We start from the raw sequence: 70,836 nt of genomic DNA, 5'->3' as shown, positions 1-70,836 counted from the left end.
CAAAGTAAGAAAAGATATAGTTTGCAAATAATCTTAAATTAGTAAAAATAATGGCTCTGTGCCTTTTAATTTCTTTGCACAGTTAAGCCAAACATACAGAAGTGGAAGAAACTGCAGAATTTTAAGACATTAATTTTTCCCTCCACACAAAAAACATCGGCATATATCATACTCCTGTCTACTGTATTACTTCCATTTTATTCTCTCATTTATAAGAATATCTAATATTGAAATCAACTTTCTGGCTGACAACCTCGCTGAAAGCTGATGACAGGGCAGGAGCGGGGGGAATAATTAAAAAAATAAATAAATCTTCTTGCTGAAAACCTGTTTGTTCAATATGTGAAAGTTTTGATTCATCATGGGTACCACCTTTTAGATTAGGGACACTTTCTTAATAAATTATTTAAGAAACACTGATTACCTAAATTCTGCAGGAGCTCCAAGACTACAAGCTACTCTTGAACAAATGAGGCAACCTCATAAAGTATCTATTACTGAACAGCTAACATCTAACATACTTGCCTGTTCATTCCAAGTCATGGTTCTAACACCCTACTGCTATCCAACGTGCATACAAAATTGTTTTTCTAACACTTTCTGAATCTGTGAGCGTATGCCGACGTAAAAGTGTCGTGTATCTCACCAGCTGCTAAGTTGTAATCAGCACAAGAGATAACCCCTTCAACAGCATCCACAGGAACATGGGACAAGGGATTATTTAGATCTCTAATCAAGCACAGCTCAGATCCTACAGTAATTTTGTGTTGTCTGTCCTGTAGATTTCCTTTGGTGTTGTTCATACTATGATGCTAGCATGTACAAGACAAAGACTCAGAACACAAATTGCTACATACAGAAAAAAGGCTGTTTTCACAGTTCCCGATTCAAAGAAAAAAAAACAAACAAGGAAAACTGGGATTTGCAATTGAAAGATTCTTCTTCAGTTGGAGATACATGAAAATTTTTATTTGATCCCAATTTGCTATAGATTTGTAAATGACATTTGCACTTTTAAGTAAAAATGCGTTATTAGAGAAAAATACTGCATATGAACATTTCCAAAAGACAAAAATGCGAAGTCTACACCATAAACATGAGTGTACATGTTTTTCTATACTAGCTAGGATAAGATAGATTATTTGACGAGATTAAATCCGGAATATTAAAATTGATGTAATTAAGCCATGTCAGTCCTAGACTTCCGCCTGTATTAGAGCTTCTACACTTTCAGAATAAATTACGTGCACCTCTGAGATGGAGAAGTCTCTCTTGTATTTGTCAAGTTCGTGTTATTTCTTTCCTGTTTTAAACTAGGTACTGCAATATCTGAACGAGCTAGGAAATACCTCTATTTTTCCTACAGATTTTTCCCAGAAACATGTGCTTATCAATACCAGCTACAAGCCATTTATCTCCCTTGTCCTTGAAAAAGAAAGCAAGTTTCTTTAGATATAAGGAAGAAAGTCTTCACTGTGAGGGTAGTGAGGCACTGGAACAGGTTGCCCAGAGAAGCTGTGGCTGCCCTATCCCTAGAAGTGCTCAAGGACAGGTTGGATGAGGCTTTGAATAACCTGATCTAGGGGAAGATGTCCCTGTCCATGGCAGAGGAGTTGGAACTAGATGATCTTTAAGGTCCCTTCCAACTCTGACCATTCTACAATTCTATGATTCTTCAGAAGCTCTTTTCGTTTCCTTTATGATAAAAAAAAAAAAAAAAAAAAAAGGTCATGTCAGCTTCAGAAGGTACATTTCTGATGTGCTTGGAAACCTGTGTCTGCTTACAGAAGCACAGAGATGATCCTTTTACCATGCCACCCATATTGACTTTCCCCTCACCAAGGGAAGGCAGAATCTCTCTGTACCTAGATGCTACTGGTTGCTTTCACAAGCTAACATCCTTTCCAGATTTCCATACTTCTGTTGGTCACAAAAATCCAAGAGAAACAAACCAATAAAACTCTGCTGAAAGAATTTGAATAATCCTGCCAGTAAGATTTGGTCTTTTGGGAATAGAGGGTATCGGAAGAGGTTATGTTTAATTAATTATTTTTCCAATTTTCAACTCTAACCTGAAAGAAATTAAACCATTTAGTCTCACACACAAATTCAGGTCAGAAGAAACTATTACATCATGTATTTTGATCTCCCATTTGTCAAAGACATGATATATGGTTTGGGGATGAAGTGCTAAGTCTAAACATTTCAGTTAGACCACATATTTTAGTCCTCAAAAAAATAAAGTCTGCATCACAAAGAGAGATCACAATTGCCCAAAGCATCAGAGGCAGAGACCTCTGGTGGGAACTGATTAGATGAGATATGCTTGCACGACTCCCCCACCCCCAGCAAGCCATAACTCCTGCTGCATGGGAAGAACAAGCCTGCCCCTCACCCTCTCTTGCACCATCTTCAGAAACCTAATTTGAAAGAACATGCATGGTGGGAGTCCAAAGTAGAGGATTTTCTTTATCAACCTCAAAGCAAGAAATCACTCTCAATATCCTATTTCCAATCCCTTATGTGCTACAAAATAGAAAGTCTGAGGAATTTCTCTAGCTAAAACACTAACCCTCCCAAGAGATGACCAACCTTATCTGAAAGACGACATCTCAAATGCAGACGTCCATCCTTACAGGGAGAGTTGCTGACATCCTCATTGTAAATAAAGAGGACCAAGTATCCTGATCTAGTGAAAGATGTCCCTGTCCATGGCAGGTGGGTTGGACTAGATGATCTTTAAAGGTTCCTTCCAACCCAAAGCACTCTATGATTCCAGGATTTTTAGAATGAGAAAAATCATGCCTTTATAGCAGGTCCCTAGGATAGACCCAGAATTAGTAAACCAAATCCAATTTAAAATGACTGCGCGACATTTGCCACCTCTCTTGGTAAACTGATCCAATGCTTCTCTGCTGGGAACAGCATCTCAGCAAAACAGCCACAAGAGGACTTGGCAAACTTTTGCTTACAGAAGCCACCTTGGGCAAATGAGGCATTAATTTTCTGAGATTTCCATTAAACCTATCGCTTCTGCCATAACAATATCTGGCCCAGCAGAAGCATTTGCTCCTCAGAACAAGGTGCTAAAGCAAAGTCACAGAAATAATCTGCACTGTCCTTTTTAACCACTGCACTCCTCAGGATTCGAGTCAAGGCATAAATACACAGAACTCATTTTGAAAAGGGGCAGAACTGAACATTTTCCCCAACTTTTTGCCATGGCAAGTCATGGAGCAGAACTAAAGCTACTAGAAGCAGAGGCAAGCAGAAAGGAGGAGGAATGAGAATGACATTACACAAGCTATACTAATGGTTTGCTAATCTGGTAAAAATTAATCAGAGGTCAGAGAGATGGAGAGGAAAAAAAGGTAGTTTTCTACTTAACAGCATCTTCAACTGCAGAGAAGTGCAAGAACACGCAGGCAGGAGCAGACAACAGGGCAGTGAGGCAGTGGGAAAACTGCTGCTGGCTACTGCAGCAAGCCTTTCCATCTAGCCTCATCTTCAGATGTTCGCATCAGGACCAGAGAAGTTTTAAAAATCACAGCCTTGCCCTGATGCCTCAAAGCACAGCACAGTGCCCCGGTAAAGCACTCTAACAAGAACACCAGAGATGCTCTGAAGCCAAGAAAAACAGTTATAAGCTGTATTTTTTCTTTTTTATATTTAAAACTTTAAATGCTCTCACAACACTATAAGTTGAGTATACGTGCTTTCTAAATAGAAAATTGAATTACACAAACATTTTTAAAGCCAAATGCTTGTGGCATAAAAGAAGAATCACACATTTCTTGATACAGTACAAGCTGAAGTAATGTCCTCCTATTGAGGGAGATGACCTACAAAACGGCGAAATTAACAGTGGGAAGGGGCATCCTTCTTTTGCAGAGCCTCTGAAAGTACTGTATGTTGAAATAATTGGAGCGAGTTTCTCAAGCTTTTAACTGTGCTTTGACATACCTGACCTGATTAACAGCTTGTGGCTGACAGTTTGATAGGATGGAATTTACTGACTTGATATTTCAACCTGAGAGGTGATAGATTTTGGAACGCTCCACCAGAATGTTCCACATGACTAGTCTTTGTGGACAAATCAATAAAGATTCTTGTTTAAGTATATGTAAAGACTCTTTGTCCATTCGCCACCCCATCCCAGACAGCACGGTTCCGGCCACATTGCTGTAACAGAAAAACCATTGGCTGCCAAAGACGCCTGGTCCACTTACAGCCCCAGACAGCAGGGTTCCAGCCACATTACAACAACAGAAAAACCATTGGTCGCAGTGGTTTTAAGCTTGCAAAAACACGACTAGAATATACTCAGATTTCTACATGATGGAACAAATCAGTTCTGGGAGCAGTGATTAAATTCTGTAAAGAAACGGCCAAAATAGGATGAGAATAAACAGTAAGAAACAATGAAGCACATTATGCAATTTGCAACTCAGTATAGGACAGATTTTCAAAGATTCCCAGCTTCAGATACTAACCTGTTTTGCTTTCAGTGACTGAATCATTCTAAAGTAGTTGTGTTTGATGTCTTTAAGGTCTCTTTTGGGGGGGCGGGGGGGGGGGGGAGCAAACCACAGCCAAGTTCTCCCTGAAGTTATGAAGTCCCCATTCCCAAAGCGTACACTTGCTTTCTGTAGTTCTTCTTCCCTTCCTTAGCATTCTCTCTCTCTCTGCTGGCTTAACTTCACACAGAGGTTTGTTGTTTTTTTTTTTTTTAATGGTAATAAAAATAAATACTGTGCACAAAGATGTCTCGTTAAGATAGATACCCAGAACGAGTGAATATTGTGACTGTTTTTTCTTACGAAACAGATAGAACAAAGGGAGCAAACAACTGTTTTAACACTCAGCCAGTGCAGATACGGAACTGGCAGACAGCTGATTAGGATCCAGCTAGCCACTTGGTCTGAGAGCCGCACCAAAGAACAGAATCAGCATTATAAAACACACATAGCAGTTTTAAGATTCCTCACCCTCTGCTAGAAGCTTCTTAAAGAAGCTGCACAGTAAAAGGTATTATGTAATAGACTTGAATGGCCTTTTGGTGTTGAAAGCGGGGGAGTGAGTGAGTTTTGGCAGCGGCCAGTACTCGGATCAGCCAAACCACCTGCAGGACTTCACCTGAAGAGTGCCAGAATGAGTTCATCTGACGCATCTCTGATTTGGGACAGTTGGAAAATTCTATTTGTTTACTATCGAATGCATGACTCCCAGCTGAAACACTATGTTAAACAGTCGAAGGTCCTAACATGCTCTAATTCCCAAAAAAGATAAATATAGACAGATAATAAAAGTTAACGCTGCACGTACCAGCTTCATTGTCAATTGGGAAGTCCCACAGTATTCCTTCTTTTGTCCACTGGATCATCTCCTCAAAACCGTTTCGGGGAGGCTGTGCAGTTACTGCTGCAATTTCCTTTGCAAATTCCAGATCCCAAATTGTTGGTGAAGATACTAAAAAAGAAATTTTGCAAACATCTGTCAGCATGCCAAAGACTTCTCACTAGTTAAAACAAAGTCCTTTAACATTAACGTTTCAGCTAATAACTAATACTTTCAGCTGCCCAAATTATTCTACCTTAGATGCCAGCATCGCCTTTCTCAAATGAGACTTCTCTGTTGAAATGACAGTCTGTTAAATTCTCAAACGTCTGGTGAAAACATATTCTGAACCTCTAGAGGACAATTTCTTTTTAAGCCTTTCACACAGAGCAGAAATTAAATTTTTCCACAATATTTTTTTCCTTTTTGTCTTTCACAAATTGTACACACAGCAAACTCTGAACTTGACTGGTGCACTTCGCTAAAGTAATCTTGCCTTCTACAGGAGTTTTGAGGTACTTCACAACTATACTCTCCTTCAGGGAGACAATTCAATCTACAAATCAAGACAATTCTTTCCCCAGCACTCGTGTAAGTGTCCCAGTTTTTGTCTCTCGGGCTTGAGAAATCCCAATTTCCTATTCTTCTCCCAAAGTCAAACAGCCCCTTTAAGGACACATCTTTCCTGATGCATATTATTATTACTAATTTTTTTTAATCAAAGCATACTCAAACAGCAGCAGTTACTCTTAAGGAGTTCCTGCCCCTTGGCCCAGGAGAACTGGTCACAAGCCCAGACTGAACCGCATCGCTGAAGTGAAGGGAACAAGCTGTTACCACAGGACAGGGAGGAACTGCTGAGAGTGCCTGGGGCTGCTGTCTCATGAGCTGGCATAAATCGAGCTCCCCTTTGATTTCTTGTCTCTCCGAGTTATCAATTCACCCTAAGCTCCTTGGAGCAGAGATCCTGATGTGAGTTCAAATGTTACAGCCCATTTGAAGTGGATCATGGCCAATCGGCTATTATGTTACTACAGCTAAGCATAAGTATTTGAAACGAAGATATAATTTCATCTTTGGCTCAATGGCTTACAACTCAACCAGATTTAAAAAAAGAAAAAAATAATCTCCCCCCTCATTCAAGAAAAAAACAAAATGAAAGAGCAAACAGTATTTTTACATACTGAAAAGTGTTAAATCAGAAGATACTTTTTCAAATTATCTCTTACTTAGCAAGGAAATTTCCAGAACTATATTCCCTAGCTGCCTACTTTGATTTGAAGGCTGGAGGCAGGAAAAAAATACAGATAAAAGACAACATGAGAAATCATACCAAAATGAAATTATTGCCCACATCTTAAAGAATATCTTCTAATAATGCGCTACTAATAAATCTGCTAACAGAAGAGATCAGAAGCTCTTTTTTTCCGGCTTGCAGAAAAGGTAATAAACATATTTTCACCTCCGTGAAACAGAAAATAACACTGATATTTTATGTTAACAGATATGAATAATTTTTTCAGGATGCCAATTTACTTTCCAGTTAACATTCAGGTTTTCAAAATAAATATTCAATACATAACAGAACTTGATTTCTGTCACGTATAAACAGTATTATAACTCATTATCTCCACTAACATAAGCCAAGAAAGTGAAAGGAAATGTATCAAGGTATCAAGTATCATGCTGGTATTTCCCAAGATTAATGCAAAAATTTTTTTGTCATCAGTCTTAGTCAGTAAGCCAAATAATAAGCTTCCCAGCTTAGAATATATTGTAGAATTCCTCAAGGCTACCTGGAATCAAACAAGGAAACACCATATAAAAAGCTGAAAGAAGTTTATTCTTAATACCTAATTACAAACCCAATAAAGTCCACTTGCTCTCTTACACAACTTACGCACATTGCAGTTTTTTGTTTAAAAAAAAAAAAACTTATCTAGGATGACTACTATGCGCCCTTGTATCTGCATTGTGTTCATGCAAAAAAGAAAGGTTAAATTCTCACCATGCTACCTGAGTAAATTTGATTCAACTCAAATGTCAGTTACCTGACCATCACATTTGTCAAGATAGCTAGAAACAAATGCTGCATCACTCAGTATGTTTTTATATGTAAAATGGATCAGTTTTAAGGAAACCGTCAGTCTTATCCATTCTAATAAGCAACCTTCATAGTCCATCATAGAGTTGACTACATACAGAAAGCTCACAGCTGCTTGAAAATATGCAAATAGTCCTGTCTGACATTTTAATAAAGAAATTAAGTATACAAATGAATTTCTCCCTGCAGCTTCACGTGTAAAAAAAAGGAGAAAACTACTCAGCTAGTATCTGGCAAAAACTATCAGTCCTACTCTTGAAACAGAAACAAATACCTATCTAAGATATCAGTGATGAACACTATTTCTTCTGCAGCTGCTGGCTTTATCCATCATTCTAAGTTACTACACTGGAATAAAGTCTTTTCTGCAAAAGGCCACAAAATAGCTTAGGGAAATCAGCGTATTAAAGATCAGGGCTAACAATGCACAGTTTCATTGCTCAGAAAGAAAAGTGAGGGAGTTGTTTAAATGACTTGCCCATATTCAAACACTCTTAGCCAAAACCCAATCTGTAGTAAAGCTGTCTTCATGTGTGAAAGCTATTCCCCTTATGTGGCATTAAGACTGTTTCTGCAGAGCTGTACCATTCAGTGAATGTGAAAGTACATCATACCTGTTTTGCTGTTATTTTTTGTTTTTATCTTACAGGAGAATGGATTGAGAGCAGCACGGAGGAAAAGGACTTGCAGGTGCTGGTGGATGAGAAGCTCAACATGAGCCAGCAATGTGCGCTTGCAGCCCAGAAAGTCAATTGTATCCTGGGCCGCATCAAAAGAAGCGTGGCCAGCAGGTCGAGGGAGGTGATTCTGCCCCTCTACTCTGCTCTCCTGAGGCCCCACCTGAAGTACTGCCTTCAGCTCTGGGGCCCTCCAACAAAAGGACATGGAGCTGTTGGAGCAGGTTCAGAGGGCCACAGAGATGATCCAAGGGCTGGAGCACCAAGGCTGAGAGAGTTGGAGTTGTTCAGCCTGGAAAGGCTCCAGGGAGACCTTCTGGCAGCCTCTCTGTACTTAAAGGAGGACAAAGTAAGGGAGACAAACTTTTTAGCAGGGCCTCTAGTGATAGGACAAAGGGTAATGGTTTTAAACTAAAAGAGGGTAGATTTCAGCTACCTGTAAGGAAGAAATTCCTCACTATGAGGGTGGTGAAAAACTGGAACGGGCTGCCCAGAAAGGCTGTAGATGCCCAATTCCTGGAAACATTCAAGATCAGGATGAACAGGGCTCTGAGCAACCTGATCTGGTTGAAGATGTCCCTGCTCATTGCAAGGACATTGGACTAGATGACCTTTAAAGGTCCCTTCCAACCCAAACCATTCTACAATTCTACAGTTGTAAACATTTATGAAGAGCTTTGCAGTAGGTAAAGCAAGGCATTGTTTGTCAGCCACTTACAGAATCTTTCAAGCTACACATACAACAGTAAACAAGAGAAGGCCACAAAGCAATCAAACACATGGTCTTGATTTTTTTCTACCCTGCTTATATTTAGCCACCTGTAAAGCACGCATGTTTCCCTGGGATCACAGTCTTGCGTTTCTTTGCCATAAAACGAATACTGTAAGTTTGCAACCTGATCAAATAACCTACTAGAGCCAACATACTCATCCTCCAGGCTAGTTTTACACTCACAGAAGAAAGATGAGCATTAGTGACAAAAAGCCAGTTTTACCCTTCAAGTTCAGTAACGGAATGTCCTGATTAGTACAGAAAACATTAATCTATTACACTGCATGGAAGTTTTGCTTACTAAAACTCAGAGTCACATTACAGTATTCATTTTTTTATAGGTCTGAAAGCAGGAAGTTAACAGGTCTTAAGTCTCCTTCACAACAGTGAATCTTTTGATATTCTAAAAATTCAGAACTTGGCTTCACTGGGTTTTTCATTATTGAATTTCCACTAACCTGTTTTCAGTGCATTTTCTGTTTCTGCAGAAGCCTTAGTGAATATATTAAGCCTCCTTCCTACTTTGAGACTTCTATAAACAAAAAAAGAAAAATGATATTTAGTATTTCACAACACTTCACAACATTGCCAGATAACAAATTTAAAAGCACAAAATATTCTCATGAACTAACAGATCTCTGGAGGAAAAAAATGAGATAGTGATTCTCACTAAAGTCTCAGGCTTTTAACCAGAGAAAATGTTTATGACTTTATTATTCGTCTGTAACAGAGTTTCCCAAAACATTTCCGTGTGAAAGAACGAGCAGAAATCAAACATTATATTTGCAGGCATTTTTAACTGAAATATTTAGGAAACCGAACACAGCTAAATAGTATCAAACCACAGTACTCAAGCAAGTTTACAAAGTTGCAAATAAAAAGTGAATCTGGTGATTTGGGTTTTTTCCCTGTAAAAAATATTGCACAATTCAGGAAGAGAAAAGGCAACAGCTAAATCAAACAATTCCTGCTTTATGACACAAATAGCCTTTTTGGAAGATTACACAGCCACCTTCTCTGCCATATGGCAAACACTCAAAGTATATCTGTATGATATATTTTAAATAGCACCACTCTGATGCTCTCTCTTCTGAATATGAAAGTATTTCACTCTGATGATCTATTTTTAATCATATTTATCTTTACCATAAGCCTATACTAATTTTTTTTTTTAAATCCAAGAGTTCAACAAGTAATCAAAATAAATTTTCTTATAAATGGAAACAAAGAAAAAAAATCAATGCCTTTACTGTAGGATACACTGAACTTTAGAAAAAAACTATTCTTTTAATCATACAATCTTCCAGGTTTCCACTGAAATTCTAATGATTCCTACTTTATGTTATTACATATTCACAGTTACCTTGGCAATACTTGCCCTTCCTGACCTTAAAATTTCACCTCTCTGAATTTACTGCGGATTTCTGATGGCCACAACTACGTCTGCAAACCTGCTCTTGTCATATTACATTTTACTGATGTGACTACCCTGGACCTATTTCAGCACAGAGTAATCTAATTACGGAGCCTTAAAAGAATGTTGATTTAGGACTACATTTTCCAATCTGTGTTTAACTCCCAATAACATTGGCCAAAGATACAAGCATAACTTGGAAGAACATTTATTTCAAAATGACTAGTTCAAATGACTATGAAGCAACATCACTCATTTCATTGAAATCTACTAACTCCATGTAAACTTAGATATTCTTCTTAACCCTTTTTTTTTTTAATATTATCAATAAATAACTATACCCGTTAGATTTTCAGGGATGCAGGAGGAAATTTAGGACTGAAACCGGAGACAGTTTGCTCATTACAGGGATTTTTAAAACTATTTTAAGCTACTGTTCCTGAAGTTATATACCAAGTACAGTTTCATCACACAAAGAGAGCAAGACAGCTTCTCAGATATCATAAATTTAATAAATGTTTTCAAATATAAGTGAAAATAACTTCACTTTGAAGTATCTTAATAAATAAAAAGTTTAGCAAAGAAACAAAATAATGGACACTGTACAAGCACATAATAGCTCAGGTTTTCAGTTTATACTTCTAGATCATATTATTTCTATTCTTTCAAACCTCAAAAAACTTTCAATCCAATACCTTCAATAAAGTATTTCTCACACTCAGTCAAGAATCATAGCCTAATAACAAAACTACTTTTGTGTGACTACCAACTCCAGCTGATAATTATCCCCCGATTAAAAATATCCATAGAACTACTCAGCAACTAACAGAGTCAGCTCCATGCTCCTCAAACCGGCAGCTTACAGCTGAACGAAAATCCCCGGATAGAAATATCTAAGACAGACGGGCTTGATCTAGAACCTTGTTCCGCTTCTTCCCTTCAAGTTCCATTACAAGAAGCCACTCTTGCACTTTCTACAAGCTTTGCTTGAGAAAACAAAACATTGCTTGCTGGTCTTATAACACGGAAGAGGCTCAAGAGATACTTCCTTAACATATTAACAGTTTGGTAGCTCAAGAGCAAGGAAGTTACTCAGAAACATTTCAGCAAGCAGGTTAAGTCCTTCTAATGACTGTCTATAAGCCACTTCTTTGAGGTTTTGGCATGATCTATACGGCTCAATGCATATGTTCCAATTTGTTCCTTACAAAAAGTCACAATTCTCTGTGTATGATATATCGAAATAGATGTCTCAGCCCAAGAGTGCAGAATATTGTATATCTACTTACCCATGTATTTATGCTTTTTTTTTCCCTTAGTTATCCAAATTCTGTATTCAGCATTATCTATCTAAACACAAAAGACTCCCTCAACTTCCAGGCCCTAACCCCCAAAAAAGGCAATTAATTTGCAAAATAAATTGATGATTAGAGAAGTTGATCTTACTAAAATCAAAACTGCTAGAGAAAGAAAATACTGAGAAGAAATGTGATGATGAGCTGCCATGGGAAAATCAAAAGACTGCAGGCAAGAAAGCAGCATAGCTTACAGGAGTAAAACAAAAATTTAAGAGCACTCCGCAATTCATTAAGAAACAGGCTTGCCACATAAACCAGCAGCAAGATAAATTTAAGAGGACCCTGAAATCATCATGTAAATTATAAAGTTAATTTCATAGACAATTATAATGTCACAGACAATACAGAAACCACGGAATGACTTATCAGTTGCAACAAGGTGGTAAAAAATAAAAAAGAACAACTTTAACAGAATGGATGAAACTTTTCTAAACGCACAACTTTGATAAAAATTTTCCATTAGAAGAAAGTAAGCCTTCAAAGCCTTCATTTCCCAAAAGTTAAGAAAGTGACATAAAATTGTACTATGCATAAGTGAGAATAATTTAAACTAGTTAAAACAAACACAATTACATTTCAGCACTAATTATTTTTAATTATCTAAAATTTAATATTAAAAAAGTGCAATTATTTGTTTAGCTGGCTAACTAATGTGTTCTCACAGAAGTTTATTTCAACACTAACAGTGCTTTTCTTGAAAAATACTTCAGTAATTTCTTTAAGCTCTGAAGTATCATGGTAACATGAACATGTACAACTAGATTTAAAATATTATCCATCAGTAATTTTTTGCACACTCCTCCTATTAGCAGAGAACACAAAAATACCTTCTGGAGTCAAAAGACTGAGGTGATAATCTTTCAGGCTTGATTCTTTGACCATCCTCATCGAACTCCAAGGAAATGCGATTGTATATCCTCGCACCTCTCTGAGCTGGGGACTGTCTTTTAACTGCCATTTCTGCAATAACGTTGCTGAAATTAAAGACATGAAAGTAAAAAGTCAACAGATCAACACAGCAAGGAACTTTGTCACATACATTAACCAGAAACTCTATTCTCAATTGGCTTCATAAGCATCTATAAGATAGAATTATACATTCCTCACAAAACACTCATTTTTAAGTCGTTATTTAAGTCTTACTTTTTAAACCACGTCAGTTGTTACATTCCATACAGATTAAATGAAAAGTGCCATTTTAGCCTAGTAAATCTACAATGAATGCTTTCTTTGAAATTATTTAGCTTCCAACTAAGAGTAAAATTTCATATATCTGCATACCAATATTCACAGAGTGCACTAGGTATGTTTTGCTGAAGTAAATGAGGAATTTCTCCAGATACAAGGAATATGCTGAAATAAGGAGGTAAATCTCATCAGTTTTTTTGGACAGCAACCGACACTGCCCCAGGACAGAGCTGAGCTGCTGCAGACCCAAAAGAAGCTTGCCTTCACACATCAGCTGACACGGGTCAATCATGTCACCCTGATAAGTAGGTCACCTTTCCTGATCCACTGCAATCTGTTGCATTGCATAATCACATTACAGCATTAACAGACCTCCTCTTCCTTCATAATTCTGTAGTCAAAATCATACATGAAAAGCAAACGCTCTGATCTCTTCCAGCACCGTACGCAGCTCGTTCTCAACGCAACGGGCAAAACGCACCACCTTTCTGCCTCCACCAATTAGTCCCCTTAACTGGTTAAGTCTGTTCATTGGTAAAGACCAAGCTGGTAATTCTTCCTCACAGCTATCTTCTCTGCCCAACCACTTCCAGTTACGCGCAGCCATTCAAAATTGCAGTGCTCAAGTTTTAAGACATAAATATGGTCTCAAAAAAACCCCAAAAATGGGCCAAGGGAAAAATACTACATATCCATTTTATGAAAATCTGAATGAAATTCAAACTAATTTTTTGGCAGTTAAAGTCGAAAGAGATTTTATTGACAAGAAAGAAATACTTCTGGAAAATTGTAAAAGTTAATTGCCACAGCAACACAGTAGGATTTCTCTTCGGTCTTAGATGTGGTTTCAAATGGCACAAGAAGAATAGCAAGGCTCTTCAAGTACCTTCTTTGAAAGAAAGGCATCTGAAAACAAGTTTTAAATAATTTCGTTTTAACCTTCAGGAAAAAACAATCTCAGATTACTTGCATATCTCACACTAGAAATTACTCTACGAAGTGCCTGCTGGCATTACCGAGGCTTGACACACTTCTGGGGGTCAAAGGGACATAATTCCTAAGGTCAGTCACACACAGCCCAGCCCAACTGCTTGACTTGACTATGACCTACAAGGCTGGAGTGATCCTGTGCTACAGGGGGATTAGGTTTCCTCAGAGAAGCTCTCCTCACAGCTAACCTTGATTTATTTGTGGTTTTGCACAGTAAGTCTGGACAGACCATGCTACCAAGCTACCAGAACATGCAGTCAACAGTATTACATTTCTCACTGGGAAGTCCTAATGTCAACCCATCATTGGTATATGAACATTTCTGGCAGCAACATTAATCACTCCATCATTACAAGTGCACCTGCATTAACTAAAAATAAAACTACAAAGATGTTTTTAGTGACTTTTGTAATGAAAAACATCAGATTACAAAGTCATACTCCAACCCCAGCGTACCTACAGTGGTCGGATATTACATGATATTGCCTCATGTGCCAACATGACATTAAAAACCTAAGTTCCGAGATACTTCTGCCTTCCAGAGACAGGAAGAGGGAGAGCTTTGGTAACAACCACAGATTCCCTCTCTTTCCTGATTACCAACCAATAATTATAACACTAAAAATGGAGACCCAAGGACCTTTGGATATACTTTAGTCTAAGTTCCGAATGACTTTTCTTCTTCTTCACCCAAAACAGGAGCTGAAATTTCAACTTGTAGTGCTGCAGATTTTATTTTGGTATAGTGCTGTTGTAATTTCCACTGAGTGAAACTTCATCCCACACTGAGGAAAATAAATTCCTGTATCGTTAATATTTTCCCCTGCTAGCGAACACGCTGTCCTCACACTGGCTACAAAACAAGGCAACGTGACAACTGCATACAACAGTGACCTCTGGAGGTCATGCCACAATCCTGGAAAAAAAAAAAAATTGGTAAAACCAAAAGATCTGGACAACGTACAATTTATTATGTATCACAAATCTTAATAGCAGTATCCCGATTTTTTTTGCAGTTGAACATTACATGGCTCTACTGTTTGTGAACCTATCTCATCTTTGAATAGTTTTAATTAATGGAGGAATATATATCAGCTTTTAAAATGTGTCAGTATATTGAATGCAAAACCTTTATAGGAAAAAAATGAAAAGTTGAAATGCCTGTATCAACTCAAATTCAACACAAAATAACCATGTATGAATAAAAGTAATTGCTTTCTAATACATCAAAAGCATTTTAATGCCTTGTGTGGATTGAGGTATTCTGGAGCATAAAGTAATGCCCAAGCAAGTCTGAGGGCTGCTGGGCTTTTTAAAATCAAAGCTGAAAGTACCACATTTATCTCAGAGCCTGACTGTGAAAGGTTACTATTAACCAAGTTTTCAGTCATGAAAATAAGCAAGTCTTTCTTGAAAACTCATCCACTGATAAGAGTTTTGAACTGAAGAGTTACCTAACTATTAAGGAAGAAAACAGAACTTTTCAGCATATAGTCAGCGAGGAAAAGGGGGGGGGAAAAAAAAAGTATATTCCCAGGGGAAAACAGTTAGTTCACAAAGCTGCCTCAGGGAATAGAACTTTCCAACTCAAAGCACAGCAAGCCAGCCATGATATTCCTAGCCAACCAAAAAGGCTGGTTTTGGTTGAGGAAAATGCATTTTAGTAACCATAGTGATTCATCGACAAGCATGTTATAAAATATTGTAATAGCACATCTTAACTCATCAATCAACTACAGAGAGGCACTATACAGCTGCAGGGACTTCGGCTTTTAAATTTCTGAAGAATTTAAACTCTCTTTCAACAGAAAAAAAGCCTTTTTGCCTAGACTATGACTTCCTTAGACACCTTCTTTCTGCCACAGCTGCCTAAGTGCTTCAGGAAAAGCACAATGGGTGGTGAGGACAGCGAGCCCTTGGTGCCAGTGGGCAGACCAAGCACATTTACAGACAAGTACGTATACCTTAAGGAATAGATGCAGGCACATATGCGGTTAGCCACTGCATGCATTGGCTCGTCAGTACCAGTACAGTCCTCAGACATCTTTATCAGGTACTGAAATAGGTTCTAATTACACTTAAGTTGGTCACCCACAGCTGATGCCATTATCAAGACATTAGCGTACTCTGCTCTTCTGAAAATCCTAGTGTTAGAGATGGAACAACCTCACTGGTAATTAACAGTTTAATGAACATATCCTTTATGTAAAATAGTCCTTATTTATTCTCCTTACATTAGGAAGTGTCTCAAGTTTTTTGTAATACTGCACACAAAAAAGCAAACAAAAAAATGCAGAAATACATCGATTTTACATAAAACAGCCAGACTTCTAACCTTTAAAGCAATTCATTTTCACTCCAAGAGCCTGTGGAGAGATAAGCTGTTCTTGAGATCTCCTACATTCAGCCTGAAAGGACATTATGACAACAGAGCAGACACACAGTCTTTGGGAATGTACTACCTAAAACCATACTTCCTCCTCAAATAGCACAGACTTCAAACATTCGGAGAGAATTTCAGTCTGCTCTTTACAACTACCATTAGCACTCTTGGTAGAGAATCATGAATACAGGCTAAAAGGGAAACTTGCAGTTTCTCCCTTTTCCCTTCACAACCTCTGAGGAACATGCATTTTGTTTAACAAAGTTATTCACTGAGCACTGTATAGCCCAGTCTCTTTGCAACCATCTAACTCAAACTATGTGCAAGCATCTGTCACGTTCTTCCTTAGTTTTCACTCACTTAACTGGAAGACATGAGCCACAAGCATCGTTAGCTTGTTGGCTGCTCTGTTTGCAGTACGTTGATAAACATACAAAGCAGATCCCTTACCTAGAGCAACCTAAAAATAAAAATGCATGGATCGAACTTAAATCCTGGTTTGGGACAAATTCATTTTCTCAGAACAAACTAAAACTAAGATAAGCAGCTTGCAGTTCACACTGCAATCAGCCATAAATAAAGGTTTCACATTCCTATTTTACTGAAGATTCAATTTTCTGTTTAGTTCAGCACTTCACCTGGATTTAATGCCTTATTTTCTGAGTAGTTATCTGAATACTAGCTGAAAAAAAAAAAAAGACTGAAAAATCTGTCTTTAACCATCATCCAAAAGAGCAGTATGCACAACTGTTTCAGTTTCCAAACAAATGTTTCTCATCCCTTTGAAAGCCACACTGGAAACAGAGTTAAGCCAAGAGATGAGTTTCTTGGGTTGACTGGAAAATTTTGAAAGGAAGGGTGGGGCTATAAATAGAGCTGCTCTAGTTAGTTCTGCAGAGCTGTCATGAAAATTCACCAGTCCAGACAGAACGTCTGAAATGTCTACAAATTCATCCATTGTGTGAGAATTTCAGAAGCTTGGAGGAAAAAAAAAAAAAAAAAACCCAAAACTGTTATTTTGCTAGCCTGCTCAAGCAAGTAATGATCCTGGGCAGGAAAAGAATTTCATTTCTGCAAAACCATTTTAGAACAAGGATGGCAAAGTTTAGGAAGTTTGGTATAACAAGACCAACAATGTTCCCAATATTCATTAATTCCAAGGATAACCTGTCCAAATGTATCTTTTAGGGCCATCTTTCCAACACAGAACCCAGTCACTTTCAAGATGACATTGCAAAATCAGAATTTCAAACATTATTGAGAATAACATTCAATAAACAGACCGTAAGTTAATAATTCCTCCCTTTTTCTGTTTATCTGTGGTTTCTTCATGTCTTCTTAGTTGTGCAAGTAGTTCTGATTCTGTCTTTTTCTTATTGAGTGACAGGGAAGACGCGACTGCGGAAGCAGCCTCCACCAGTTCTGGATTCAAAGGCTTGCCTCTGTAAGAGACACAACAGATATGGAAACACAAAAAAATAAAAGCCTTGATATATTTAAATTGTCATTGCTGTACTGTCATTTTATGTCTTAATAACTCAGAAGTCACAGTTACACATAATCTCAAATGGGAGTGGCCAGGGGGACGGCCAGGTTTGCCCTATGTTGCACTAATCATCAATTGCCAAACGACACTGACAAGCTCTTGTTCTCAAACCTGGGAAAACGGCAGCCCTGCACCACTGCATGCACCACTGCACACCCCCTCTGACCTGAAGCCTGAAGACCACAGGCAGCACAGACCTGCAAGCTTATAAACATGACGTAACACATTGCGAAGGGGAGCCACTCACAAAACTTGACAATCATGATGCCATTCTTAAATATTTTTTTTCCCTTTTTCCTCAGTTTTATCATATTTTATCTGAACAGTATTTCCCCCCTCCCATTAAAACAACTTTCCATGGGCATATGCCAGTGCTACCTTTCGAGAATCTCAGTGCAGAAAAGGTAGCATATGGTAGAAAGCACACAACATCTTTTGTCCAGATTCCCCGTGATTAACTGCAATCTACATCTGTACAGCACATTCCGTTACAAGATTTTTTTTTTTCCATACTTGGAAATGGCATCTGATGCTTTACTTTGTCCTAGATAATGAAAAGAACAATTTGAAAAAAAAGAGAAAACAGACTCAGAAGAGTTTGTTATACTTTACCGCTTGATGTCTTCTGTAGTTCTCTGAAGCATGGTACCTTCACTGTCCGGGCCTTCCAGCTTGTTTGTGTCTTGTTTTTTGACCTCACGTGTTTTTAACTGTTCGAGTTTCCTCCTGTAGCTCACTTCTACTTTCATGTTACCAATAAGGTCTAACAACTTCTGCTTTGGTGTTTCTGCTGTACTCTCCTGACTCTTTGATGCCCCTTCGGTGGTGCTGTCTTTCGAAGATGTAGATTTATCTTTCTCAGTAGAAAGGACGCTGCTTGTGCTGATGACTCTCTGTATTTTCCTAGAAGATATACAAAGTTTAAAATAAATAAATAAATAGATAAATAAATAAATAAATGTCACAAGTTACAAATAGGATCCAAGGCTGAATGTCATAAGCCTACAAAAAAACACCAGTTACAACTGTCTAGGTGTAATTGAGTGCAAACTGAGTATAACTACATGTCAAACATGTACCTTTTGACTTTTGAGAAAGGCTAAGGCACTATTTAAAACTTTTGATTATTTACAGTTTCTTCATCATAAAAATCAAGTAAACTTTATTTCCTCCACAAATAAACTGCTTAATCTATGAACTTAAAACTTTTACAGTATCTCTGCATTAGGTAGCAGACTGAGAATTTGAATCTACTGGTACCTGATACTTATATTCATTAGTACTACAGAAAAGTCACTGAAACTCTTAAAATGAGGCAACAAAGAGAATCACAGAATCATAGAACGGTTAGGGTTGGAAGGGACCTCAAAGATCATCTAGTTTCAACCCCCCTGCCATGGGCAGAGAAATTCTCCACTACACCAGGTTGCCCAAAGCCTCATCTAACCTGGCCTTGAACACTTCCAGGGATGGGGCATCCACAACTTCTCTGGGCAACCTGTTCCAGTGTCTCACCACCCTCACAGTGAAAAATTTCTTCCTTATATCTAATCGAAATCTCCCTTCTTTCAGTTTAAATCCATTGCCCCTTGTCCTGTCACTACACGCCTTTGTAAAAAGTCCCTCCCCAGCTTTCCTGTAGGCCCCCTTTAGGTACTGGAAGGCTGCTATAAGATCACCCCGGAGCCTTCTCTTCTCCAGGCTGAACAGCCCCAACTCTCTCAGTCTGTCTTCATAGCAGAGGTACTCCAGCCCTCGGATCATCTTTGTGGCCCTCCCCTGGACTCGCTCTAGCAGCTCCATGTCCTTCTTATGTTGGGGACTCTAGAGCTGAACACAGTATTCCAGGTGGGGTCTCACGAGAGCTGAGTAGAGGGACAGAATCACTTCCCTCGACCCGCTGGCCACGCTTCTTTTGATACAGCCCAGGATACGATTTGCTTTCTGGGCTGTCAGCGCACATTGCCGGCTCATGTTGAGCTTCTCATCCACCAGCACTCCCAAGTCCTTTTCCTCCGTGCTGCTCTCAATCCATTCTCCGTCCAGCCTGTACTTGTGCTTGGGATTGCCCCGACCCACGTGCAGGACCTTGCACTTGGCCTTGTTGAACTTCATGAGGTTCTCACAGGCCCACCTCTCCAGCCTGTCAAGGTCCCTCTGGATGGCATCCCTTCCCACCAGCGTGTCCACAACATCACACAATTTGGTGTCATCTGCAAACTTGCTGAGGGTGCATTCGATCCCACTGTCCATGTTGCCAACAAAGATAGTAAATAGCACTGGTCCCAGTACTGACCCCTGAGGAACACCACTCGTCACAGGCCTCCACATGGACATTGAACCGTTGACCACAACTCTTTGAGTAAGACCATCCAGCCAATTCCTTATCCACCGAGTGGTCCATCCATCAAAACCATGTCTTTCCAGTTTAGAGACAAGGATGTCGTGTGGGACAGTATCAAATGCTTTGGATAAATCCAGGTAGACGACGTCAGTTGCTCTTCCCCTATCCATCAATGCCGTAACCTCATCATAGAAGGCCACCAAACTAGTCAGGCAAGATTTGCCCTTAGTGAAGCCATGTTGGCTGTCACCAATCACCTCCTTATTTTCCATGTGCCTTAGCATAGTCGCCAGGAGGATCTGCTCCATGATCTTGCCGGGCATAGAGGTGAGACTGACTGGCCTGTAGTTCCCTGGGTCTTCTTTTTTCCCCTTTTTGAAGATGGGGTCTATGTTTCCCCTCTTCCAGTCATCGGGAACTTCACCAGATTGCCACGACTTCTGAAATATGATGGATAGTGGCTTAGCAACTTCATCAGCCAGTTCCCTCAGGACCCACGGATGCACCTCATCTGGTCCCATGGACTTGTCCACCTTCAGGTTCTTCAGATGGTCTCGGACCTGATCTTCTCCTACAGTGGGTGGTTCTTCATTCTCACAGTCCCTGCCTTTGCCTTCTGTGACTTGGGCTGTGCCACTGGAGCTCTTGCCAGTGAAGACTGAGGCAAAGAAGTCATTGAGAACCTCAGCCTTCTCCATATCCCAGGTAGCCAGGTCCCCCGTTTCCTTCCGGAGAGGTCTTACATTTTCTTTAGATCTCTTTTTATCACTGACATATCTATCGAAGTTTTTCTTGTTGCCCTTGATGTCCCTGGCCAGAAAACACTCCCACTTGCCTGAAAAAAGATTGTACACACACATTTAGATTCACATCATTTCACACTTGTGGCACTACAACGGATCACATTCCCCTACCCTACGTCCTGCAACATAGCAGCCAGAAGTATGTGCAGCCATATGGGGAAACGGATCCTGCCTCAAGATAATCCAGTAATGACCAAAAAAGTTATTTTGGTGATTTTTCCCTCTGAAACAGCTCCTCTACCTCGTTTACCACATCACTGCAAAGAAGCTAAATCTGGCACGGTGCAGGCAAGGATGCAAAGCCAGGGACAGCAGAGAGCTGCTCAGGATATTACTGCAACACAGACACAACTGCATTCTCTGGAAAAACTATCATAAAATTCAAAGAACTGTTCTCTTTAACATCCTAAAATGAAATGTTTAAACCTTTAAATTCACAACTACTTTTTTGTTTAAAAATCACCTTCAAGTTCCTAAAATAAAGAAAAAACTTACAATTAAATATTTATTTTCATTCAAAATAAAACACTTGAATAGATCTTGTCCCTGCCCAGTGGGCATGGGGGTTGGAACTAGATAATCTTTAAGGTCTCTTCCAACGCAAACCATTCTATGATTCTACAATCTTAAAACAACTCAAAAAATCTGATGGAATTCTGACATATTTTCCCCCCTCACACACACACCTCTCTGGCTAAAAAAAGAGAGAAAACTGCTAGTATCAGCAGGCACCACATCATTACTTCAGTCACTCTGCACTTCATAAACTGTCAGCATTAAATTGTCAGCATTAAACCCTAAACTTCTATGTTGAGAAGCAACAGGAAAATTTACAGAAAGCTTCAGAACCACACTATTGAGAAGACGGTAGGAGTCCTGCTGTTTTACACTGAGCCGTTCTCCATGGATCTTTTTCAAACACATGTTTTTCATTAATTCAGGCTGCATGCTCCTTAGAACTATTTATCCATTCAGAGATCTTTGCTTACAGCGTCAGAAAAACACAGCAAGACCGCAAGCCTTAAACATGTAACGCCAGCAGCACGATGCAGTTTCATAGAATGGCACAGGCTGGAAGGGACCTCAGAGATCATCTAATCCGACCTCCCTGTCACGGGCAGGGACGCCTCTAAACTAGATCAGGCTACTCAAGGCTCCGTCCAACTTGGCCTTGAACACCTCCAGGGAGGGGGCATCCACAACCTCTCTGGGGTTTGTGCTACTGTATTTCACCCGCCATGAGGTTTGTCTTCTGCTCGGAAGCCCCCCCTTGAAAAGCAAACACCCGACAAAAGAAACCCAGCGGCTTTATAGGTGAGGCTGTCACAGTGAGGCTCTTTCAAAAACACCGAGGAGCTTTGAGACAACTCAAATCCACGCACGACTGACTTTTCATTAAAAACAGTTATAGCCTTTTAATAAAAATGGAAACGAACTTCCGAATGCTACTTTTGGCCAGTGCTTTGGGCACGTACCTCTGCCAACAGCCAGCACCGCTCTGCCGGCACACCCGGCTGTACAACGACGCTCAGGTCACACGTGCACATCGCTCGCACCACCCGAGGATGAGGACGGCGAGCAAAGCGACACGGGAAACACAACCCAAACCACTCCCCGACACTCGACTTCCCCTTCCCAGCGACTTCTGCCCGCTGGTGCCAACAGCACACGGCCCCGGCGGGCACACGGCGGCACCGAGGGCACGGGGTGGGCCCCCGCACCCCACCCGCCCGGCCCGGGCGCCACGGTCACGGGAGGAAGTCGCCAAAACACGAGGCGGCCACGACGCGAAGCGACGCGCGGCGCACACCGCCCGGCAAAGCCCTCCCGCCCCCCAGGTGAAGGATTTACGGGAAGCCACGGTACCTGGGAGGCCTCCCCTCCGGCCGCGCCACCCCCATCGCCTCCCGGCCGCTCGCTGGCCCGGCGAGGAGCCGCGCGGCGAGGCGACAGGAGCCGCCGGCCGCGCCGCCCCAGCCGCGGCTCCACATCGTGCCCGCGGCGCGGCGACCCGCTGCGCTCCGTGCCCCTGCGCGCTCCCGCCGCGGCCCGTGCCCCTGCGCGCTCCCGCCGCCGCTGCCGGCGGGGAACGGGAGCTGCGCCGAGCGTTCCGCGCACCAGCGTTCCGCCCGCCCCGCTGGGTTCCGGCTGGGAGCAGCGGCGCTGCCTGGTCCTCTGCCAAAACCGTCCCGGTCACAGCCAGTTTCTTGGGGATTTTCACTTGGTGCCAGGAGTTGCAGGCACGTAAACCAAGTCTTGGGATGGCCCCCGTGGAGCGTTTAATGGTTGGAGAAGACCAGATATCCACGAGGGTTCCGGCTGGGGCCACAAAGCACTTACTTCTAATGATCTTGTGAATGAAACAAAAATATTTGTGTTTATTAAGTTCACATGTCTAGTCAGATCGTACTCATTATTTCTGCCGTTGAATACTCACTAATTGGCTCTCCATTAGGGACACTGGTTCTGCTCCAGTGGGAGGATGGCTCACCCATGCCAATTTCCTAAGCATTAAGTACCTAATTCTTGATTTTTAAGAACTAGATTTAGTAGATTCAACAGATGCAAATTCCCAAAAGAGTCCCTTTTTTAGACTTTCATCAGCAGTACAGATGAGGACAACCGAAACAGGTAGGAGCATCCAGAACTGTGCTGTCATGATATCTGAAGAGCGAAGTTACCCCTCCAAAGAACAAATGATCTTGTATTTCTGAGCGTAAGTTGCTTTAAGAAATTCAAAGTAACTTCCTTTACAGCCAGCTAATTCAAGCATCTCTTACCTCTCTCTGAATCTCGTGGTACCGAAAACGTTAAATATAAATCACTGGGCCACAGGTTTGAGCCGGTACCGTGCTTTCAGTGCCTGGCTGGTCCCATAGCAGTGTTTTGGCACCCAGCTCCTGTTCACTGCCTCGTTTCTCGCCATTTTCAGAGGGAATTCAGGTACCCAAGGAGGAGCATGGAGCCCCTCTCTGCATCCGGCATGGGTGCTGTGCTTTTTCACATATGCTTCCCTTCCAGCTGGGCAGCAGATGTCAACCACAACTCAGAGGTATCATGTAGGAAGCACGGGCCAGCAAGGGATGGGAAAAAGGAGAAAACTTTCTTTTTCTGGACAAAATCTGCCCATGACTAAAGAATAACTGGGCTTACAAATACCAAAGAGATGAAATATGGTGGTGTCCCACTCTCCGCTCCAGGATATGCCCATGACGGTTTTGGGGTGTCCAGCCTGGAGACAGATACATACAGTGGATCTGCCCTGAGGCCTTCAGCTGTTGCTGAGGAAAATGGCTTCCTGCTCTGAGCATAAATACTAAAAAGAAACCTGATCTAGCTGAAAAGGATCAGAGAAACTTCAGATGTACCAGAAATGGAAGGAAAATATTGGGTCTGGCTCAAATCAGCCTGAAACCAAACTGAAAAAAAAATCCATTGAACAGGGAACTGCTGCTGTTGGCCAGTTTTCTCAAACTCTCTCTGACTTCTGGCAATACTCACTCATCCATGTGCTTTGTCCTTTGTCCTCCAAGGTTGTTTTTTTTTCCTTTTGCATGCAATAGCAATTTCCAAGTGACTTTTTTACCTTTGATATACAAATGCCCACACACAGATCTTACCATGTAGGTAACTTCACTAACAAATGACTTTTTGTCCTAAAAATCCACTCTTTTGCATCACAACCCTCCTTCCCTATGAGCTGCTGCCTGGTAGTATCATGTTGCCCTGGCTGAGGCAACGTATCAAGACAATTCCCAGAGTTTAGCTGATATTCAGTAACAAATTCTCCATAACTCCATTGCATGCCTGAACCATTAGTCATTAAAAAAATGGAGAGAAGTCATACAAAAATGTCCAAGAAACATACCATTTTCAGCTCTGCGTGTTGGTCTTTTGGGTTGCTTGTTTTGCACAAGATTTTCAGGGTAAGTATTTGCAGCTGGCTAATAAACAAGCAGAAAAGGCTCATGGTGCACCATAACTCCACAGCAACTGGCAGTTATCAAGAATATAAAGCAATGAGCAGCCTTGAGGAGAAGGACTTGGGAGTGCTGGTTGACACTCAACATGAGCCGGCAATGTGCGCTGGCAGCCCAGAAAGCCAACCGTATCCTGGGCTGCATCAAAAGAAGCATGGCCAGCAGGACAAGGGAGGTGATTCTTCCCCTCTACTCTGCTCTCGTGAGACCCCACCTGGAATACTGCGTTCAGCTCTGGAGTCCCCAGCACAAGAAGGACATGGAGCTGCTGGAGCGAGTCCAGAGGAGGGCCATGAAGATGATCCGAGGGCTGGAGCACCTCTGCTATGAAGACAGGCTGAGAGAGTTGGGGCTGTTCAGCCTGCAGAAGAGAAAGCTCCGGGGTGATCTCATAGCAGCCTTCCAGTACTTAAAGGGGGCCTACAGGAAAGCTGGGGAGGGACTTTTTACAAGGGCGTGTAGTGATAGGACAAGGGGCAACGGATTTAAACTGAAAGAGGGGAGATTTCGATTAGATATAAGGAAGAAATTTTTCACTGTGAGGGTGGTGAGACACTGGAACAGGTTGCCCAGAGAAGTTGTGGATGCCCCATCCCTGGAGGTATTCAAGACCAGGCTGGATGAGGCTTTGAGCAGCCTGGTGTAGTGGAGGGTTTCCATGCCCATGGCAGGGGGTTTGAAACTAGATGATCTTTGAGGTCCCTTCTAACCCTAACCATTTTATGATTCTATGATCTAAGAAAAACGATTTATTGTGCAGTCAAAGTATAGAAAACAGAACCTGGAAGTACAATTTTTACACTGCAAAGAAACATTCATCCAAAGACCTGTCTCTGTGGGTGGTTTACTCTGCTGTAAATCAGACCATATCAACATAATCCTTGAACACAGATGATCATGTCTGATGTTTTCACCCCTGTTACAACCAGTAGTCACAGTACTGTTTGTGTCATCAAATCCGCTCCAAATTATTTTGTTGGCCTTCAGCTACCTTTTCAAACAGCAATGCATTCTGCATTGCCCAGCTGCATCGTTTATCTGCATGTTCTCCATTGTTGTTGAGTCACAGCAAGCAAATACCAAGTGATAAAATGGTGGCTGCAGCTAGTCTCTTCCCTCTTCCAGAATGACCCATATATACCCTTTTTATCCCATCAGACTTGCACTATCCCTCATCCCTGTGCTTCCAGACAGATTTGTAGTAAGGTCTTCAACTTCCACACTCAATAGGAAGACGCCACAGTCCAGGAAGTTCTGGAGTTCCCAAGGTGGTGGGACCGTCTACACTAGTAATTAATTTGCTGCAACAGAAATAGACTATCAGACTGAAATGTCTAGTCCTGAGGCTCCTCACCTCTGACTTGGGAAGTCTATTTTGCATTAGGTTAGGGTCAAACATCCTTGTGAAGCATGTGGTTCAAAGCTGTCCCCCAAACCTTCACTTCATTGACTGCAGCCTACTCTGGAAAGGCCAACACTGTCCTCTCACTTGCAGATGACAGTAGTACATCAGTACCCAAATCACTATCACATGTGCATGGCCTGACATGCAGAAGCCATCTTACTTTTCCTCCACATACAATCCTTGTGGTACTGTACTACTTGACCCACCTCCCCAAACAGTTTGGGCAACATCCACTTCAAGGTTTTGATGATCATTTCTGCAGCTCTGGCTGCTATTCTGGGACGACACTCGCAAAGAAGTGATGTTCACCCTCCTGCACAATAAGGATTTCCCTAAGAATTAGTGTCGTGGGTTAGGCTGAGTCCGGCAACCAAACCCACGCAGCTCTCCCAGTCCAGTAAAATGGAGAGGAGAGAAAAATGTAATAAAAGAGCTGAGGATCGAGACAGGAACAGAGGAGCACCCACCAACCACGGTCCCGGGCAAAAGAGGCTTTTTTTCTTAATGCAAAACTATTTATTAACAGCTACCTAGAAAGAGAAAAGCACACAAAAACGGTTACTTAAGAGAATAACGAGAAAACAAGGCCAGGTCTTAAAAACAACACCACTCCCTCCCTCTTTGCCTCTTCTTCCCGGCTCTACCTCCTCCCCCCAGCGGCGCAGGGGGGCAGGGAATGGGGGAGTGCAGGTCAGTTCATTCCAAGTTGTTACTGCCGCTTCTCTTAAAGGAAAAGGAGTCCTTACACCATTGTCCCTTGCTCCAGTGGATCCCCTACTCACGGCGAAAGCGTGAATCCTACCCGCTGGGGGGGCAAATCCTTACCCCATCGGATTTGCCCCAAGTGCGGGCTTTACCAGTCCTGGGCTTTTTAAGGAGCCGCAGCCACTCGCTCTGGCGTGGGTCATCAATAAACTTTAAATGTGCTCCGGCGAGGGTCGTCACGTCGACCTTAAATGCGTCTCCGTACAGACTCTGAATGCGTAAAATGCGTAAAATGCGTAAAATGCGTAAATGTGTCTCTACCTGTGCCCATGATTCACAATAGTCTCAGGCTCTGGCATCTCTTCCCGACGTGGGTCATCCACTGGTTGCGAGTGGGTCTCTGCTTGCTCCACCGAGGACTGTTAGAAAGGGGCTGCTGGCAAGGGGGACTCAGCCGCGGCACACGTTGTTCCGTTCCATCTTCACTGACCTCTTATCTGTGTGGCCGTTTCTCTGAGATTTCAGTCCTGTCTGGGTGAACTCGGCCCGGTGGGCACCCCGGCAGCGGGGCTCTCCCCGAGTTCCCCAAGCGGCTCCGCCGCCGCCATCCTCGACGGAGCGGGCCCGGCCCGGCCGGGAGGGGGCCGTGCCACCCTCCCGTCTCCTTGCTCCTGGGCACCGGCACACCTTTCCGGTTCCTTTGTCCGACGTAAATAGGGCAATTCGCAGAGGCGCCGATTGGCTCAAGCCCCGAGGGGGACGGGAGTCCGGGCTGATGGGCAGCTTCTGCCACTCGGACCTCCCCCCCCACTTCAAACCATAACAATTAGGAAAGGCAAAATGGCTTTCAGGGAGCAAATGGTTTGCTTCTGGTTGGCTGGAAATGGTGGGTCCAGGAGATAGGATTGCTGGGATCCTGCAAGATGGAAAGTAATGCACATTGCAAGGAAACCCTATCCTCTCCTGCAACATCCAAGTTTCCATAGCATCCCCCTCCCAACTTTGCAGCTCGCAGAAGTTACCCATCCCTCCAGTGCCAAAGCACTCTGCTCAAGAGTGGTTGTGCCCCTCTTGTCACACAGCGGGCCATCACATCCAAAGCCAATCACCCATACCTCAAGCCAGACCCCTTCAGTCTCAGAAAACATTTCCATGTCCCTGCAAACCACTTGCAAGCCGAGCTCTCTGAACACGTGTCCCATTTTATAGATTTCATAGATTTCTAGGTTGGAAAAGACCTTAGAGATCATCCGGTCCAACCGTCCCTAATCCCCATTAAACCATATCCTTAAGCAGTTCATCCACCCTATTCTTAAACACATCCAGGGATGGGGACTCAACCACCTCCCTGGGCAGCCTATACCAGTGGCTGACAACCCTTTCAGAGAAGAAATACTTCCTAACATCCAACCTGAATCTCCCCTGACTAAGCTTATACCCATTTCCTCTTGTTCTATCACCCATCACTAATGTAAAGAGCCCTTCCCCCACCTCCCCACCATCCCTTCTCAAGTATTTGTAGGCTGTAATCAGGTCTCCCCTCAGCCTCCTCTTCTCCAGGCTAAACAGCCCCAACTCCCTCAGCCGCTCCTCATAAGTTTTATTTTCCAGCCCCTTGACCAGTTTAGTCGCCCTTCTTTGGACTCGCTCCAGGAGCTCAATATCTCTCTTAAAGCGAGGGGCCCAAAACTGGACACAATATTCCAGGTGCGGCCTCACCAGTGCCGAGTACAGGGGCAGGATCACTTCCCTGCTCCTGCTGGTCACACTATTCTTGATACACGCCAGTATCCCATTGGCCTTTTTGGCCACCTGGGCACGCTGCTGGCTCATATCAAGCCGGTAGTCAACCAACACCCCCAGGTCCTTCTCCGCCAGGCAGCTCTCCAGCCACTCTTCCCCGAGCCTATAGCGATGCTTGGGGTTTTTATACCCCAAGTGAAGGACTCTGCACTTGGCCTTATTAAAGCTCATGCCATTGGCCTCAGCCCAACGGATCCAGTCTGTTCAAATCCCTCTGAAGGGCCTCCCTACCCTCGAGCAGATCTACACAGCCTCCCAGCTTGGTGTCATCCACAGACTTACTGAGGGTACATTCAATCTCCTCATCCAGGTCATTGATAAAGATATTAAACAGAACCGGACCCAGCACTGAGCCCTGGGGAACCCCACTGGTGACCGGCCTCCAGCCGGATTTAGCCTCATTTACCACCACTCTTTGGGCCCGGCCATCCAGGGCATTTCTGCCCTGCCTAAATCTTTTGAGGGGAAGCTTGAATTTGTTGTCCCAGACAGTTTGTCCCTTAGGACCTCCATGCCAGCACAGTGCAGGGGCAAAAAAGGATGGTTTCGCTCAGAAGACGTGGGTGCAGGGAGCAGAAGTAGCCACGTGGTGGCAATACGGTCATTGTAGTGCTGCATTTCACGGCTGTAAAATCTCCCAAGCAACACTTCAAAGAATTCTCACCATCTCCATCTTTTTTGTACAGGGTCCAAACAAGAGCAGACCAGGCCTGGTGGTCTGCCCGAGGAACGTGGTTCTGAACAAGCACCCTGAAATATTCAAGGCCTGTTGTTTCAGCTGGCAAATAGCAACAGCAGGCAGCACATGATTTAATGGCATCTTAGCTGCAAGTTTATGCAACTAATATGTTAGGGATGTATTGTTATTAGGATATATTATTAGGGATAACATTATGTTAGGGATTAGATAGTTTTCACCAACTGAATCTTCCAACAGCATTGCAGTCCTGCTAAAAAGGAAGTCAGCCCACAGGTAAAAATTCTTTGTGACGAGAGAGTAATCTCTAAGTATTTCAGATCATTTGAGGTGCACAGCCGACTCACCATCACTAATTGGTTACCATAGACTTGGCAATTATTTCTACATTAAAGCAATAAAGTAATTTATGATTCAAGGTATTGTTTCTAAAACCATTTATAACCTAGCTTGCTCTTCCTTAACAATTGCTATATTTTGAAGAATAGCCCCAAACCATTTAAAAGGAATGTTTCAATAAAATAACTACATAGGAAAATCAGCTGTATCTGGAGCCTACAGTTAATTAAAAGTGGCAGGAAAAAAAAAAAGTACATTCAACTTTCTGGTGTTTATACTGCTTTTTCCTTAGTTTGGGCTTTGAAAGTAGGAATGGTTGGTTTTGAGGAAAATACCATGGATTTAAGCTCAAATATGTAGGTCTGCATGTCTCAATCCACATAAACACATGCAGCTCAGCAGGGATTACAGGCATACAGCGGTTCCCAGAAACACTCTCTGGTCTGGCAGAATATTTCAAGTGTTACTGATCACTGATACAGACAACGCTCCTTTCCACAGGCTGTACAGTGTCCTGCTGCTTTCACCTGAGCATCGCTTCTGAAAAGCCTTATTGCAAGCACTTCTATTAATCCTAATGAAAAGAAGAAACAAAAAATAAGGAGTTTTACCCAGTTCTAGCTGAGGAAAGTGGCATTAGCCCTCAGCACGATGGTTTAAGGCACCGTATTCCACTTCATATGGCCAAAAAGTTAGGACCACAAAAGTGACGTCTTATCTTGGCAGAAGTCACTTGTTGATCTGCAGCAAATTGCTTACAGATTGCTTGCAAATTGCTTACAATTGCATTGGCTGCCCATCTCCAATTTGTAGCACATTAACGTGCTACAGATCGCTGTCTTTTATGTGTGAGTAAAGCTGGATTTTTAACCGGAGTCTAAACAGGAACACCTCTTAATTTTATTTCCACAATTATTTGAGTATTCGATTCAACTAAGGAGGCAGAAGAAAATTCTCTTTATTTTACTCAGCATCCAAGATGTCAGGTGTAACTTTATACCTTTGGATACACAATTTTAGACTACTATATCTTCATTTTTTAGGTATAAAATAGTTCAAAACCTGTATGGCTTAGTCCTTCAACATATATGTGAAACTTAGGGGGAATTTTGTATTTTAGGAAAAGGGGAGCAGTCATTATTGTTTTGACAGAACTGTTATTCAGGCATGTAGTACAAAAAGATGGCCACAGGTTAATTTTCCTTCTCCTACAATGACATTGAAAAAAATGTGTCAAATACTGTGAACTAGCAAGAGGCAAAAAAAACCAAAACCTCTAGTCAGACTGTGGCTGCTGGATAAAATACCTGTGTCGGGAGTTAGGGCAACTCTGCTGCGGTTCCCTCGTAGGCATACACTGATGTTATTTCAGGGTACTTAATTCCTAAATAAATGCTTCTTTTAAAACAAACAAACAAACAAAACAAAACAAACAGAAAACCCACCAACCAACGAAAACAAAACGATATTGTGATTCTAATTCATAAATTCAATGACATCCTGCTCAGTAAGCTTAACCAGAGCCCACCAAGCACAAATTTTTTTGGGGAAAAACCGAGGTGCATGTGCTACTCGACCAGAGCAGCAGCAGCCGCCCGACTCTTGGCCTTGTCCGCAGCCACCACCGCGTCCGCAGCCACCCGCGGGCTGTGCCACGCACCGACCCCGAGCGCCGGGCACGGGGCTCAGGGCCGTCCCGGCCAGGGGCTCTGGCCCCGCCGCCGCCGCCCCTCCAGCACACGCAGCGACCGCGGCCCCTGCCCGGCTGCGGGGCTCCAGACACGCAGCGGGGCTCTTCCACGGCTGGTACTTGTACGGGCCCGGAGCCCCAAGCCCGGACCCCCGCCCCGCAGCCACGCCGCCGCTGGGCGCTTTCCGGCCCGCCCAGCACCGCCCCTCGCCGCCGGGGGCACCGCAGGCCGCCGCCCGGCCCGGCCCGGCCTCACCCAGCCCAGCCCAGCCGCGCGTCTGCCCGGCCCGCGCCTTCCCTAGCGGGAAGGCCGCCTATTTAGGGGCGGCGGCGGCAGCGGGGCCGGCCGGGCGGGTGGCGTGCTGCAGTGAGTGGCGGTGCCGGCTTCGCCCTCTCCGCGCCGCGGGTGGGGGGGTGCGCAGGGAAGGGGTCCCCGGGCGGGAGCCGCGCCGCCCCGCGGCCTGTGGGCCCGGCGGGCGGGCGGGCCTGGGGTGCGCCGCGGTCCCTCGGGAAGCCGCCGGCTGCGTGCAGCCGCCTGGGAGAGACGCTGGGCCGGGGGCGGTGCGGGGTGAGGCGGCTTCCTGCCCCGGCAGGCCTCCGCCATCCCGCGGCGCCGTCCCGCCAGGCGCAGGCCGGGGCTTTCCCGCTCCGAACGGGCGGGTGTTCTGGGAACGTGCGGTTACCGCCATCGCAGCCTCAGCCTTCCGCTCCTGAGGAAAGCCGCCCTTCGGCTTTGCCCGCCCGGCAGCCGGCGGTCTGGCCGGCAAAGGGTCCGTCTGTGCCCCGGCCGTGGGCACGTGTGACCGCCGCTGGCCCGGCGATCCGCTGCGCCGCTGGGTGCCGGCCTGCGGTCACCTTGGAGCGGAGCTGCGGGCGCCTTTCGGGGCTCCGGCAAGGAGCAGTGCTGCCTCTTGGGTTCGTCTGCTTCGTGTTTGGCGAACGCAGCAGCAGAGAACAGCATCTGGGGCTGCGGGTGGAGAACTGCGTGGGACCTGTTACACCAGCTTAACGCTTCTGTGTTTCCAGGTTTGGGGCTTGGATTCACTGTGGAAGTAACAGGAGGAACTTTCGTTGTGGCCTCGGTATATCTACAAGCAGTTTTTAAGCTGCTAGTGTTATTACAAATAGGAAAAAGTAGGAGAGAAGGTATGTACACATATAATACTGCTGTAGCTTTGACTGAGTCTGAAATCTTCTGAAAGTGGCAATGTACTCTTATGGATCAGGTAACTAAACTTCTTTGACTCTTAAAACTTCCATATTTTCATAGGCATATCTGTTTTTCCTCCTGCTGGCAAGCTTTCGGTGGGTATCTGTGGGTGGCATTTGCTCCCTTTGAGAACTGGCATAAGTTGTTAAGCGCTGCACACGATACAAGCAGTGTACGCTTTACTGAAGGCAGGCAATTGTTGCTCTCTAGTAATTCCCTTCGTTCAGAGGCTGTCTTGCTGATCTGTTGTTCTTCCTCTAAACGAGAAGCAAAACTGCAGAGTGATGCGTGAACACTAATGAGGTATATAGGATAATGAAGTGTAACTTGGTCTTGGAGTCTCTGTTTTGAAGTAACACCTAGCATGGTGTGCTGTCAGTAGTGAAACGGTTCAAATCTATAACCACAACTTGGAAATAACATGTATTAGTGCCATTTATTGCAAGAGTAATGATTTTATTTTTTTTTTAAATCCATTACATTCAGATTCATGCAACACATCTTAAACGGATTGGACATGTGAAGTTACTGAGTGGCAGTATTTAGCCTACTGGTGTTTTTTTTTTTAAAGTTCAGGAATAATAGATCTGTTTAGAGACACACTTGCTTAAAGCCTTGCTCGTATGCAAGTGTCTGTGCTTGTCACGTGAAGGCTGCACAAAGGATGTGGTTTATACAGTGTGTTTTTTAAAAATTATTCTTTCAATGTAGCCCATAGCAATTTTATTCATATTACTCCAAAATACATTTTAGGAGGCAACGGGCTTCAAAAGAAGCATTACAGGAGGTAGAAGACTGAAGAATGCTCTGTTTACTGATGTACTGTGCTTGAAAGCAGGCTTAAAAGTTAATGAGGGGCTGATTCATGTGTGTATTCATGTGTTTTTTAAAATTTATGCAATTTTTTGACAGCACTGCCAGCTGAGTGTCTTGTTCAGCAATACAGTTCTGAAATGGTGGGAGCTCTTTGGCTCAGTGATTTTACTCCAGATAAGCAAGCATGTTTTAACTGCTAACCCAGTGAAAGTACCTTGCTGCAAGCTTGAGAACTGAATTAATTGGAATGTTTTACTTGAAAGTGTCACCTTTTTATTTCCGTTTTCCAGCTGCCTTCCTGAGAGATGAGGTGTAATTCTTATTTATGATATGCTGGTGTGGGGGGGACTTGCACTGGGAACATGACAGCCAGACACAATTCTTGATGTTCATATTCATTCCTTTTCTACTCATATTTTGAGCCACGTAGAAATACCTAATGTGCCTGTATCATCATGAATGCAGTTTTCTTAGCTGCTCTTCACTATGAGGAGAGCAATTCTCTGTTTTGCTTTACAGGTGGGGAGCTGAGACAGAGGGGGAATATTCCTGCCAGCTGGTCTTAGACACCTGATGGGAGACTGCTTCTATAATCACTAGAAAGGTAATGCTCAACACTGTTCCCTGGAGGTACTCTTTGCTTTCGTTTGAGAGATCCAGGGAGACTAGAAGCTGGAAAGCCCAAGTAATCTGAAGCTAGGCAGTGCTACTCTAGAAGACTTGCCTAATGTGGCAAAACTAGTCAGTCAAAATACTGATATGCTATGCTATGTTTCAGTCTTGGGGACAAACGTTTTCTGTCTCTAAATGGTTTAGAATAAGCTAAACAGTAGAGATGACATGAAAACGTTCATGTGATGCTTTTGCCTGTCAGAGTTATTGTTGTAAATAGCGTATGCTTCATCTTTCTCTTCCCTCAGGAGACAAGTATCTCAACACCTGCCAGGAAACGTGAGACTTCACTCTGAAGTAACTGATAAACAAGTGTGAAGCATGAGAATCAACTCTGCTATTCAGGCTGCTATTGACCTCACAGCAGGAGCTGCAGGTAGTGCTGGAGAGAACTTAATTGCACAAAACTTCTGAGGGGCGGTTTAATAGCTTTGACAGATGTAAAAGCAGTTTCCCGTTGCTATAAAAAGCCATGCCTTCTGTATTTTAAGTGTATGGAGGTGAAGCAGCTGACCTCAGCCAATGTTGTAACTGCATCACTGTCGCCTCTCGCTGGTGAAACCCCTGCCAAACAGTGAAGGAGGTTTAAGTTGCAGTGTTAGTTCTCATGCTTATGTGAGTTTAAGAATCAGTCGCAGTAGAGTTTTGGAATGAACTCAGAAACTGTGTGAGTGATTGAGGTGCTGCTTTTGTCACAGGAAGCCTCTCTAGTTGAAATGGGCGAGGTTATCTGAAGGGTTGTTGGCTCAGACAACACCCTGGCATGAATCTTTAAAAGCAGAGAAGCTCAGTAGAAGGACATGGCGATGAATTCACTTAACTAACTTCCACTGCGTTCTAGTCTTTGCTGTAAAGTTTTGCTGGACCAGTTGTGACAGTCACAAACGTGGAAACAGTTGCATTGTCTCGCTGACATTACCATGTTGGTAGTGTCTGTGGCTGGGGAACAAACTGGTTTACAATTCTACCAGGGCAAAGTGGTCTTTTTGGCGTTTTGAAGAAGTGCATTCAAGGGTAGTCCTTTGAGGTAATTTGTCAGAGTGGAGTTAACCTTAGTGCAGTGAGAAAGCAAAGGGTAAAAGATAACGGTTTGTCTGCCACCATGTTTTGCCTGGCGAATCCCTGCTTTTTTAGCCTGTGCAAAGGGCGTTATTGACTAGACAGTACCCTCTTTCCTTCCAAGGGAAGAGGTGTTTCTGCTATTGTTCCTTCATTGCCTTAGAAAATAGTTTCCGTTAGTCTGTTCATTCTCCTTGGTTTTGAGATTCATAGATTCATAGATTCATAGATTTCTAGGTTGGAAAAGACCTTAGAGATCATCGAGTCCAACCATCCCTAATCCCCATTAAACCATATCCTCAAGTAGCTCATCCACCCTATTCTTAAACACATCCAGGGATGGGGACTCAACCACCTCCCTGGGCAGCTTATTCCAGTGGCTGACAACCCTTTCAGAGAAGAAATACTTCCTAACATCCAACCTGAATCTCCCCTGACTAAGCTTATGCCCATTTCCTCTTGTTCTATCACCCATCACTAATGTAAAGAGCCCTTCCCCTACCTCCCCACCATCTTTTCTCAAGTATTTATAGGCCGTAATCAGGTCTCCCCTCAGCCTCCTCTTCTCCAGGCTAAACAGCCCCAACTCCCTCAGCCGCTCCTCATAAGTTTTATTTTCCAGCCCCTTGACCAGTTTAGTTGCCCTTCTTTGGACTCGCTCCAGGAGCTCAATATCTCTCTTAAAGCGAGGGGCCCAAAACTGGACACAATATTCCAGGTGCGGCCTCACCAGTGCCGAGTACAGGGGCAGGATCACTTCCCTGCTCCTGCTGGTCACACTATTCTTGATACACGCCAGTATCCCATTGGCCTTTTTGGCCACCTGGGCACACTGCTGGCTCATATCAAGCCGGTAGTCAACCAACACCCCCAGGTCCTTCTCCGCCAGGCAGCTCTCCAGCCACTCCTCCCCAAGCCTATAGCGATGCTTGGGGTTTTTATACCCCAAGTGAAGGACTCTGCACTTGGCCTTATTAAAGCTCATGCCATTGGCCTCAGCCCAACGATCCAGTCTGTTCAAATCCCTCTGAAGGGCCTCCCTACCCTCGAGCAGATCGACACAGCCTCCCAGCTTGGTGTTGTCCGCAAATTTACTGAGGGTACATTCAATTCCCTCATCCAGGTCATTGATAAAGATGTTAAACAGAACTGGACCCAGCACTGAGCCCTGGGGAACCCCATTGGTGACCGGCCTCCAGCCGGATTTAGCCCCATTTACCACCACTCTTTGGGCCCGGCCATCCAGCCAGTTTTTAACCCAAAGGAGGGTGTGCCTATCCAGGCCAGCAGTTACCAGTTTCTCCACCAGAACACTATGAGAAACTGTATCAAAGGCTTTACTGAGGTCCAGGAAAACTACATCCACAGCCCTTCCCTCGTCAACCAGGCGGGTCACCCTGTCATAGAAGGTGATCAGGTTTGATTGGCAAGACCTGCCTTTCATAAACCCATGTTGACTGGGCCTGATCACCTGGTTAACCTGTATGTGCTCATTAATAGCACTCAAGATAACCTGTTCCATGACTTTGCCCGTCACCGAGGTCAAACTGACAGGCCTGTAGTTCCCCGGATCCTCCTTCCGCCCTTTTTTGTAAATGGGAGTAACATCCGCCAGTCTCCAGTCCAGCGGAACTTCCCCAGTGAGCCAAGACTGCCCAAAGATAATGGACAGGGGTTTGGCAATGACATCCGCCAGCTCTCTCAGGACTCTCGGGTGGATACCATCAGGCCCCATAGACTTGTGGGCATCCAGCCGAAGGAGCAGATCCTCAGTAAAGAACAGCTGTAACATCTGCACTAGTTCCCAAAGTAGCAACTTAGTATCTTTTGCAGGTGTTGCCAGGTGCTTAAATGGGAGGTGTGGTTGCTTCCTTCCCTGCTACTTCAGCTCAGGAATGCTGCTGTTAATATCCACGGCAGTGGAGCACTCTGGCTTAGGAAGCTGTCTTTCTGAATAAAAGCCTGGTGTGTCTCATCTTGGCTACTACAAGAGCTGGAAACTGGCATTAGCTCAGAAATCCATTGCTTGGAGATACTGTTCCATGCCCACGTTCAGGCCAACAGGGCGTGCGTTTGAGATTTGCCTGGTTTTTGGCAGTAGGGCTTAGAGGATCTTAGAACTAACTGCGCTGTTTTCTTCTCTGGTATGGTTCTCCTTCCTTTGGATAAGATGAAGGAATTCAGACCTTTTTCAACATGACTTCAGTAATCCTAAGTTCTTGTTGTTTTTCTTTGCTACTTCTATTGTAATAGTTTTGCTGTTCCTTGGTATTTATTTTCCTTATTCTTTCTACATACTTGCTTTGTATTGCCTGTCTTCATTGGTAGTGCTCATTTCTGTATTACATACGTCTCTGCACCCTTTTGAAAGTGTATTTAATGAGGCAAACAGCTAGTTCCTCCAGCAAATGCATAACCTGGTTTTACCTTCCTGTCCAGATACAGTCTGGACTAGCTGATAGTAATGACACGTTGGGACAAGTAAATTCTGAACGAGAATAAATAAGTCATTTAGCTGTCTGTGGGTCATAGTCCTTTGCTTAGGATCTGAGCAACCTCTAGTCACTTCTTTGGTTAAGTAGGGCTCTCTTCCCCACTGTTCTGGTGTTATTACAACTACATTTGTCTAAACATTCAAGCAGGGTTGACTTTTTTGTTTTTCCATTTTTTGTTTTGTTTTTTTTTAGACTTCTGCTGGCTGGAAGAATGATTTTTTTCTTCAGTATTTTAGGTGTTAACTGGGACTCTTGGTCTTTACCTTGAGGCTTACGAGGTTCTTGTGTCACCCCCAATGACAGTGTAGGGACAGCCCTTTCTCTTTTTGGAACAGCCATTCACAGTCAACTCCCAATTTTTCAGCTTTGCATTCCCAAGACCATTCCCGATTTTCTTGGGCTTCTTCCAACAGCCATAATTTTAATACATGTGGATGGTTTAGGTCTACTTTTACACAGGAACCTAGCAGTTGTCCTGTAGATTAATATCTACCTGACTTGACTGCAAGTAGCACTGTCTGTGCCTTTCCAGTTCTGCTTTTCATCTGAGGCTTGCATGGATGTTACTTGTCTGAGCCAGTTACTTCTTTCCGTGGTTATCCCTGCCAGAGCAAGATGCTCTTCATGCTTCCTTGCATGATTTGCTCTGAAGCTTTTAATGATCCATCTGGCTGAGAAAGAGGTTTTATGGTAGCTAGCATCTTGAGTTCCTCTTAAAGTCCTCCTGCAGAGGAGCAACAACAATGTAACGCAAATGTGTTTGCAAAGAGTAGAATCTATTGAAAATCACCCTGGCTGAGCAAATGCTTGCTTACTCTTCTACTCCCCAGTTAGAAGAAGAATAACTAATCTTAATTGGATTCACATATTTGTTTCTATTTCAGTTTCTTTACATTATCTGTGTTTACAGATAATTATTTCCGTTTCACAGCTGAAAAACCATCGTGTTCATTTGCCCTCCTTAAGATATATGCATGTCAACTGTGCTTTAGTTAAAGATCAACTTCTGGTTTAGGATGGTTGTTCTCTCTTGCTAAAAAAGCAAAACTATAAAGTTTATATAAGGTACACCTATCATATGCTTCCTGTTTGGTGTGGATGTCTAATAGATTGCTGTCAGTGTAAGCTGTTATTTCTTACTGAAAAAGTGTGGTATTAGCTCTTCCTGCAGGCTACTGAATTGAGTCAGATCTTGTGGAAGAACACTGGACTGTGGGCAAAGTGGTTATTGATGACATTGATGGAAATACCTCACAAGTTTTCAGGGTGTTGACCTTGCAGTTCAGTTTGCAAAAGATAACATGTTGAGAAACTTTGCCCTTTTGCCCTTTTTCAGCTTGCCCTGGACACTTTCTTCCAGTATATGGGAATAAATGTAAATAAGAATCACCTGGAGTTTTGAAATAAAGAGCTTCAGTCTTTTGTTTTCAATTTACAATGCATCATCAGTTTTAGCACACTCTCAGCAGTGTTCCTCTTGTCCTGGGGAATCTTTGTCTCACTTGATTACAAATCTTTTTTTTTTATTATTGTTGGAACGTAAAATCAGATGGCTTGTGAGCCACTGCATTAATGAACAGGGGGAAATGTTGCTTAACTCATTAACACAAGTGACTTGATTGCAGAACAAATACCTCTAATTCAGTACCCGTTTATGTAAGTGAACTGATTCATTTAGATGCTTGCTTTTAGAAAGGTAAGGAGGTGTTTAATGGGAATCAAGCTGTTACTGCTCTTATGCATGGTTTTTCTTCTTTGGGTAACTAAATTCTCCACTGACAATTGATGCTATTGTGCTAAAATCAGTGCAGTTGTCGTTTCCTGTGGACAATTCTTTCATCTTTGTTTCTGCGTGGTTTTCCGAACGGCATTGTATCGTGTAGATGTTTCAGTTGTGATAACCTTCAGCCACCCTCTTAACTTCCACTGCTTGCTTAGGTGGGACAGCATGTGTGATGACTGGCCAGCCCTTTGACACCGCGAAGGTGAAGATGCAGACGTTCCCCGACATGTACAAAGGCATTGTTGACTGTTTTGTGAAAACCTATAAACAAGTGGGATTTCGAGGCTTCTACAAGGGAACCACACCAGCGCTTGTAGCCAACATCGCGGAGAACTCCGTTCTGTTCATGTGCTATGGATTTTGCCAACAAATTGTGAGAAGAATCGTGGGAGTAGACAGGAAAACAAAGCTCAGGTTAGTAATAGAAATCTGTTTCATGCTTTAAAATAAATAAAAAGTCATGCAACTGCTACTTGCAAACACTGTATTGTCAGGTTGCAACTTAATGTCCTGGCCCCCACTGCCCCTTGTCAGTGTAGAGTGTAGTAAGTTTTGGAGTATAGACCTTTGGTAGGATATGGTGTCTAACTACAACAGAGCCATCTACTTGTTGCTGCAGCTGGCTGATTTAGAGAATCACAACTTGATAGAAGTATTCAAGACCTGGAACATCTTACCAAAGGGAATGAGCATTGCAACGCCTGAAAGATGGAATTCCTTCCATCTCTAGGTTGTTCTGATTTTGCAGGGGAGGTAATGGTTCCTCTTACAGGGAGGCATACTAAGGGGAAAGGACACTTTTCTAATATTGCCTTGCTTTTTAGATTTACTTATTTAAGTTTCAAAAGCTTGAATGTAATGATGATTAGACAGAGGGTCCAGTTTGCACAGTGTGTTATCTACTGTACTGGCAATAAGTGGTGGACTAAGGAATGAGAAAGTAGAAAGTGTTTAATATTTAGTCTGAGTTCTCTGCTAGGCTATGCTCTTAGTTCAGAGGATTTCTTGAGTCTGATGTGATCCAGTCAGTGGCTTTGGAAGCACTTTGCTTTTTGAAGCACTTGTCCAGTCTCCCCTCAAATTTTCTTAAGTTCCTTGCATCTGTAGTACACTTCAGCAGGGAGTCCTGCAGGTGATAACCATCAGTTCTGTAACTGGAAGAAGCAGTTGGTCCTTAGCCACTGTCTTTATGCCACTTGTAGACCTTTATCCATTGCTCCATGCCCCTTTTCCCCACCTGAGTCTTTTCCTAGGTGGAAGGATCTCAGCCCTCCTAGTGAGTGAGCACTCAGGAGCTGTTCCTTTAACTGTCCGTGTTGCCTTTCTCTGAAATTGTTGTAATTTTAATGCATCTGGGCTTGAGCTCATGAGACCGGAGCAGTGCAGAGTATTCAGGGTGTGAACAAGTCATGGATTTATGTGCTGGCATAATGAACATAGTCTTGTTCTAGCTAGGATGGCTTTTCTCCAGGTGCATCACTTTAGAACTGTCAGTGCTCCAGCAGTCTCAGTGTGCCTTACTGTTAGACATTTCTCAAGGAATATTTTCTGTGCAGCACTGAGAGTAGCTGCACCTTCTCCATCCTTGTACTGCACCACAGTGTGTAAAAGACTTCTCATACTATCCTAACTCCATTCGTTCATTCGTTAACATAAGATTAACCACGTTCAGCTTTTTAAGAGCTTTGTTCTGCCTCTGTCACGTCTGTCTCCAAATGGAAGTAGCTGAGGAGGCCATGATTCTGCATTTGAGGTCTCTTGACGTTACCTGAGTACCTACCTACGTGCAAGACAGGTATCTCAAAATGGCATTATGTGAGGACTTCTCCTGTCACATGTCAAGATGTGCTGTATCTTAAGACTAAGGCCTGCCACTAGGGAATATGAAATGATGAAGAAACGTACATTAATTTCTCTCTACTTGTATTCTTGTTTGCTGTTTTCTGGCAGTTGAGAGCTCTCAACTGAGACAGAACTGTTACTGCTTTTTTTTTATTGCTCTCTTAAATCAGGAATTTTCTGCTTGCTCAGCTTACAGACCCCTTATCTTTTTCTGCTCACTAAAATGTAGGAGGTAGGACTACCAACAGCATGCTTTACTTCTTAACCATCTTTTGTGATCCTCCTGGGAGGTGGACCGTAGACTAGCAGAGGTCCTAGCATCATCTCTTCATGTGACTGAGACAGCATGTTTAGAGTGAGTGTAGGGAAGGTAGTGCAGGAAACTTTCAAACAGTATACATAGGTGTACTACTCCACATCTTTGGAGTAGCATACAGAATGGGAATGTAATTGGAATATCTAGCAATAGCAAGTGCTTCTGACATCTGACTCTTCTTTCCTTGGTCAGGTACTGGTACTTTTCAGATCCAGGATGGCTGTTTAAGTCATTGTTGATTGAAGAGCAAATGGTGTGACTGCATGGCTGTACTAGGACAAAACACTAAAGGATTTAAGTTTACTTGAAAGATTTCTCCCTTGGTGCTGCTCCCTTGGTCTCTTCATCTGGATCATTGTAGGGGCATCTTATGAGGTGTTTGTATGAGAGAATTGCATTGACGTAGTCTGTCCAGGGCATCTCTACCTATTCTCTTTGTGGAAGAGTCAAGAAACCTCAGTGTGCTGTAAGGGATGAAGGAAACCCTGATGAGGTGGCTATCCTCCAGATAGGATAGGTAAAGAACTATAATTACCTTCATTGCCTCTGCTGTTTAAAAAATGTCATACTGTCTTAGCCTGAAGAACAAAACGTGTGAAGTCGCAAACTGAGGTGAACCTGACCATTTTTCTTGTCCGTATCTAAGCAATTGCTTTTCACTTTTTCATTGTTTTATAGTGTTTGAGATTTCTCAAAACCAGCTATAATAGTTTAGTTCTGCTTTAAGTTACTTTTTCAGTAATACCTTTAGATGGCTTGGAAATAAACTTGCTCAGCCTGCCTGTGTTTAGAGATACCCTGGTCAGCATGTGAAGCCTTGCAAAACAGTTACAAGGACAGTTGCAAACCCAACACTTTTTCCAGTTAAAGGAATACATGCCACAATGCATGAGTCAAAAAAATGGAGAGAAATGCTAAATTCCATTTATCTTGTAACATCCATTTAGTCCAACCAAACTGATTTTGTTCCATGCTAAAGTCTAACTGAAACAACCAAATGGAAAGAGAAGTGCTACATTCCATTTGTCTTTACATGCCCGTTTAGTCCAACCAAACTCACTTCGTTCGTGCTAAAGTCTAAACTGAGAGAACGATTATCTTTGTTCACCTCAGTTTGACTTTCTCAGTACGTGACTAGTCATCTTTAGCAGGTTATTTTCTTTGAAAAACAAGATAAATGCCTTTTATAGAAGAAGCAGCAGTGTTGGAGTAGAGGATTTTTGCTCCTGTGCCGTGTGACCAAAACTCTCCCACCCAGAAAAAATACTGAATTGGGCGTTTTGAGTTGAGGGGAAACTTGAGCAGGAGTCAAGGCTTACTGGTTCTGCAATGAGATGCACTGTATTAAAGACCAAAGCCTAAACAATGGGTGTAGTTGAATTTTTGTATGTAGAATTAAACATCAACAGGGAAAAGTAGAAAAGATCTGAGTTATGGCTGAATCTAGTCCTTTATGTACATGTATCAGAATTCTTTTCAAGTCTGATAGCATCTGGGGTTTTTATCTCTGCTGAAGGAGAAAGGATCCTGTGCACCCTTCAGTGCTTAGTTTTAAGGCACCTCTTCCATATTTTATTATGCTAACATGTGACCTTATTGCCTTGCTCTAGCTCATAGCTTAATGACTGCAGGCATTGGCCACGTACCGTATCTTAACTCTGTCTTGAGCTTTATTGGGTTGCATCTCAGATCCCTGTTAAACCAAGCTTTGTGCCATCAAGCTTGCCCTTTATTTACTGCAAGTGATTCAGTTGCTGCTCTGCAGCCAGTAACTTATTTCTTCCACTTTGTCAGTTCTTGTCACTTTCCTATCTGAATATGCCACAAGCTTTGCTTCACCTCACAACTTTAGTTCCGCGATGCTTCTGTAAGGTGAAAAGTTGTAGATTTAATCTTTGATACTGTAAGAGTACAAAACTGCTGGGCACAGGGCAAACATCTGCCTTGTGTGGTGAGAATTTCTGTGCAGCAGAGGTCAGTCTCTGCTGTGCTGACTCCTCAGGCTCTGAAAGAAGAGAGAAACTCCACTTGTTCTGTACTATTGTGCAGCTCCTGTCCAACACACCAGTGTCTGTAGGAGCCTATTTAAAGTGTATCATGAAGCAATGATCCTGGAGCACCATCCTCTTGAGTCCTGGCAGTTTAGCAGCTCAGACTTTGCAATGTGTGTGATACCACCGCAAAGTAAGTCCTAGTTTTGGAATGCTGTGAGTCAATGAAGATTAGCTCTGTCCTGTTCAGTGGTGTGGTTTATGTTCGTCTGCACTGTCTCAGATTTACGTGGTTGCATTCATGGCAGCACATCCATAGAAAGGTTATAGTGGTCTACTGGGCCTTGATTTCAGATTTCTAGCATCTTCTACTGAAAACCTGTATTAATACTGGTAAGGTGAGTTTGAGAACACTGACCTATATATGAGGTGATTATTGCTTCTGTCTCTTTGAGAAAGTAACGAGTACCCAAAAGTTGCCCAGTAAAACAAGTCTACAGAATTTTTTATAAAAGCCAAGAAGAGGAAGATTTGATAGTGTTTGTTCTGCTGCAATCTCTGAAGTATAGCAAGAAGGGTAAAGGTTGTGGTATACCTTCTCAGGTATCAAAAGGATGTATTTGAGTTGCGTGTGAAGATGGAATGAGCTAGGTTTTTCATCTCCCTAGTTCAAGTAACTGCTGTTTTCCTTTAAGACTCTTTCCCCCAAGGCTGTCCATCAGTTTTTCTTGATGATGCTTGAGATTACAGGTTCAGGAAGCTGATTGCTGGTGCAGTGGCTCCAGTGCACTGAAGGTCAGTGCCCAAATACCTTCTGCAGTTTCTCTCTTGCAGTGATCTGCAGAATGCTGCTGCAGGCTCCTTTGCCTCTGCCTTTGCCACCCTTGTCCTCTGTCCCACAGAGCTGGTGAAGTGCCGGCTGCAGGCCATGCATGAAATGCAGTTGTCAGGAAAGATAATCCAGGGACACAAGTAAGTATGCACCCTGCCCAGTATCTCTGAAACCCTTTTATGTGTATTTATAATTTTTAATTCTGTATTGGCTCAGTGTCACATTTGTAGTGCACTGTTAACCAGAGACAAGTTGTGGCTGTGAGGGTCACAGCCTGGAGATTTTTCAGGCACTAGTAAAGCTGGGTACTGGTGAAGGGCTCCTGGCAGCATCTTGTTCCGAGTCTTATTTGAGTCCTGTTGTCTACACTATGGATCTAACCCTTAATTGTAGCTGCAGTTGCTTATTGTTCTGTAACCTTCTGCTTGTCTGGCTATTAAGCATCACTAACTGTATCAACCTCTCTATCAGTACAGTTTGGTCAGTGGTGAAAGGTGTTATTCAAAAGGATGGTCCCCTTGGATTTTACCGTGGCCTGTCAAGTACTTTGCTGCGGGAAGTCCCAGGCTATTTCTTCTTCTTTGGAGGATATGAACTGAGTCGGACGTTCTTTGCCTCTGGGAGATCAAAAGATGAATTGGGTATGGTGCTTTTTTTTTCCTGGTGGATTCTAGCATGCTATCATGGGGGACATAAGGGAGGGAGATATGCTCATAACGCATAGCAGTTGTACAATGAAGGAAACAGGACATACAGAATACGGAAGCCTGCATTTTGTGTACATATAGTGATGAATTATTGAAGTGACCGCTTTCCAATGGAGCAGGATATTTTGTAGCTGGAGAATAAATACAGTGAGCGAACAGTAATACTACAAAACTACTTAACTGGCTGACTCCACAGTGTAATGCAGCTCTGACCTATTTCATTTCAGCAGCTGTTTAGAGCGATTTTGATGGCTTTAGCTGTATTCCCTTGAACCGTCTGTTCAAGTGTATGCTGAAATGTACGCTGACCATTAATTGTCATTGCAATGACAGTAAGAGAACACTGAGATTAAAAATTAGACATGGAAAAAAATGAGGAGATGCCAGAATAAAGATTGTTTGTCTCCTGTTGAAAGACTGCACAATCACACTTTGTTTTGCTGGGAGTTAGGATTTCAGTTGCATGCATTCTGGTCTTTGTTGATGCAAAATGTTTATAAACATCTAATCTGAAACACAAAATGAGGTTGCATCATGAAAAATGACTGATCACAAAGTAACTTAACTGTACCAGATAAATCTCTCTAGGTGATTAGTGACACTATGTGATGTTACTCTAAACCATTTCACAATTAGCATTGGAAAGTGATTACAAGTGTGAAACGAGTGAAGTTAATTTAGTTAATACAGTCAAAGCAGAATTCCGAGTTATGCTTTTTTAGCATGGCAAATCATCTAAGAGGTGCTCCTTATAACCTTTGAGCTCCTAGTTAGACTTGCAACTTACCAGTGGCTTAAAATTAACTTAGATGTTTGTGGGGGAGCAGAAACTGCTCTTTTGTCATAAGCAGGTTCCTCTGTTCTCTTTGACTTCTGTAGATGAAATAATGTGATATTTATGTTGGTGAATATTTTGTTGTGTGTATAAAAGTTTGTTTCTTAACTTTAGGTCCTGTTCCTTTGTTACTAAGTGGAGGTTTTGGAGGCAGCTGTCTGTGGATTGCTGTGTATCCTGTGGACTGCGTCAAATCTAGAATTCAGGTTCTTTCAATGGCTGGAAAACAGACAGGTTTTATGGGAACGTTTGTAACTGTTGTGAGAACTGAAGGTGAGTATGCAGCCTATCAGCTGAATCTGTGGGGCTGCAGATTTGAAATCTATACCCTCCAATGCCAAAAATTGCTTTTAAGAAACCTAGTCCACTGATACTGTGTTAGAGACAGACAATAACTGTTTCAAATGAGCAGAAATATTGATGCTTCATGTAGTCTGGAAAGCTTGGAATCTATAAATTGAGACCTATAGCATCTGCTGTGCCTCTTGGCTCAGGAGACAATTCACTTAAAGCTAACAAAAACTCAGTATGCATTGAAAGCAGATAAAGCAATGAGCTCCATTACTTGTGACCAAACCTATACATGAAAACTGAAGGAACTTAACTGAAGTTAAGTTCAGTACAGAATTTTTTCTTCACCTCTAGAAGTTAATATGTGGCTGACCAAGGGTTGTTTGATAAATCAATCCTATGTATCCTGGCAACTTGGGGCATCTACCTCAGTGTCTTATTTCTGGAAAAGGCCTGCACCAGGCACTTCAGAAGATTGTGTAAAAGTGTGCATGGCAGTAGCTATGAGTCCTGGCTCTGTTACTAGGGAAGATACTCATCAGAGCAGGAGTCTGTCTTGGGGCACAGCTCCAACATAGTCCTGCTGTTCTTTCTGTCCACTTGCCAGCTATGGTACAGCTGCTGTGAGCTGTGTCCTCAGGTGACCAAGGTAGCCTTCTGAAGACTCTGTCAGATAAGCTTCTACCATAAGCACTTCAACAGCTGAACTCATGTTACATCTCTAGATACTCCTGTATCCATATCCAGTAACACTGCAGTTAGCTGCTACACCAGGGAGTTCGTCTCTCTCTGTGTCCCTGCCTGTCCAAGCAGAAGCATTACTTCGATGTCCTTCAAAGGCAAAAGTGCAGTGGGTGATGCAGATGGCTGTTTTAATAAATGGCTAACTGGCTCTGATTTCATTTCCAGGTGTACTTGCCTTGTATTCTGGACTAATGCCAACTATGATCCGTGCATTCCTGGCCAATGGAGCACTGTTCCTTGCCTATGAGTACAGCCGGAAACTTATGATGAAACAAATAGATTCTTACTGATACCTTCTAGGAGATGGAGAACAAAAGGTTTTTTAAGGATCACTTAAATAAACGATCAAAACCGTGTAGATCACATCATGGCCTGAGCAGGGCCAAATCAGTGACCTAATTTTAGGCACTCTACTCCAATTTAGGATTTGTAATCTTTTAAATTCAGGTGATTTTATAGTACATGCCACTTGAATAGGACCAGCAGAACTATCTCCATCTTGCAGATTTTGCAGTGGGTACATGGCATGTCATAAATGTATCTTCCTGACCTGTAATGGTGCTAAAAAGAGTTGTGTTGACCTGTTGGGTTTAGTGTAACATGCAGCAGTAGGCTGTGACTTGTCTAAGGCAAAGCACCTTTTTAAAATCTGTGCTGTGGTGGTGAACTTTCCCATTGTTGCTGGCAAGTGTCTGATGCAAAATAATGTCAGTCTTGTCTAATGTTTCTGAGTATGACTGACAAATACATATCCCTCAGCCAGATCCCTGTCTCTCTCCAGCTCCTTTCTGCTCTGTGACTTTCCAAGGTCATAGTAGTTGCTGTTTGACTTGTATACGCTGTCCCAGTGCATGGGCTTGTGAAAGTAGGAAGTGTTCACCCCCTACTTTGTACAACTTAGAGCTGAGATATGCCTGCATTTCAGATAAAAACATATAGTTACTGGGTTTAGGGAGTCCATGCAGCATTTGTAACAAGTGGGTGGCAGCATTTTATTATCTTCTAAATCCTTCAAAGTAATGCTGGAGTACACTAAGCACCACTGAATTAAAGACTTTAACACAAAGGAGACTGCTGGAAAGAGCTGCTGGCTCAGAGCACAGAATTGTAACTTTGTGCAGGTTCCTGTTGGGGTCACCTTGACAGCAACGTGTCCATGTGCTTGAAGAAAAGGAAGCTGAAGAGGAGTGGAAAGCCAGAACTGAGTTCTTAAAGACAACTGACCCCATGGTCTTAGCACTTACTTGGGCTGGAGTCCTGCCACTTGCTGTGTCTCTTCAGCTGAGTGGAAAAAGCTCATATGACTGGATAGTTCCTATCACGTTCAGGCCTGGAGGGCATACCTGCTTGGTCACATTACTTGATAGAATGTGTGGTCAGTATTATCCAAAATGATACAATAACACCTATTTCTAGATGCCTCTTCTTGAAGTAGGATGTTCTTTATACAAGCGTGCTCTGCTGTGTAAGAAGCAGCTACTGCCTATTCTGGGAGAAGGCATAGCAGGTCTCAGAGCAACACAGCTCATGGCTCAGGCCTGGAGTTGTCCAGAGGGATCTCATCTGCATGCTGTCAGTGACAACCCACCCTCATGGAAGGCACAGATGAGCTGCCCTCTACAGTTAGCAGAGCTCTTTTAACCCACCAAGATCATCAGAGCTATGTGGCAATTAGCAACTCATGACAGCAACCACACCTTGTGAGTGACTGACAACAGTCACAGCTGGAACAGCTCAGTTGCACCTGTTACAGCTTCCCTTTCAGACCCCAGAAACAGGAAAAAGCTTTCAGCCTAGATGAAAGCATCTCCATACCTGCTGCCTCTCGCAGCCTAGCCAATGTGCACTTAAACTGGCTGCTCCAGTGCACGTTTTGATGAAAGGTGATTGCTGCAGGTCCACAACACTTATTTCCCCCAGCCTTTACATATAGCAGGAGCTGTTCCTTCCCTTTTATACATCCATAAGAAAAGCAGTTAAAAGCAGGGCATGGCTGAAGAATCTTCCATGTCTGTTGCACCAATTTACTTTGACTGGTACATGAGGGGCAGTAATGGTGTGCACAGTCAGTACTTGAAAAGGAAATTAGGCCAAATGTTTAAATGCTTCAGGTACAAGGATGAGGCTTTAAGAGTTGGTAGACTTCCCCTTCTTTTCCAAGTTGTCTACCCAAGAGAAACAGTATATTTGTATATGTATTAATAGTTACAAAAAGGTGAGGGCTGATTCCACATCAGTGGAATATTTCAATCTATTTCTCAGATTTGTCTTTGCTTTCATTTTTTAATGCTGATAGTTGCAGTTTTTAATACAAAAGTTGAAGCTTCCAGAGAAGCAGGATGTTTAGAACTAAACCTGCAGCAAGAAGCTGGTGGCTGAAGGAGACATGCATTTTGAGAGCTTATCTTTTGAAGTTGATGTAAGCATTAATTTTTTCCATTCACAGCTACTTAAGCTGTTAACACAGATCAGTTATTCAGCTCAGAACTTTGTATGTTGGTACAAGGAATAAAGTTTGATTTTTTTATTGAGTGCCTAACTACTGTTTATGCAACAACACTTACCAAGCTTGTCTAGATGAGGAGCAAAGAGAGGGTGAAATCAGTGTCACTGCCCCTCCCTACTTAAAAGAAAAGGCTCTTTGCACTCAATGAATGTATAAAGCCCTCAAAACTGAAGGGAAAATGCCAGCTATAACAGTGCTGTGAAACAGCTGCGGATTTTATGTAATCTACTGTGGCAAATAAAGCCCATAGTTTAGCCCTTGGCCTGGTGCTTTGTTAGTACCAAAGTTAGTTCTAAGATTAGGGCTCAACTCAAGTTCCAAGTTTCTAGATTGTTGATTACCACAATACACACTATAAGGGTAAGATTCCTGCCAGAATAATGCCAGGAGTCCAGCACAGGTTACCTAAATTCCAGACGTGTAGGATGAGCATCCACTACCCTGAAGCCAGAGAAGGTCACAGCAGGGAGGGTAGGACCTATTGTTACCATCTTCTGAGCTGTGGTGCTTGGATCTCTGAAGGGAGATGCAGTATCTGTTTCCCACACACAGCTGTTCTGTTACTCCTTCCTGCTTACACAATAGTTTCTACTGAACTGCATGCTTCAGCTGGAAAAATCTGACTTGCTGTCACAGCCTTTGCTGCTGCTGCTGCTACATGAGGAGCTCAGCTTACTTCACAAGCAGGAAGAAGGTTCACCTCCTTTGCCCTGCAAGCAATTAGAAAGGGCATCTTAGGGCAGTGATATCTAATTACCAGAGCTGAGCCAAAGTGAACTCAAATCAGACACTTCCAGCCGCAATAAAGGGGCACCCTGTTCCACCTCGTGGTATGTTGAGAGCAGGCACAGAGGCCTTATCTGCTGCCTTGCTCTGTTGCCCTCTAGTGATGCAGCTGCAGTCTCACCTCTGTGTGAGGGGGTATTTCCTCTTTTTCTCAAGCCAGAGATCCAGGGGTTGCTTTACCTTTGCCAGCACCCCTTACCCTCAAGAGGCAGTTTACTAAGTTCATATGCAACAGCACGTGCAGCCTCTGAAGCAACACTACAGTTCAGGGAACGGCATTGCAGAAGTTCAACATGAGCCAGCACCCCCTTACAGCAAAGGCTGGGCTGCAATAGCAAGCTGTGGAGCAGCAATTCAGACACTTCTGACCCTCTGCTCGTACTCTCACATCTGTCAGAGCAGATGTGGAATACCACATCCAATTTCATGTTCCCTAGTACAAGAAAGGCAGTGACACACTGGAGCAAGTCAAGCAGAGAGCAACGAGGATGGATGTTGGAGAGAACTGGGTTTGTTCACCCATAACAGAAAGCTGGAGAGAGATCTTAACTGCAGACAGCACTACTTTATCCCTTCCCATGAATGGAACCAGGGTCTTCTGATGGACATACAGGGGCAGGACAGGGGCCAACACCCACAACTTGGAACATGGGAAATTCCAACCAGGAAGGAAAAGTCATAATCTTAAGGCTTGTGTGAAATCCCTATCCTTGAAGGCCTATAGAACTGAACTGGGTTGTGTAAGCCCACTCTAGAAGGCACAGGAGCACCTCCAGCTGCTTCAACTCACAATATCTACATGACCCAGGCTCATTCTAGCCTGCACCTAGAACTGCAAACAATCAGTACAACACTTTGTCATTGAAGATAGGTTTCAACCTCCGCACTTGAAGTACAGTGCGGACAGAAGCAGTTTCCAGCTTTGTGGGAGTTTCCAACAGCCTAGCTCTTAAATACCAAATAATTCCACAGTAATAGCAAAACTTGAGTCCACAGATGTACTTCATAGTATGCCACTACCCTCAGGTAAGCACCTAGAAGGTAGGAGAGATCTCTTCCTATTCCATTAGTGAGTTAGTAGCTATGGAAAGCCATGCCAGTCTCCTCCTGCTCTCAGTTCCTAACAATAAAAAGGCTGAAGAAGCAACAGAACCAAGCAGCTACCTTCAACACCTTTCACAGAAGAAAGGCTTGAACAGCCTCCACAGGAGATCTGCACTGCTGAGAACTTCTGGAAGCAGAATAAGCATTGTTTGTGCATTACAGGTCTATAATCCAGGTCAGGAGAGGTCAGTGAGCACTCACAGTATTAGCCCAAAGGAGCAAGCGCACAGACCAAACCCATCACACACAGGTAGTAAGGCACAGCTGGCTAACAGACCCCAGGCAGTTGCCATGCTCATGAGCTGATGTTCCACCTCAGCCTTTTGTGGCAAGGTACAGTGGCAGAAGAGCACCTGTGCAGTCTTCCAGCCCTCACAGTCAGCTCCCAGGCCAGGTGTTACTCAAAACCTACTTAAGATTTCTGACAAACAGTGGTTTGATACTTCTTGAGTAGAAGTCTTAGTATTAGTCTGCCTGTGCCATATTACTTTTCCTCCCTCCACATTCCTATATTCTACTGACCTGTGGAAAACTCTGATGCTGAGGGAAGACATGTCAGATTTTTCCAGCAGTCTCCTGCAGACTGCTGGTCTCCACACACCATCAGGTTAATGCTCTTGCTTAAAGACAGACAATAGTCTTGGATTAATAAAATAGGGATTACCTGTATGCAGAGACATCTAAACTCCAAAGGATCCAACAGCTCATTAACATGACGTAACAATCAGCTGACACTAAGTAACTCTTCAGAGTATTATTGCTCTGCACAACAGAACTTCATGTAAGTTTATTTGCCAAGTTGTATCTACACAGAAATACATTAAGTACATCAACATGAGACTGCTTCACTTCATACTGAAGCAGCAAGACAGTCTCCAGGAAGAGATGAATTTTCCATGTTTCCCTTCTTTCAGCTTTCCCTTATGGTTCAGTAAAGTTCATCTCCACAGCAAATGTCTCACTGTAGACTTTCCATGTTTTAGACTTGTGAGGGTTATCCAGCTCATTCCTGGGAAGGTAGAGTCTGAAAGGCAAAATTCAGTAGTGTATCTTACAGCCTAAGACATGCTTTTCCTTTCAGTCAGCCAAGGGAACTTCAAGCTCAGCCTTGGAATATTAAATACAGTCCCAGATCTTGAATTCAGACAGACATCAGCCATGACTCCAGAGGGCTTTGGATCTGAAGTAGTCTGAGAAACATACAATAAATCTCATAGGTTTATGGTGGTTTTGTTGTGTCTTTTTTTCCCTCCCAGAGCCCCACAATGCAAAACTGTCGGAGTAAAATTAGTGTTACTTTCAGCTTAAGGCCTCCTGATGGGATGCAAGTGGCAGGAATTTAATAACTGACCCTCCAAAAGACAAAGACTTGATTCAGTACTCAGTGAAGCTCATCAGGCATGTTCTCCACTGTTAATGCTTAGCAAATTCATGTCTAGTTATTGCTTAATAGCACTTGTACATCAGCTGCAGCTGAATTAGAGGTACAAAGATAGGAGCACTGTCTTAGTAGCTGTTTCACTTCTGATCAGACCTCATCCACCTGAGGTCTATCAGAACTCTCTGGGCAGAGATGGAGATGGTCTCTAATAAATTGTGTTTAAGAGATCTGGTGGCACATCCTCCCTAGCCCTGGAGGAAACAAAGCACTTGGGAAACAAAACTGTTGACTGGCTCTGTTGCAAGGCTATCAGACAGCAGGCATACATTGATCAAACCCTTGCACTGGTTTGATCTAACTAAACATCTGCACCTATGCTGCAAGGTACATTGCTGACTCAGCATGTTGAAATTTAGAGTTATTGAACACACTTCATGACTACCTTTCCATATGCTCTAATGGAATCAATTAAATAAAAATTATTTCCTTCCTATTCCAGTCATGGAGAGAACAGTAGTTATCTCATACATCAAGTTCACTGTTCCTCCGTCTAAATGTGTCAAGTCTGATAGGAAAGAAGGAACTCCTGTTTCTGCATTTCTACATCACTCCTCTAGCAAGACAGACAAGCCCATCTTCTGCTGGCTGGAGCTCCAGTAGCAGTTCTAGTATCATAGTAACTTCTAACTTTAACAAAAGCATGAGAAGCAGTAAGTTCAAGAGCCTTTCTCTGGGATCCCAAGCATCAGTACCTTTAACTCTGGTCTTAATATTTGCCTGCTAAGCTGCTGAATAAGTTCCAGCCTCTCAGCCAGCCATGCTGTAGAGGGTGGCAGAGTTGCCTTCAGTTTGAATAGTTAGCATTATCTTTTTGAATTCAAGTTAATTAACAACACTTAGAGCTCTCAGAAAAGAGTCCAATGGATTAAGTTGATTAAGATAAAGAGCTCACATTTAAAACTTTGGCACAGTGCAAGCAAGTGTGTGCCAACTGCCTGCTTGCAAGTTACAATTGCAAGTCAAAGACCAGTACCCACACAGAAGCTAAGATCAGCCACCTATCTCAGCTTTCAGTACCACATTTAGGAACTTACAACTCTGTTCACACACCAGGAGTTAGGATCTGAAAGCAGTCACTATGATCACTTACCTGTTATTTTCAATAAAAGAAGTGTTGAACCAGAAGAAGAACGGGCAGTCATCATAGCCCTTTGGGAGATCCTAAAAACACAAAGACCTTGTCTAAGGACTCTTTTTTACAGAGCAAGAGTATCCATCTGTCCTCAGTAGTTTGGTTTACAAAAGCTACAGTGCCAGAGTCAGTATACTTGAAAAGCCCGATATCACACCCAGATCCTGTTTTTCACTGAAGTTATTTCAGGACTAGGTCACTCAAACTTAATACAATGAAATAAGGAGACTCACACTAGAAGCAGCAGGTACTCAACTAACATGTCTGCATTGTACTGTATGAACAGCCAAACGCCCTCCCTGCCTGCACAGGATGATGTAGCAACATTTGCTGCATCACTCACTGCACAGGGGTGGAACAACAGCTGCTACAGTGGGGCCACCCCACACAGCAGGAGTCACTGGGGAGAAACAGGGATTCTGCCCCAGATAGCACAGCCAGCACCCAGCCGCAGTTTGCACTGCAGCCTCTCCTGATACTCAAGGGAGGGTCTTCATGCTGTTGTACTTACAGAACGCGATTCAAATCTGACTTTCACGTCACCACTTATAACAGGGCTGTCTTCCACACCAATGACTACAGAGTCACTTTCAGAATCAAAGAAGAGCTGAATAACAGAACAAAGTATTACTTTTATGAAAGTTACCGCAGAGAGACAAGGGACCAATTCATGACAATACCTAGGTACTCATTCACGATATCCAAATACAATAGCAGTGCTAGAATAACAGCCAACAGCTTAAGCTACTCAAGTCAGAGTGAATTATTGCATTTAACTGACTTCTAGGAAAATCTGTCACTATCTTATCAGTACTTTTCCTGCAATTTAACAAAGCTTAGCTTTTTGATTCTCTCAGAATTTATAGCATCCATTTATTTAGAAAGTTTTATATCCAGTATTCAACTTTTAAAGGAAGATACTTTTGACATAAGTCAGCTTTCAGCTTCTGTGACTCATCTGACACAATTCCATGGTACTCTCACCTTGCAGTTTCCTTGACTGGCACAAACACATTCTAGTACAACTTGCTTCCTCACAATTATCTGCACCTTCATGTCAGTTCCATTGCCTTTCCCAACTCCTAGGAAGAAAGAGTTGTGTTATACCACAGTACATACATTAGCTGGAAAGACAAGTGGTCATGAGAACTAAGTGCAATCCTATTCAAAAGTGCCTTCTCTCCAGAATGCTTTGCAATGGACTTTAGAGAACTCACGTTCTAAAGGTAGCTCAAGATTCAGTGGTTATAAGCCATATTTTGTAGGAGCAGTGAATCCTACTAGTGGAACAGGAACAGGCTAATGTAGAGTCTAGTTCCACTGACCAAAACAGACCAGCAGTTTGAAGACTCCTTGAACAAGTAGTGCTGAACTTCCAGCCTTTTATCCAAATTACCAGTACATATGTACAGAAACAGGTATGTATATCAAGCTGAGAAACATTAGCTGATCCAATTCCACGCGTGGAGTTAAGTCTCACTTGAAAAGTGATTCCCCTCCCAAAAGAGTAGGTTGTGTGTGAGCCACTGTTTGACTAGACACCCAGAAAGTATGACAGAACACATGGGGCAACTGCACTCCAAAACTCTCCTCATTGTATTGTAACTGTGCCATTTGAATACTCAAATCCCACTAAGTCTACATTCCTATCATGGGCTTAAAAAGAGAGACAGTAGAGATCATTTGCCTAACTAGGAAATGATTACCAGATAGAGGAATGTCCAAATTCAAGAGTTCTTACCATGTATAGAGTGGATTTTGAGGTTTTTTATTTTGAGTTGTCTCTCTGGTGGGAGTTTCAAGTTATACTTGTTTTTCAGGATCTCATAATACCCAACATACCTACTCTGTAATGCAAAAAACCCAGACACATTATGCAGTTTCTGTACCCCACACAGACTAATTCTAGGCAGAATTAAATAGATCTTCTACACTAAGTTCTTAGAGCTAAGTCCAAAGCTAAGAAGAAAGTAGACATTTGTTCTCCTTCCCCTCCCCAGTTCAAGCAATCCTCTAGACAAATTCAACATTTACATTTTTAAGTAGTATTTAAACTTCATGTTCTAAGAAGAATTCTATACCTTTGAGTTCGCTAAGAAGTGAGGAGCTTTGGTATTGTAGCTTTTTAAGGGGCAGAATGTCTAAACGTACAAGATACTTTTGTTTCACAGAAGCATGTTCTGAAGAACAGCTGTACTTCCATTCTATTTTATATCAGTAACTAAAGTACCTCTCTGTCACCAGCTTCATCTCACACCTCTGAATCTCACAGTACACAGTGGATCAAAACAAGCAAAGCCCCCAACTGTGGTCTGAGGCAATAACTTTGGTATCTCCTTGTGAATGCAGTCTTTAGAGCATGCATTCCTTCGCCCAGCCACATCAGTGTCATAGCCCTCACCAGGCCAGGCTGCAGGCTTCAGTGCATCCTTGATAAACAGCCCAATTGTCTCATAGGGTCATACTCCTGTGAGGGTGGGCAAACACTGGAACAGGTTGCCCAGAGAGGTTGTGGATATTCTAGACCTGAATGCACATGGCCCTAGGCAACCTGCTCTAGCTCACTCTGCTTGAACAGTGAAGTTGAACTGAAAGCTCTCCTAATCTCAACAATTCTGTTATCTAAGATACCATAATTTATATTCAATGATATTGTACAGAGAAAGGCATAAGGAACATGCTTGGACAAAGGGGAAGGGTGGAAGATGCAGTGCAAGCCTACCAGTTTATAGTATTCCAACCCTTGAAGAAAGAGTACAGAAAGTTGAGGAGTTGAGTATTAGTAGGAACCTACATCTCTGAAACAAGGCAGGTAGCATAGGTACTCACAAGGCTAGTGTTGGTTTGGCTACTGTTACTGGACCTGCTCAAGCTTACCTGGGATGGAGTTTCAACTCCTTGAAACTTGGTACTTGTGCTTCTATCAGTTCTTCTCTCCCCAAAGTAGTCCAAACTTTCCTATGTAGGAAGATAACTTCAATGGTTAAGACATTCCTTATATCCCACCACCGTACCTCTTCCTGAGAAATTAATAGTAAACTAGAGTTACACTAGTCAATTCCAATAAGGGAATGCAAGTACAAATACACAATAGTTGTTTTGTTAACTTCTAAAGGAGGCTTTTAATTAGAATAAGAAAGTGCTAATTAGGAAGTCAGATACATTAAGTCTGTCATCCATGAAAGAGTGCTAACAGAGCTCACTGAATGAGGAGAGCAATATGCCTTTTCAGCAATTGCTTTAAAGTCATCTGTATTTCGAGTGGTCTGTGCCAGATCAAGCTGAACCAAACTCAGAAAAAACAAGTGATTAAATGGATACATTCTGGCCAGACTACCTCGAGTGACCTAGGTTTTCTACCACCCAGGTCTCCAGATTCTTATATCAGACCTGGGATACTAAGGCAGCATATGCATCTGCCCTGGCTGAGACTTGCTGATCTTTCTCCCTTTCCCCAGAAGGGCTTCTTGCTGTAATGCTGACAGTCAAGACAAGGCAATTCTTGATGCCTCACTCTACTTAGAGGGAAGTTGGGGAAACAATTGCACTTAAAAATGGTGACACTCAGAAGCCATATACAGTTTAAGAAAGTTGTTGCTCAAGAATCTAGGTCTATTATGACTCTAAAAAAAAAAAGAGTGCTTCAAAGTCAGTATCCTGTTAAATTTTACTTTCCTAGTTCTTCCTGATCAAGAATAGTCTTCAAAGGAATTTACATAGTTGCAAGACTTGCAAGAACTTTTTTGTAAAGCAGATAGTCTGCAAAAGAGATACTTTGAACTATTAGTGCATTTCACCATTTTTTAATACTAGAAGAATCAAAAAAATAAACACTAGTTTCTACCTTTGCACTCTCAAACTGGTCACTGTCTATGAGCCAGGTACAGACCATTGTTCCAGTTCTGCCTGTATTAGAAGAGAGACGTTTAATTACAGGAGTTCAAAGGTATTTGGAATTATTTTTGTGAAGACAAAGTTATAACTTTTGAAATAGAAGAGATAAGAGATAAGTGACACTAGAGTAGTCAAGTACCTGTACTTCTGGTACAAACAAGCTAAAGACAAGACACTGCAGTTCGTAAACTCATTCCTTGAAAGCAGTCCCCACATTTCTTTGTAGTGTTCCTAGAGGCACTTAAGTTGGCCAGTATCTGCATACTCCATTTAGCAGGGAATAGTCTCAAGTGCACGCTACTAGATTAGGTCATGGACTGGCACTTGCCAATGCTCTAAGCCTCAAGAGCTGCTTCTCTGCTTCAACTTTTCCCCCACAACCCTACTAAGAAGGCATCAAGACCACTAGCACAAGGGCTCCAATGCAGTCTCAGTTTTTAATTTAAAATCTGAGAGATCAAGTCATCCTTCCCTACACTCATTCAAGCTGGTTTTGGCCTGCAGGTAGTTTCAATGCTTAAGTTTGCAAAACATTTTAAGCTATGGTTTCAAGTGGGGGAAAAGAGCTTTCTTTACATGTTAAGTAACCACTTGGTTTAAGCCAGTACTAACAACAGGCAGCTAAAGATGTAGCAGATGTTCGCAGTGAAGTCTGTCTCATTTTCACAGGTATCTGTGCACTTCAAAGCTCCTGCACTACTACAGGTTGCAGATAGCACCCACAGGTCAGCTCACACGCAGTAGCTTTACCTAGCCTGTTCCCATAAAACTACATTGTACTCTATCACATAATACCTTGTGTATCTTTACTTAAGACCCAGTAGTACTGATAACATTGCACCCGCACCCCAAGAAATTTAAAAGCTTGATGTATATTATAGCACAGGATATTCAGTGTAGGTGACTGGCTGCCAGAAAACCAAAGCAGCAGGCTTAACACTTGATAGTAGCAGTTTCAGTAGCTCCCTATTCTCCTGGCAGACTGCTGCCCCAGCAGGCAGGAGAGCAGGAAGTTATTGAAGACCGTTTTAAGAAACCAGATGCCATCTTAGATTAAGAGCCAATTTGCACTACCTAGAAATGGGGTTGTGTAATACTAAACACTCAGTACCATACTGCTGCCAGTCAGTGTCTGCAGAATTTGTCAAGTTACACTCTAAACCCATCTCGTGCTATAGATTAAGGCCATACTTATATCAAAGAATCTATGATAAGTATAACGTGTAATTTGCAGCATACACAGATTACACATGATAAATTCTACCTTTGCCTCCTTTACAGTGAATTGCTATGATGTTCTTTTCATCCTGACTCATCCATTCACGAACACTGGCAGTGAACTTCAGCATGTCCCTAGACAAGAGGGAAATTAGTGGATCAAAGCAAACACCCACATAGAACAATCACGATGTACATATTTCTTGACAAGACTCACTGTAGTGCTGGGACATTGTGGTCATCAATAAAGATCCTTTCCACTCTGTAGTGGAAGTACTTGGGGTCATAGCCTTTTTCACCTACAAGGAAAGATCTGGAGTTATGCCAGGAAAGGGAATAGACTTGCAACAAAGAAAGTGGCTTGTGACACACAACTGCTGGTCTGAGCATATACCAGTGTTTAAAGTACAGTAGTAAAACCAGACAGACCAAAGTGGAAAAACTATGAGGTAATCTGGCTAAACCCATGATTGCTTAGCTTTAGTTTCACACATCTCACTTTTAAGTGAAAATTCATCTCCAGGCCCAGATGGCCATTCCTTTCCATAGAGGTTATTTAGGGATCTGAAAGTTAATGTTCTGATGTACTGTCAGGGTCAACCACAGCAACCTCCACCAACAAAGTGGTAAGGAGCTGCTAACACCACACTACTCATCTGTGATCCCTCATCTATACCTCTGGCAAGAGGAGAGTTTTACTTTTTCAGGACTTCAGTATCAATGTTTCCATATCATACTCTGTGTGCTTCCAGCTCTGATGCTCTGCCAAGAAAGCAGAAACTACAGGACAGTTGTTCCTGAAGTATTCTTCAGTGTTTTAGCTATCTCTAAACAGAAAAACTTTTAACTATCCATTCACTTAATTCTTTTAAGCCTTCATTAGAAAAATCCTCTAGCATCACCCAATTTTTTTTCCCATGTTTAGTTTTCTACTTCTTTAGTTAAGGTTTTGAAACACTGAAGCAATTGCCTAGTATAAGGAAGGAAGTCTAAACTGCAGGGCATCCAGTTAGTCCTTTGCAAGCTTCAGTACAATATATTAGATACTTAAAATCAATAGCCACATTCAGGACAGAAGGTAGTCAGCTGTGTACTTTCAACAGATTTTAAATTCTTGGAGATCTGGTATTGCCAGCATCATACCCTGAAAATCTGTTTTTCTGTTTAGAAGTGTTTCAATACAGTCAGCAACTAAACATACTTACTGCAGAGATTGTAGACTTTATAGTGGTCTGCATGTTTGGTGTCCAAAAATCTTGCAACTTCCTAAAGCAGCAACAAGATATAAGTTCAAAGTAATTAGTGTTCTATTCCTTATTTCCAAGGCCACCTCTTCCCCCACCCCTGAGTGGGGTCAGCAGCTACATTCATGAACAGCCCTTGGACAGCAGGCCTTTCCAGTCCAATAGCTCAGGTTCTTATCTGGAATAAGAGTACTACTGCATCTATCTTCCCTGCTTTACATATTTATGTTTCCACAACATCAGGCAGCATAACTCTAAAGGGCATTAACACAGACCTTTCAAACATATTTTTAGATGAGTATATAGTTCTCATCAGTTATATGCCTGGGACAGAACTGACTCAGTTCTCTGAAGCATTCCCAAAGAACAGGCACATCAGAGCACCAGTGTGCTACAAGTGTACTACAAGATACATCCCACTGGGCTCAGCTAAGAGACTACAACACAAGCAGTGCAGCACAGTGGAGACCACCATTTTGTCATTCCAGCCAGCCAAGAATCAGACTAGGATTGGCTTGACAATCTAGTCCACAAGCAAGTTAGTGGAAACCTAGAAGTGAATCAGCATTCAGAAGTACTGAACTTGGTAGATGAGAGATTTTTACCTCTATAGGATTCCTATAGAAAGACTGCTTCCCAGAAGATGGAAACGACATTGCAATAATGCGATCTGTGGAAGAGAGAGCCATCAGAAGTAACAGGGGGAACCCTCCTCATATGTAGAAACTATATGATCAAGAGTAGTATCATTATGAAGTAGCTTATTTCTACCCTAATTATAGGAACCACCTACTGATTTCTGAGAGGCTTTTTTCTGCCTTTAGTACAGGCAGAGCAGGAGAATAATGCTTCCTAAAGCATCTGCTACCATTAAGTACTAGCCTTAGAATCATAGGCAAAAATACTGTGAAATAGTTAATTGTTTCTCAGCTCTGGTTCCCTAGGCCTCAGGAGAATTTCATCATTACATACAGCAAGTACAACCTCTCTCCCAGAAGGCTAATCCTTGAGAACAGTGTCAGAATCAGGAATCCATATTTCAAAATCCTACAGAAAAGGAGTAGGCCTGGTTTGACTTCATACTTAAGTTTCATTAGTCTAAAACATTGCCTGTATTTCATGTCAAGCACTTATTAACTGAATAACTAGGGTTAGCAGGATGTAACATGCTGCAAAGTGCCATTTGCTTCTACAAACCAGTAACATAAGTGAGATCCAGATCAAAGCCATCTTTCATATAACGCCTCTTGTTTTCAGACACCTGCCAAAAAAAAAAGTAGAGTTAGTCTTCCAAAGGAATGCCAAAGATCAACAAATGCTGCCTGTTAGTAGGAAAAAACAACCATCTAGACTCTGAAGTTGTCATGAGTAGAAGATCCTCATTTTGCTATAGCAAAGTCCACAGCATTAGCCAAGAATAACATTTATTGTGTTAGCTTTTCGGTATAAGCTCCATACAGAATTTTTACCCAGAAGCGTCAAAGTTTCTTCTAGTGGAAAGAACATTGCAGACTTTGTAGACTGCAGCATGAATCTGTCCTTACTATTTGAGTGTTTGAGGGCTGAGGGAAAGAAGAAAGTTAAGGGCAGAATAACCAAGACTGCTTATTCCTGAGCAAGAGGACATACTTGAAGCTTCAAGTACCACCTTAGTGCCCCTGACGAAAATAAGAAGGGGTATTTACAATGGATAAGGCTTCAACAGCTAGGTTGTTTTGTTTTCACCTGGAATAAGCAGCAGCAGCATTAAAATTCCTATCCTCCCCTACATAAGCAAAAACAGTCTATGTACCACACAAACTAGAAATTATCAATTGAGACACATGGTGGTGTTGCAACTACTTTGCTATGCTGGCCTTCCAGGTCCACTTTGGTCAAAAAAGCAGCAAGTTAAGAATTATTAGCTATACTGACGCTGGGGGCAAAGCTCTAGTAGCTTGACAGGGACACTGCACTGGCACGCTGCTTAGGCAGTATTATCCGTTGCAGACCAACAGGCTGTGGGTAGTCTTGCTACTCACCACTGATGGCTGCCTGGAGAAAGAGCTAGCCTTGGAAACAGTAATAGTAGCTTAAATATACTAAGAAGCCAACTTACCATTCTCCTGGTCACCACTTCAAGTTGCTTCTTTTGTGAAGCCAGGCGAAATATTCTTATTAAGATGACAATTCTCAGAACTCGGAGGAAAATAACCATTCTAGATGGGAGTCAGAATCACCATGAAAGAAAATAAAACACAATTAAACTTAGATACAAAACTTAACGCTATTTAAAAGCTGTTTCAGAGACAGTTCAAAGCTTTCTTTCATATACTGAACTAGGATTTCTTAGGCTGCTCCTGGAGAAAGAATACTATGCTTGAAGAACACCATGATTTTATTGAGGGTTTTTTTGGGGAGTACTGGTTCTGAACAGGTAACAGAACCAGGAAACCCTCTACTTGCTCCAACAGACTTTCTCAGTAACCTCTACCAAACAAGAAAATTCCCTTAACACCATCTATGTTATCACCCCCAAATTCTTGTTCCTTGAAGCTTGTTCTCAAGTATACATTTAAGTATAAAGTAGCCACCTGAAAAATAGCCAAAAAAAAGAAGCTAGACAGGCCATATACATCATGCCTTGATTAAGAAACTTGAGAACAGTTCAGTATAAACCCTATGTTTAATCATTCAGCAACTTGAGTAGATGATTTGGTTTGAGGAACTTTGAACTGCTGTTGAACCTTGAAGCAGGCAAGATGCTTATGTGAATGGTTTTACCAAAAAAAAGCCTGAACAGGGGCAGCTGCTTTCACATACCCTTAGAGACCAGGGCAAGCTAACATTCACTCCTTAAGGAGTATGTGCTCCTGGAAAGTATATGCTCACATGCACATATTTCAGGTCCTGACACACTTAGCTAAAAATCCTGGTGAATATCTACAGTAAAGGGAACAAATATGACAGAAACATCAATCCCATCTCCTCCAGTTGAAGAGTCTGCTCTCCACTGATGTGGAGCTTAAAGTCAGCAAGACAAGGTTGTCCTGGACACCTCAATGAAAGCTTCAGGTTTTTTCCCCAGCTCCTTCCCAGTCCAGGATCGCCCTGCTTTTTTCAAAACGGAGTTCTTTTGGAGCTAGCAGCTAAGGAGCTAGAAGCCAAGGAGATGAACATTCCACAGCCCCTCTGCCCAGCCTGAACCACAACTGTGAGAAGCAGGTCTTCATGATAAAAGTAGTTTGCATTGCACCCTTTAGGAAGTTAGCTAGTTAAGCATCAGCTCCCAGACCAATACCCAGGCTCTCATTCCTCAATGTCCTTCCCCCTGAAAAAATGCTTGAGTCAGAGCATTTGATGACCTCATTATTCACTTTTCGTTACCTCAACTGACATATTCAGGTCACCTCTGCCTTCAAGACAGGGACACAGTCTACAGTATAACTGTAGACCAAAGTGAGGTCTCTCTATCCTTCACTAGTCTGTACCACAAGATACTATTGCAGCCATGTTCTATCATACTATGCACATATCTAGCTTACAGGCGTCCAAGAAAATTCTTAGAAGACTATCAAGAAAAGAGAACTCACTTTTAAACAGCTGCCATACCATTCTTACCTTGGTATCTGATCTGCTGCAGCAAGGTCTGAGAAGGAGTATGTCATGTTAATTAACAGAGTGCCCACCACTATGAATGCATCCAAAATATTCAGTTTCGACCGGAAATAGTTCCTGAAGCTGAAACAAAGGAGAGTTTTAAACAGACGCCTGTGGAATCATACACACAGTTACCGTTGGGGCCTGGCCTTGATGATTTAAGCCTGTGTTATTGAAGAAACTGGAAAACACTGATAAAGAGGATGAGAAAGAAAAGGGAGTGTGAACAGCTGGTGCAGGGAGTGTGAGAAGCTGACATGGGGAGTATGGGAAGATGATATAGAGTGTGTGAGAAAATGATGTTTAGTTTAGCAGGTAAAAAATAGCTCCTTTAGGCATAGCCTATAGTAAAGTTAAAATAGGTGCGTGCACTATTGTTTGTAACCAATCACAGCTGGGTGAAGGGCACGTGGACACATCGTGGCTAGAGTAATAATCTATAAAAACTGCCTGTATAATAATAATAATAAAGGTCACTGCTATCACATCTACGGAGTCTGTGCATTTAGCCACCACAGATGCCCATAGGGATAGCAAAGATTGAAATACATCTTCAGGAAGAGAACCACCTATACAGAACTACTGTTAGAGACAACGTCTCCTGAAGTAGTTCTTAACACTAAGCACTGAAGACTCACTAAGAAAATAATCTTACACTTGGTTTACACATAAGTCACAGCAAAGCTGATGCAGTTTCCAAGTGCTCACTTACACCAAAAGCACTTTATAAATTATTCTGTAGAAGAGTAACAGACAACATACACAACCAAGAAAAGATGTGGCCATTGCCCATGACCAGAGAATTAGTCTACATAGCATCCATGTTCATAGTCCATGCTTGAAACATTGCTTCTTTATGAGTTTGTGGGCTTGCCACACTGACGTAACTTTTGCCCATGTCTTACCCTTCAACAAACACCCTCAGGAGAACATCAATGAGAAAGAAGAGTGCTATTGCCAGGGATACACCTTCAAGAATTTCTCTAACACCCTTCTTCTTCTCACTGATAGCCAGATCCACAATCACGACTATAATGTCCACAATGATAAGTACAACTCCAAATACTCTGCAAAAAGAAAAATATAAGTCAACTTGAGAGGTAGGAATGAACTGCTGACATTTATTGACAGAAGAGCACAAGTCCAGATTTTTGTTTTAAGCTGTTCCATTGGAAGTGTGTTCTCTTACATACAGATTGAGGCCTGCTGGTACAAGCAGCTGAAGGATTAAAATCGCATTTTTAAAGTGATCTGCACAGAGTACATCATCCATGTGGAACCATACACTTACCTCAGACTCTGCTGTAGCTATTAACCCATAATTCCACAACTACCTGGAAGTGGTGCAAACCCAAGTGTTTTAAGGCACACAAGTGTCAGTGCTGTCTTTCAGCTTACTCACCTATCCTCCCACTTGTAACTTAGTTTAGTCCCTCAAAAATAACTGCTTAATGGCTTACCTTGTATCAGCACCTACACCGCATACAGCTGACCAACTGGTTGTTCAAAAGCTGCCACAGCCTGGAGTAAGCCATTAAAGAGCTTCTAGCCAAGTCAACAGCATTTACAGTTATGACTACATCCTCCAAGGAGAGCTGAAGTCAGATCTATTTAAGATTGCTTTCCCAATCCAAGTACTTTTATTCAGTCAGCCTTTAAGGGGTGATAGGGGATTCAGTGCTTTCTAGACAGAGCAGGCTGAAGTGACTGTTGTTCAAGGAACCCTTCAAATTCTTACACCAGAAAAAAGGACTATTTCTATCTTGTCCGTATCATTACAAGCATGATCTTTTACCTGAATCCAAATGACATCACAAACGGGGAAATTTTTCTCCTAGTTGCACTGCAAGAGAAGAGAATTGGCATCAAGACAAGTGACATTTTGCTACTGATCCCAGCCACAAGAGCACTGTTACATTCTTTTGGTTTTAGAATTCTGTACAGTAGTAATCTCATATTTAAGAGGAGATTATTCAGTTTCATTCCTGAAATACATAGCTTAAGATAGTACTTGAAAGTAATACTTCGACCACTTGTTAGAAGTAGCACTCATCAGTTACAGACCCTAGAAGTACAGCAGTATGTACTTATGTATAATACTATTCAGTGTCACAATTCCAGTGACACCAGAAGTCTGGCTTAATGCCTAGTTATAAGCTTTAATAAACGGACTTATATAATAGCTTTGGTCAAGAGGAAGATTAAGGATAAACATCTCTTAAGGTATCTTTTTCAAGATATTAGCTTATTGTATCAGGATTTTTAACTTCAGGCCTGGAAAAACCTGCACTGCTTAGTAGCTCCACTACTGCTTCTGTGCTCTTGGAATAGAGGAAGAAAGACTCCTCTTCTACCTTTAAAAGGAAACATTGGTTCAGCTTTCAGATTGAAGACTCAAGTGCCTTTTAAGAAAATGAGTTACTGAAGCTAAGTTCTTCCAATTGTCAGAGTTATCTCCAGCCCTAGCAGGGTTCCAGCTCCTGTTTTCAGTTACAGAAGATTATTTGTTGCCTCTTTGGTATGCTTTAAGCTTTCTCAGTTAAGCAAAGGCTTAGCTTTAAGCATCTCACTAGCTGAAAGCATCTTTAGGATACACCAAGAACTAAGGTAGAACCAATTATCTGCAAACCCCAAGTTCTGACAGTTTGAAAAACAGATTCCAAATTTGTTAATTAACCTTGGGATTACTTAACTACTGTAAGCATTGAGTCTTTCTTAGACACTTAGAAGAAAACACCTTCTCCAAGTATATCACTGACAGTAAGACCTACCAAAAGTTCTGACATCCTGACAAACAGTACTGGTAAATTCCTTTTGTATTGTTCACATATCTACCCCATCTTCCCTGTTACTACAGGGAGTTACTACAAGTAACTACAAGTTACTACACTTCCCTCACCACCACCACTAGAGATACCACCATTACAGGAATTCCTTGTCAGCTCAATAATGCTTATTCAGGAATTCCTTGTCAGCTCAATAATGCTTATTACAACCCAGTGATCCTGGCTGAGCTACTTGTTTCTTCTAGGGCAACTTGAGCACTGCACTTCATTTGGTGCATATTCTTAACATCTCAGTAACTCAGATTAAGACAAGGCTAGATATCTTTGAGGTGATGAGGAAGTAGCTTACTGGGCTTACTGAATTAACCCACACTTCTCATCACCAGACTCATACTTTAAACTAAGGAACACAATCTAACCAAAGCAAACATCTGCATCCTTAAGCAGGAATGAGATACTTAGGTTGTAGTATACACTCTTCCCATGGAAGTCAAGGATGTAATAACAGGTCTTGTCGTGAAGGCAGCCTAGCATGTAGGAAGTTCTCCTTGCATTTATCAGTGTTTAATACCTAGGGACGCACTGCAGTAATTACACTAACTGTTTGTTGGTCTATGTCTTTACCCAGTCAATCCCACCACACAAATGTAGTAGTTATACCATGACTTCAGCTTCCACAGTCTAAGAACAACTACCTGTATTAGGTGCACTGAAGTCTGAAATATACACAGACTACTCCAATTCAGCCTGCCAACATCTTAAAATCAGTTGAAGGGAACGTGGCACATTTGCTTACATACTTAGCTTAAAGCCTTTGTGAAATGCTTTTGTAAATGTCAACTTCTGAATTCTAGAAAGACATGTCACGTAGAAGAACTGAAATAACAGGCTTAGTCTTACTGCTCTTAAGCTGTAGGAACAGAAAACCAAATCTATTCACTTGTCACTGACTTGACTAAGTATGCTATAAGATTTAGTGACAAGTTAAACACCATTAGAAAAAAAACTACTTCAAGAACAGAGTTCATCACCAGCAAGTTCAGACAGTTTAGTCTTGATGAGGGCATGACGCTAATTCACCTCATTATCTCACCAGCATTTGTTCTTCTGTGCTTTCCCAACTCTTTCCTTTGGGAAAATTTAATCAATGCAGTTTGGACTACCCATTCTCCACTCACAGCATAATGGACTTGTAGCTAGTTCTTGGGTTGGGCTTTCATTTCTAGAGGCATGAAGAAGCTTCCTGAACTTACTTGTCTTTATTAGGTACTAGAACAAACATCAGTATCAAGTGATTTACTGGGCTTATAACTACTTCAGCAAGCCATCTGCCTTCTTATTTTGGCTCAACAGTTTCCACTTTCGGGGGTAAGCAAGGCATTTAGTACATCATTAGCTTACTTGGAACAGCTGTCTGGTTCATTATCCTCATCACGGCCATCATCAATCTTTACTGTGGGCTCTTCTGCTGCTGGAGAGCTGGCAAAGGAATATCACAAGTCACATACTGATACAGATGTCAACTTCATACATCGCTACTCTTCATTGTTCCAGAGAAAATATTAACTGTCAGCTGAGCAGTGAGCAACAGCCTGGGTCACAGCCCAGGCATAGTACCAGGGGAAGAAAGACTTTCCATATGTTGGCACAGCAGAACCCCTTGGCTTGTACTGACCTAGTTAGCATTAGCAATCCATCTCTCAAAAGTTTCTCTTTTGGGAGAGGAAGGGAACAGATGTGTTCAGCAATAGGTTGAAGGGCTGTGAATCAGGGCCTCCAAGAGTCCACTGAGGATTTAACAGTTCAGTCCAGACTCTGGAAGTGCTAGAAACATGTATGTGCAAAATTGCTTCAGAGAGTCCAAACGACATTAATATTACAGTAAACTACTTGTTCAGAGAAATAATGTTTTTCATCAGGAAACGCCATAGCACAGAGATGTTTTTGTGCAGAGCAGGACACCAGACCGGAAACTGGAAGACCAGAGCAGCAGCAGCTGAGCTAGTGCTAGAACAGCATTTTTTGGGAGTAGTGGCTGCTTGCCATAACTTCCTTAAAAGGGTCTCTTAAGATTAATTTTTTCTTCAGTCACCTAAGAAGCTTTGAAGGCCACATGATGACTTCAGAGAAAGTCAAGTGTAACATCCAAATCCAGGAGTTTCTAATTCAGCTTTCTCCACAGAAATACTGTGCTGCATAATACCACAGCCACAGTGTTTCAGGTGACTCTGCCTCTGGCATCATTGCTTCTTGGGCAGGAGCAACTACACACACGTATTCAGCATTTGTTTCCATGCTGCTCTGAGGCAATCTAGCATGTTTGAAGCATTAATGTAACAACTCAGAAAATCCAAGTATTCTTCATCCTCCACAATGGTCCCACGTACCAGCACTGCTTCTGCAGTGTGGGCTAACCCCCTTTTAAGCAAGAAATTTAATGATGCATTTCCTACTGTTTCAGCAGCCAGTATTGATGGTTCACCACCTGCACTCAGTATCAGGCTGAACAGAGGAATGATTCCCCCCCAAAAGTTTTGTTATTTAAGGCTGATTTTCTAACTCCCATTTCTTCAGATACCAGTATCCCTATTTTGTTCCTAGAACTGAAGCTCTAGCAATGTATGGCTATTCAGCTTTGCTTCCCAGCTATTCTTATGGGATATTCACTTGGGAGTTTCCACTTAATGTGCAGCTGAAATGCTTCACTCATTAAAGTAAGTTACTGCTACAGCGGTTTTGCTGCAGGTCACTCGCTTATACTTGTAGACACATGAAGCGCACCAAATGCCACCTTATCTTCTACTGTGATTAAAATAAGAACAGGCAACAACAGTGCTTTGTGTTAGGAAGCCAATCTTTAACACAAAAAGAAAACAGAAGCCAAGTCCAAGTACACTGTTTCCACTGCATTCTCACACAAAAACTCAATTCTAGATAATGCTCTTCTCAGAGGGAGTTTGTTTTGCTGAACACTCTACATCTACTTGTTGTCCAAGCTGGAACAAGCTCTCTGCCACAAGCTACAACACCTCATCTTTGACTACTGTGGTGAAAGAGAAGAAAATGAGGATATACTAGAAAAACATATTTCCTGCACACGCATGCAGAACTTCAGACTTAAAGCTTTTAAAGAGAGCAGAGCAAGATGCTCTTGCTTTGTGAGAGAGCTTGGCAATGTTTCTGGAAGCTAGAAGAGAGCGTGCTTTACTGCCACAAGCTTGTTATACCTGGGCTGGGTTCTGGGTACTTCTTAACTACCTGTAAGAAGTCAATCACAATAGCATATCTTTCTCAAACATATCACTCCTCACAGAAAACAGCATTTGAGGGGCAGGGGGAGAGGAGGGAGAAATACAAAGACTATACACTATACAAACTTCAAGCACTCCATCATTGTTTTCCGTTACATTTAAAGCACTAAGCAACTCTAGACAGGGACCACACACACTCCAGCCCCAAACCTATACACTGGTACAGCTCATTTCACTCACCTGGACACTTCTGTCAGCTCTGCCCCTTGTTCATACCTCACAGTTGTCATTTTGCCTGTTGTTGCTCAGCTGGTCTTAAGAGAAGCACATCTAGTTAAAGAGAGACCGGTACAAGAACCAGTGAATACCAGCATGCTGTAGTAGCCTCACACAGGATATCAGCAGACACAGCACAATCTTTATCTATAAGTCTAGTGAGAGTCAGTGCACTCAGAGGTGCGATGAAGGTTTTTTGACTGTACTTAATACACCACAGCAACAATAACTTTAAAACAGCATCTTTACCTCACAAGGGAAGCATTTTCTCCAGCTTCAAGCTATGAAACACACGAGAGCCCCAGCTGGCACCTCTGGGAGGGGCACAGCCCCAGGCTGCTCCAGCGACCGCGGGCTGGAAGCCGCGGGGAGCCGCTCCAAGACCCGCGCTTCGTCCGCCTGCGCCTCTGCTCCCTCAGACCTGCCTCGGG

At 42.6% G+C, this 70,836-nt stretch overlaps 3 protein-coding genes across 5 annotated transcripts in view; 1 reads left to right on the top strand and 2 right to left on the bottom strand.

The window, feature by feature from the left end:
- Positions 1 to 22,907, bottom strand: part of MRPS31 (mitochondrial ribosomal protein S31) — a 23,331-nt gene extending 424 nt beyond the window's left edge. Inside the window, exons 1-6 of one of the 2 annotated variants that reach the window (XM_086612560.1) lie at positions 22,783 to 22,907; positions 18,382 to 18,690; positions 17,507 to 17,665; positions 12,490 to 12,636; positions 9,349 to 9,422; positions 5,326 to 5,469 (exon numbers count right to left, since the gene is read on the bottom strand). In XM_086612560.1, coding sequence (XP_086468686.1) covers positions 5,326 to 5,469; positions 9,349 to 9,422; positions 12,490 to 12,636; positions 17,507 to 17,665; positions 18,382 to 18,690; positions 22,783 to 22,907 — 958 coding nt within the window. The remainder of the gene's footprint in view (positions 1 to 5,325; positions 5,470 to 9,348; positions 9,423 to 12,489; positions 12,637 to 17,506; positions 17,666 to 18,381; positions 18,691 to 22,782) is intronic. The other variant, XM_086612554.1, reaches the window with a different exon arrangement.
- An 8,945-nt stretch (positions 22,908 to 31,852) lies between these two features.
- Positions 31,853 to 48,356, top strand: SLC25A15 (solute carrier family 25 member 15). Of its 2 annotated transcripts, XM_086612541.1 has the most exons (10): positions 31,853 to 31,902; positions 32,562 to 32,681; positions 34,081 to 34,165; positions 34,482 to 34,609; positions 39,726 to 39,984; positions 44,554 to 44,691; positions 45,023 to 45,192; positions 46,208 to 46,366; positions 47,294 to 47,445; positions 48,250 to 48,356. In XM_086612541.1, the coding sequence occupies exons 4-9, from the start codon at positions 34,555 to 34,557 to the stop codon at positions 47,416 to 47,418; spliced, it is 906 nt and encodes a 301-aa protein (XP_086468667.1). In that variant the 5' UTR covers positions 31,853 to 31,902; positions 32,562 to 32,681; positions 34,081 to 34,165; positions 34,482 to 34,554; the 3' UTR covers positions 47,419 to 47,445; positions 48,250 to 48,356. The 2 variants fall into 2 exon arrangements, with proteins under 2 accessions (XP_086468667.1, XP_086468658.1); XM_086612532.1 differs by having other exon boundaries at positions 47,294 to 48,356.
- Positions 48,357 to 52,174: 3,818 nt separating this feature from the next.
- Positions 52,175 to 70,425, bottom strand: LOC104373056 (phosphatidylinositol 3,4,5-trisphosphate 3-phosphatase TPTE2). The gene is made up of 18 exons (XM_009978880.2): positions 70,370 to 70,425; positions 68,280 to 68,357; positions 65,888 to 65,935; positions 64,998 to 65,159; positions 64,054 to 64,173; positions 62,552 to 62,651; positions 61,651 to 61,714; positions 61,059 to 61,123; positions 60,415 to 60,475; positions 59,427 to 59,508; positions 59,256 to 59,344; positions 57,942 to 58,003; positions 56,975 to 57,055; positions 55,839 to 55,944; positions 55,082 to 55,179; positions 54,609 to 54,704; positions 54,056 to 54,126; positions 52,175 to 52,548 (listed from the first exon to the last, which is right to left on the bottom strand). Exons 1-18 carry the CDS (start codon positions 70,417 to 70,419, stop codon positions 52,446 to 52,448), a joined length of 1,536 nt encoding a protein of 511 aa, XP_009977182.1. The 5' UTR covers positions 70,420 to 70,425; the 3' UTR covers positions 52,175 to 52,445.
- Positions 70,426 to 70,836: the final 411 nt, after the last annotated feature.

Source organism: Tauraco erythrolophus, chromosome 1 (assembly GCF_009769465.1).
Source record: "Tauraco erythrolophus isolate bTauEry1 chromosome 1, bTauEry1.pri, whole genome shotgun sequence".
NCBI lineage: Eukaryota > Metazoa > Chordata > Aves > Musophagiformes > Musophagidae > Tauraco > Tauraco erythrolophus.
The sequence above is the reverse complement of the archived record's forward strand: the minus strand, read 5'-3'. Positions and strand labels throughout refer to the sequence as shown.

What these genes read in the sequence shown, in the direction of transcription:
- SLC25A15 (XM_086612541.1), top strand. Translation starts at nt 34,555, where the DNA reads ATGAGAATCAACTCTGCTATTCAGGCTGCTATTGACCTCACAGCAGGA. An exon ending in GACAGGAAAACAAAGCTCAG is followed by an intron (nt 39,985 to 44,553) that starts GTTAGTAATAGA and finishes TCTCTCTTGCAG; the next exon opens with TGATCTGCAGAATGCTGCTG. An exon ending in AACTGTTGTGAGAACTGAAG is followed by an intron (nt 46,367 to 47,293) that starts GTGAGTATGCAG and finishes TTTCATTTCCAG; the next exon opens with GTGTACTTGCCTTGTATTCT.
- LOC104373056 (XM_009978880.2), bottom strand. Translation starts at nt 70,419, where the DNA reads ATGACAACTGTGAGGTATGAACAAGGGGCAGAGCTGACAGAAGTGTCC. An exon ending in CACAATGTCCCAGCACTACA is followed by an intron (nt 59,345 to 59,426) that starts GTGAGTCTTGTC and finishes CCTCTTGTCTAG; the next exon opens with GGACATGCTGAAGTTCACTG. An exon ending in TCTTTTATTGAAAATAACAG is followed by an intron (nt 52,549 to 54,055) that starts GTAAGTGATCAT and finishes TTTGCCTTTCAG; the next exon opens with ACTCTACCTTCCCAGGAATG.